This window comes from Pleuronectes platessa, chromosome 14 (genome assembly GCF_947347685.1).
Source record: "Pleuronectes platessa chromosome 14, fPlePla1.1, whole genome shotgun sequence".
NCBI classification, from domain to species: domain Eukaryota; kingdom Metazoa; phylum Chordata; class Actinopteri; order Pleuronectiformes; family Pleuronectidae; genus Pleuronectes; species Pleuronectes platessa.
The window spans coordinates 4,666,115-4,727,500 of record NC_070639.1 but is presented as its reverse complement, the minus strand read 5'-3'; the positions used below and the strand labels follow the sequence as shown (position 1 = coordinate 4,727,500).

Below are 61,386 nucleotides of genomic sequence, written 5' to 3'. Positions count from 1 at the left end.
ACATTACCTTTTCGCAAATCGCGATTTTCTACTAATAAAACCTATCCCAAGGCAGCATATAAAAACAAGGATGAGGTAAGAGATCAGGGAAAGGGTTTATTTTCTGTGTTCTGCAAAATGGTGGATTGCTGTCTCCTGTTTGGGGTTGAGTTGCTGCCGCAGTGAAGGAGTTGTATTTTGGAGTCATGAGTTACAGGGTTGGTGGGCCATCAGCAGTAATGTGAGCTGAGCCGCAAGACAAAGGTTGTAGTTTACCAGTCGATCTACATTCTAACACTCAGGTGTTACTCAAGTTAGTAACCGAAAGAACGAGATCCCATCTAAAAACAGACCAAACCGGCTAGCTGGGCTCGTTGAAAGACGACAATGAGGTGTTGGTCAGAATGCGTCCTGGGCACATTCGGCAGGAGGTTTACTGGGCACGCCCGACTTAAGAAGACCCCGGGGTAGAGCCATAACTCGCTGGATGGACTACGTATCCTGTCTGGCCTGGGAGTGCCTCTGTATCCCCTGGAAGAGCTGGAACTCTTGGCTAGGGAAAGAGAAATCTTTAAAAACCCTGCACCAAGAAAAAATATTTTTAGGCCGTGTAATGTTTACGTGGCCTGTTTTTTTAAATTCTAGAATAAAAACATCAGTTATTTCATGTTTTATAGAAGTCTTAGGTTAAAACAATCGTATTGGCAAAAGTAGCTCATGTTAAAAATGCAACAAATTCATAGTGCTGTAAAGTAGATCAAATAATATGTAAATATTACTTAGAAATGTAATATAAGTAATAGCTTAAAGAGCATTGACTAAAGAATCTGCATACATTTCTGCAGCAGTGCTGCAATGATCAAATAAAGTAAATAAAACCTAGTTAATTTCCATATTTTCAAAGTTGACTTACTTTAAGTACAATTTACTAGCAAAATGCCAGTAAAATCTACTTAAGTATTCTTTATTTACCAATTCTTACTAGTAAGATAATTTCTGCGTGGAAAAGTAAAAGCCACTGCAAATTTTTCAGTGTACTATTTCTGGAACCTCCAGAACCCTTACCCAGATAAGTGGAAAACAATGGAAAGATGAGTTGATGCATGAAAAAAGTCTAACACCCTGTCTTGCAATGTTAAAGAAAGACAGACAAAGTATGGAACCAATCATCATGGTCTGTACCCCACCCTTCCACAAGTTTCAATATCGGCTCAATAGTTTTTGCAAAAAATACAGCAATGAAAACCAAACCTCCTTGGCTGAGGTAATATGCTGAAAGGACTCCAAAAAGACTGCAGTATTAGCTTTACCTCAGTTTTTTATTGGATTTTCTTACCTGAATGTGGATTTTCACCTCTGGTCAACTGGACTCACTCTCCGTACATTATATCTGGCAGAGCAGTGAAGTTACACAAACTGTCACCCAATGAGCTAGCCTGACGTTGACATACTCATAATTCTAGTCAGAATATGAGGCTGATACTGCTCCATTGGGCTGTGATTATGGGGCGTGTTTCGACCGAACCAGGAAAAAAAACACCTCTGACGTATGTTAAGCGACGCATAGTTGCTATTAGGGATGAGCGAGTACAGCATTATCTGTATCTGTATCTGTATCTGTTAACCATATGAATTATCTGTATCCGTATCCATACTCGGAGTGGGCGGGGCCTAACCCGGAAGTGGGTGTGATTTAACCCGGACGTGGGCTGGATTTAACCCGGAAGTAGGTACGGGCGGGGCTTTAACCAGTATGTTATTTTAAGCATGCAATTGATATGGGTTGATCAGAAATTGTTATATTTATTGCTGATTAGAAAACTATTACAGGACAGTATCAGCATTGAGCTTCAGATCAATGATTTTGATCACAATAGCAAACGAACTATTTACAAAACAAGTTTTGCAACAATGAATACAACACATGCTGTTGCAATTATGAAGTGAAATGTAATAACAAGGGTTTTCATACTCAACATAACTTTATTTTTTAACTTTGAAATTTTTTTATGATTTTTTTATTTTAATTTTATTTACATTTATTTCCACACGAGGTGTGTGTGTGTGTGTGTGTAGCTTAATTTGTAATATTTTTTATACCACTACTACCTAGAAAGTGTCAGACACTCAGTGCGTGAAGTAAAATAAAACTGGTTAGAGCCAACTGACGGTTTAAAAAAAAAAAAAAAAACTCCAACGACCGGCAGAGAGAGGGAGAGAGAGTAGCCAGACGCTAGAGAGTAGTCCGACACTCAATGCGTGAAGTAAAAAAAAAAAAAAAATCTCCGACAGGCAGAGACGCAACGCGAGTCGCTTTCTACCAGCACCACGTCTGAACGAACCCACGTTTAACAGAACTCTACTGGTTAATAAGTAAGTACAAACTGAAATAAAAACAAACTTCAAGCTGAAGAAACCCTAAACGTTAACGGAAAAGACCCGCGAACCTGAGTGACTGAGAGACAGAGAGCTGTTCTTTGAGTGAGTGAGCAGAGCGGTGTGTGAAGGGGAGGAGCGCTGTGACGCTGTGTGAGGATTTTCATTCAGTCCGAGCACAGATATTGACTCGTATTACTCGTATAATACTCGTGCTCGGCAAAAGTGCTTTATCCGTACTGGATACTCGTTTCAGCCGAGTATCCGGCTCATCTCTAGTTGCTATATCACAATATTGTGAGTTATTTACTAAGTCAGACAGTCAATACTTTCTCTTACCATTTGTAAATTAGATCAACTTCATCCACGACGATACCTATTACGTTGGCTTGAAAAACATCGCAGCCTAGCATGTCCCTCCACTTCCTGTTCAGCAGCCAGGATTACGGGCTTCCGAAAAGGAGCTGGCAACGACCGCTGGTAATGTCCACCTCGTCGTGCACGCCGGGTTGCATCGCCGTGTTTCCCAATTCGGTCGCCTCTTTCACTTGGTCCTCCATGAGTGCAACCAAAGGAGAAACCACGATGACCACTGGGATTTCATTGTGTCCCATCTTCATCGCGACCATCGGGGCCAGCTGATAAATTAAAAAAATGTCGAATCCCGTAGGAAGGACGGCAAAAACATCTTTTCGATCTACAAATGCCTACATGTTCCTCTTTCAAAATGAATGCGCTGTCGATGTCTTCTAAAACAGACTCAATGGCAGCATCTACACATCTCAGCTCTCCAGCGGCAGGCATGTTTGTGGAAAACGAATTCAACCCAAGCGATCTTTGGTGACGTGGTTGATTACGTTATTGTTGATCATCTGTCCATCATCGTATAAAGCCCGCCCTGACAATTTGAATTGTCCGAACAGCTTCTGTTCGGGCATAGTTTCTCCCCAACGGAGCAATGCCAGACCGAACTTCCCGACCTCAAAAGTTGTGGGCGGGGCTAAGTTCGTATGGCATCCAGGCTACCAATCAGCATTAGTTAACCCTGATAATCAGAAGTCACATTCCAAAAAAGTCCCATACAGAGGGTTTTTGTTGACGTCATCTTTCTACATTCCACATAGAGAGACAATTAAGTTCACACAAAATTATGTATTTAAAAGAGGGAACACTGAGTCCACACCACAAACATGGAAGTTCACATGCTCAGAAACATAGATCTTCATTTTCCTAAACACGCTGACATGCTCACACACACACTCTTCTTCTTCACTGACTTTTGAGCAGGTCTCTGTGCATTTCATCTCCTCCAGTTCTTGGTATCCTCACATAAATCCTCTCTAGTGTTTTGAAACCGACCTTTTACTGGAGGTCTTAAATTCTTCTGTGCTGAAATTTGTGGTATTGAGATGTAAAAATGTCAAACAAAAAGCTGACATGTTTTTCTTCAAACGAATGTGTTCATGTAAACAGCACCATAAACTACAGCGCAATTATATTTTGTGGGTTTCAGCTTAGAAGAAACAACACTACAATATCCTTGGACTTTAAAAGCAGGTAGTTATTCCTCTGATGATGCAATATTTTGCATGAAAAGACTCAATTGACATCAGATGGCGGGTCCTATGGGGTTTGGTGGGAGAGTTTGCTTTTCACTCGACGCAGCAGGACAGTGTGTCAGAACAACACTATTTGGAGTTGGTCGACAGGAATAACTGCTGTTTTGACAAAATTTCATTAGTTGCAAAGATCCTATCAGACGTGACCTCATTGCACTGAGAGCTGCGTATATGTTTTGGAATCTCACGTAGAGGCTATTAAATTTCCCTTATCATTCTTGCGAAAATTGTCTGTTCCCAGGAGTACGACTAAGGGTGTGAGACACCAGGAACAAGCCCTCAGACAAACACACACTCAAAAGAAAACAACTGTTGGCCTCAAAGTTTGTAGCATCTTCCATTTTGTAGGACAACAGCTTGTGAGCTACATTCATCCATCATTTAACCTCCACAGAAACCCCAACATAAACACAGGGAAACATGCTTCAAGCAGAGATTTACACCAACAGCCAACCATACTACCAACAAACAGCCCAGAGAGACCCTAACAGTGGATTATGCTGCAGCTGCAGTTAGCTCTGCCAAGGAGGTTGCGTTTCCACCTATGTCTGTTTGCTTGTTGTCAGGATTCTGCAAAAACTACTACACAAATTCTAAACAAACATGTTGGGGGCATTTGGCCTGCTCCCTGGTAGAATTTAATTTTGGTGCAGATGTGGATTAAGGTGTGAATGCAGGAACCATTTAGCACACTATTTAACATGGCGAAATATGGTGTTAGCCTTTAGGTGGAGGAATGTTGGTTGGTTGAAGATGCGGATCCTAGAATCTATTTTCACTTTCTTCAACATTGCAACATAAAAAAGGAGGACTGAAAACAATACTGCTGGTGGTGCATAGTGGATCATGGTGAGGTTGAAGGTTCAGCTTGTGTCCTACTCTACAAACTCAGAAAATAAAAGGAGACATGGGAATTTTTGTATTTCACAGTTTATCAAAAGCACATGGTATTCACGAACAGTGCAGTTGTCTGTTGGCTCCGAGGGGAATCGAACCTCTCACTTCAGTGTGATTTGCTCTACTTTCTGCTGGACCAGGATAGATAGATAAATACTTTATGGATCCTAGGGGAAATCTAGGCATAGGACACAATGAGAACCAGAGCAGGAACCAGGAAGATAGAGTTGTTTATCATCCCACAGCTGCTGCAGATGCAACTGTCTCTGTTGGTCACTGTGACGTCAAGAGAATCCGAAGCTCACAATTGACCTTTTTTAAAAAATTTTATAAACCTATAATATAAATAATGGGTGGTGCTGGGCATAAGATGTATCTCAACAACATATATGTGTTTGAGATCTTATGAGGACTGTACATACTTTTCTAAACTACCTGATTTGCATGTTTTTATTTATATGCATTTTGGTGGTTGTGTAAAATGTAAAGGATGTTCCTGGAGCCTGACTTTACTCAGTTTTACTGAATAGATGGATGATCTTTATGAAACACAAAGGTCACCATGTATTGTGACATGTCTGTTGTGTTCTAGTGATAAAGAGATGGTGTCTTTTTTCAGCAGGTTTGATCAGAATCAGGTTTTTGCTGTGAGGAAACTTTTCCTGCCTTGAAACACTGAGCTGTAAATCCACGAGTAAGCGTGTAACCAAGAAGGAAAACACACTAGACTTCTACCCATGTTCTTGTACATTGCAGGTATACACCTGCCAAGTATGTTGAACTATAAATACCAGCAGGCGCTGTTCCCCTATCTGCTTACATCATGCTCCAGGTCGTAGAGGACACAGCCAGACTCACCTCTAACAACTCTGAGAGTTGGCAGAAAATATTCCAGACGCGTTCTGACATTAACATCAGTTTTGTTTGACAGCTGGTCTTTACAAAGTCTGCTAGCCGTAAACATAGTCACCACGAAAGTTACCTGAGGCTTCATGTCAAAGAGGGTGTTAGTGTTTACAACGTTGATGAGAAGATAAAGCAAAACTATTCTTCTGACAACCAAAAGAAAAGAAAAAGTAAAAATAGAAGGCCGCTACAAACCCCTGCCAAACAGTCCCCTTAAATCAATCAAGCTGCACAAAGGCACTAAAGGAAATTAAGGCAGACAAGACATCATGAGATATAACATTTAAAAACATGATTTGTGAGGCCACCATTACCTTAAACTATGAACTCTGACCCCTGTAAATCTAACTAGTTACTAAGTGAGTCTAAATGAACATTTGTACCAAATTTAAAAGGATTCTCCGAAGTGGTTCTTAAAATAAGGCGTCCAAAGATGGACTTAATCAGGTCATCCTTGAGTCCATGTCAACGTTTGTGCCAAACATAATGAAATTCCCTGTCGGTGTTGGCGATGTATCACGTTCACAAGAAAACACACGACCAAAAACATGTTTTTCGTAAGGTCACAGTGATCTTGATATTTTACCTTTGACCACCGAATTCATGGAATTCATTCACGAGTCCAAGTAACGTTTGTACCAAACTTGATAGTTTTCCCTTGAAGTGTTGCTGAGATTTTTCGTCCAAAAGTCCAAATATATTTCCGCTTAAGGAACAAAATCAACAGCTGATTGACAAAAGTAGTTTTCACAAGAGCAACATTTATTAAAAAGGTTTTTGTTCTCGTGAACACTGGACATCCGATGTACACAATATACAAATGGTGCATTTTGTAGCAAATATACTTTCTATAGAGACAGCAGCAGCAGAATTGGCATGTACAAAAATACACATAGGAATTTCTCACACAACACAACATACCAAAGGAACAAGATAATATATTTATATATATTTATATATATATTTATATATCATAAATATGCAGAGCTATACATGTTGGACACAATTCACTGTAATGGAGAGAGGAATTAAAATATTAATAATACAGGATTAAAATACATTTTGACACCATTTAAAATGGCAACACTTCACATGACAATGACCTTATTCCAGAGTGTTGTTCTGTGGAAAAGTTCAGTTCATAGTAATACTTGGAGAATACTGCATAATCTACAGTTTTGTATCTACACACTTTGCAGTAATACACAGGGAAATAAGGTCATTCATTGTAAAGTGTCACACCAGAAATCAACACTGCAACATCATCATATTATTATGAACAAACGTACAGGGACTGTTTGTGCATTCAACACACACACAAACACACAAGCAGGCCGAATCCTTCACGTTCCTGTGAGACTAACAGGGTTTCTCTCTGAAACTATTGAAGTGCAATGAAAGCAAGATTTAAAGACATTTTCCCTCAGTGGCACAAGTTTTCTCAGGACGACAATGATCACGTCATACTTAGCAGACTTTCACACAAGCGCTCACACACACACACCAACAGTTTTTATTCTTTTTCCCCCAACTTCCCCACCTCTCGCAGGTGACAGAAACATGAAGCAGAGCTGCAGAGGACAAGACTGCGTGGTGTGCGCCTGGAAAATCAGCTCATACGAATAAATACCAGCCCCACTGATTTTACTGACTCAGATGTATACACACTGCACAAGAATGAAACAGAAACTCAACAGATGCAATCGGTCATTAAAAGGTGGAATTGCTATTTAAAATATTCTGCAATATATTGTGTTTTTAAGGTACAAGTATGCACAGTGGGAGCCATCTGGGTTTTTCCTCCTCTAGCAGTGCAGGAAACATCACGGGTGTTTTGGAAAGAACTAAAAACCAGGTCAACAGTGTTTGCATCAGATCATCTTGACCTTTTTGTCATTATTGTACAGAGCAGCAGTAACAAACAGTTGTACTTTTGCAGCCTCTAAAACATCTGTCACCTCTGGTTGTGTCCTTGACGTGATTCTTTTTACATGAGAACTTTATTCACCACACGTATGCCAATGTAGTTCATTGATTTCTCATTTTTGTTTTTTTGCAAGATTGAAATAGGACTTCCTAAATCTTTCATTTTCGCCTCTTCCCTCATTATTTCACATTCTGAAGGTAAAGCAAGGAGTGACAGTCAGAGAACACATGTTTTTCAGAGGGCTGTAACTGACGGTACAGTTACTGATGTTTACGAATCTATATGTTAAGTAAATTATTTCTTACAAATTTGGCATCAATACTCAATAAATAAAAATTTTAGGATCTTCAAAATAACATCACTGTAACAAACATGAAAGAACTATTGTCTTCAGTAAAATGTTAGGAACTATAACTAACAAACTTTCATTGTGCTTGCCAGATGTTCGTTATAATATACAAATTATTCCCATGAGGAGACGCACTGATGCAGGAGGAGTATCTCTGCCTTTTATGATTTTGAACCTTGGATGTACCATTTCAATAAACTGCCTTTTTGTTAAACCGGGTTAACCAGGTGGAGTATATGGAAGAATATAATCACATTAATAATGACAACAGTGTTATAAATTCATCTCTCATACACAGTTTGTCTGTACAATGTTCTTATTTACACGTATGACTCTTCTGCGAAAAGAAGCTGCTCGAAGTCGTCCACTCGCGGGTCGCTGCATCGCCTGCTCTGCCACTCCCTCTTCCCCTGTACTATAGCCAGTGCCACCTCCTGACTCCTCCGCAAGCAGCCATCTGCATCCTCCTGATCCTGCGAGGAAAAGTAGTCCCGTACAGTCTGGGTGGCAGAGGGAGACAGGCAGAAGCGAGGCTCAGCATGGTTGGGCTCTACGTCTGATACTCTAAGGCCGGCATCCTGGGCCTGACCCTTAGAGATTCGAGGTCTGTTCAGGCTGAGGCTGGAGGATGGGTGAGAGGAGTTTCCAGATACCTCAGTGCGCTCAGTAGCTCGGCGGGGGAGGGGAAGGGTCTTCCCTCTATGCCCCTCCATGGCCGGAGTTAGAGAGTGAGACTTTTGCCTCTGGAGGACCAGAGTGGTGCCGCTTTGTCCATAGAAAACACCCTGCGGGGGCTGAACACACTCGTTTCCAGCCAGTTTCTGTGTGGCCTCACTTCCTATGGGGGGTTTGGGGTTGTTAGTAGAGGCTGGGATCGGGGGTCTGTGGGTACAGGTCTGGTCATTGAGCTGCCTCAGCTCTTTGACAGTCAGGGGCTTCTCAGTCCCCTTGTAGAAAGGCGAGCGACTCTGCTGCAGCTGCTGCAGAGCCTGCTGGTAGGACGGAGGGCTGCTTGATCTCCGCTGGCAGCTTCGGTTTATTCCCGCCGCCTCCTGGGCACCGACGGAGTAGCCGTGACTGGTTGGGTTGGTTTTCCCATTTACCACGGGCAAGTCCTCATCTGTGTGCCTGTTATCAGACTGCTTAAGTGACAGGCGGCGGTCCCTCTTGAGCCATGTGTTAGGGTGGAGGCCGTGGGGGTGGGAGGTAGTATGGGTGGTGTGGGTGGTCCGGATGGGATGGGTGGGATGTGGATATAGAGGCGTGGCTTCCCTCTGAGGGGGGGAGTCCCTGGGTGACAGCAGGGGCCGCCCAGGATAGAGAGGGGAGAGAGGAGGCTCAACCAATGGAATCACCCCATTGGTGGCGTAGTCAGTAGAATACTGCGAGAAGGCGGAGTCTAAAGAGCTGAGGGAGGAGCCGGTGGGTGAGGTTGCAGGTGACGACAGACTGGAACAGCTGGCGTCCAGTCGCAATGGAGGTGGAGCAGTGTGCTTCACCTTCCTCCAGCCTCCGTTCTGGACTTTGGCTCCTCCCTTCTCACGTCCACCCTCCCTCTCCTCCTTCAGCTGCAGCCCGTTCAGCCCCTGCTCCAGAAACACCTCATCCACCCCCTGCTCCTGCTCCCCTTCCATGGCAGCATCGTAGCTCGCCTTCCTTACAGGCAGACAGTCAGCGAGAGCCGTCAAAGTGCCTGATGGCGGCGTGCTCGCCAGGGCCAAGGCGGGCTCCGAACTTCTCCTCAGCCTCCTAGGACCCTGCAACACGCCATTAACCTGTCGGGTGCGAGGCTGTCGAACAGCAGGGCTGAACCTCCTGGGTCTGGCCAGCGGCGGGAGCTGCAGCAGGAGGTCGCTCTCGGGGTCAGGGTCAGGGTCGCAGTCACTGAGGGTAATAACTGAGTCGCGGCTGCGGCTGTCGGGCTTGTCCTTGTCACGGAGCGGCAGCTGCTCCTGGAAGGGAGACTCTGGGTCATCGTTCAGCTCGTTCTCCAGACTGTCGTAGGATGAGTCGTTCATCTGGAAGGAAGACGCATCTGGAGAGAGAATAAAGGAAGATGGAGGGAGGGAGATGAAGAGGGAAGAGGAGGAAAAGAATATAATTTTACGTTCAAACAATAAACCAACAAAATCTAGATATTTTAATTCACAACTTTACACAATAATTTAGCAAATAGTCTTTAAAATGATGTTCCTGTAATAGTATTGTAGCCTTTTGATCATAAAGCTTTTACAAACATTCCCATTCAAGTAGGGCTGCTCGATTATGGAAAAAATCATAATCACGATTATTTTGGACAATTTAGTCAAAAAATTATTCAAACGATTATGTGCCCTTATTCTGAAGTTCATGCTTTATTCTTTAAATGACTGGAACGTGCGCAATAAAGTTAATCACTTCCGGGTCAGGTAAACACCGATGAGGGCTGCGTGTCTTATTCCTCCGTGAAACCAGGATATCGGGGCTGCTTGAGAGTGAGAGCCAGTCAGCTGAGCCGCTGAATGCTTTAGGGGAAGGACTGAATGGCGCTTCTTTCGAAAAAAAATGCCAAATAATCGTTTCAACTCGATTATAGTAGTTTGGATATCGTTTGACCCCATAATCGAAATCACGATTAAATTTCGATAAATCGAGCAGCCCTACTTTCAAGTGAAACTCTTTACACACAAAGGAACTGCTGCAACTTAAACGACCAAATTTAGTTTCTTCTTAAAAAAACCTTATCCACGAAGCTGAATCAGTGAGAGCAGTATCTTGACCCGCAAGCTGAACGAACAAAGTCACGGTTCACCGCTGGAGATGGAGAGAACAGAGGACAAAGCGCCGTCCTGCTGTGAGCTCCTTGACCTCGCGTGGTTATTTATAGAGCCGGGAAGAAAAGTTGGCGCTATTTATGAATGCGGATATTCAATGGCGTGTTAATCGACACCTGTGACCCTGGCAATCACTGAAATTACAGCAGGTCAATCTGCTGACCCCAATCAACAGCCCGTGAAAGAGCCTCGGCCATTCAGTCGCACACATACACACACATACACACAAGGTTAGACAGTCAATGTCAAACCAGCTTGTGATAACTTCTTAGTGTGTGTGTGTAGCACACTGAAGCATTGTTGGTGAACTTTGAGAAAACAATTCAAGGTTCTGTTGCCACATACACACATTTTATATAGTATTTATTTCAGAGTATAGTATGTATTTTATGCTTTGCATATTTATATTTTCTTACTTTAATCATTAAAGTCCCATTAAAGTTTAATGGGATGTATGTTTGATTGTACATATTTAAAAATACAAATATTTGTCTTACTTTAAAATGTTCTATTTATCATTATTCTATAATCACGGTTTTCATAGTAGAAGGCAAAGAAAGAACTTCTGTGTACAGGATTGTATATATGACAATAAACGCTTTTTAATGTTGAACCTTGCATGTCATGTCATGTCACTGACTCAGACCTTCTCAGCTACTTATCTCACCAAATGTATAAAACCGTTGAATTTAAAATGTCAATGTTGGATTTATTTGTCTGATATAAACAACACGGTGGAGTTTTTTATTACGTTTCAGTGGTTTCGTGAAAGAAAGTCTAAATTAATCAAAACCCACAGACTTGGCCTCCATCTTCAAAACAACTCGGTCAAATCTTTTGCTTCACACTCAGATTGATCACCTCTGTGCTCTCCTCCTGCCCTGCTCTCTTTATTCTCTCACCTGATCCGTGGTCACTGCTGCTGCTCTTCTGGCTGAAGCTTCTGAACAGCGAGGTGACGTCTTCTCCCAGGAGGCTGCTGCAGTTGTCTATGAGGAACCGGACCAGCTCGCACACCTGCAGGAGGAAACACCACACGGTTACAGCGTGAACCCTTTTACCTCTCTTTCTTTTTGTTTCGCTGCAGTTGCTGACTGGTCATTTTCACTGTTGCACATTTGGACGAAGGCGCGATTCTGTTTATGCAGAAGTTTATTCGTTTAAGCAGCTCCTTTAGGGAGGATGCAAAATAAAAAAAAAAAAAAAAAATTAAGCATAAATGCAGTTACCAAGTGTTTATGTCAGCATGAATTCAAACCCACACATTTGCTGAGTGGAACGCATGAAACGCACACTCGCACACACTCACACAGACACACACATGCGCCTAATTGAACAAATACATTCAAACCACCTCCTCACCATTTGAACATTGATTAAACATGATATATTGTTGTGCTGAAACACAAAACCTTGTGGCTGCTGTTACTGTAGCTGCAGCCCAATTTACTTAAATAATTTTGTGGTTTGAAGAGTTTATGTGTGTGTTCCATATTTTCACACTCGAGAAAAGTCTGTGTTAATTTGTTTGCTGCTGAAATCTACCCTCTAACGCCTACACAAGAATTTGCACTCCGAAAAAAACATCCTGATAATGATACATGACGTCATGTGTTGGCTATTATTGGCTGGGAATGGCAATGTTGGAGATTAGTGCAGTAACTTTTCTTTTAATGTCTTCTAAGATAATAATCATCTTCATATTTAGAGGCAGCTGACCCAAATCTCAGCTCCAATGGGAACAACACATTTTGCAGAAGCTTCCAACACGTTTGAGTTATTGCTTCAACCAGCTCAGTTTCGCAACACGCTGACAGTGACCGTGCTTTACGGGAAATATCAGCTCAGTCTAAACAAACAAAAAATGTACCAAACACATGACGTCCTGTGAATCAAACAGCCGGAGAACTCCAGAGGGACTAAGAGACACTGGAAAGTTTCCATAAGAATCCGCCTGCTGTGTTTATAAATTAGTTGTTTTTCTCTGTCACCATTCGGCCTCTGCGACACCATTACACTATGGAAAACACGGTGGAGACAAACAGACTTTAGGGCCTCTCTCGGTTTGTTTGTGGGCCAGATGTTGTCTGTTTGTGTGTGTGTTTCTGTGTTTGTATGTGTGTGTGTGTGTGTGTGTTAGTGTGTGTGTTTGTGGTATTCACATGCAGTTAATGAGTCACTGCTCCGAGGAACACAGTTTTTATGTTTGGTTAAAAACTGCACACTCCGGCTGCAGTCATTTTGCACAAAATATAAAGTTATCAGAGGTGTTTCAAGGGACTTTGAACCATTCTAGTCTTTAACCAAACTTAACAAATTACGAAGCTTTTGGGAAAAAGCTGAGCCGTTTTCTCACATTAACTCGGGTCAGACGCATTCACAACAACAGGAAAATGTCAGAAACAGTAAAGTGATGCGTGGTGTCTGGGTAGAGTAGCAGGAGGCAGGACATAACGTATTAATTACGCAATAGAAATCATTGTTTTGCAGCACATCCACACCTGCGTCGGCCCTCATCGCCAAAAGCTCTTGGGTCTTTGTCGGGGACTTCGACATGAAGATTTCAAGAACTTTCTGGACTTCAGTGCATGTCTGAAAGCTGCACTGGAGGCATGGGGCCTCATCAGGGCAATTTCCAACCATGGTGTTGATGCAGTCTCCTGTATGCCGATCATTTAGTTTAAGGGGGTTCTGTTTGCTGTGCACTCACATTATAAACCGTTCTCAAGAGCCCCCTTTCAGCTCAGGGCCCCCAGGCGACACCCCTGAAAGTTAGAAAAGTTGTCTTAAAAGATGTTGCAATGTCTACTGCATTTCGAATAATAATCAACCTGTCTCTTGATAAGATTGAGATTTTTCAGCAGTGCAATAAAACTGCCACTGATTTATTCTTATGAGAGCTGCATTTTCAGAGTTATATAACGTAATGAGGTCCACGGTCAATTCATGCTGGCAATCGAGAAATGTTAATCTCTTCGAGTTGTAAACAGAGAGCAGATGCAGCATTGTCGTCCTCGTTTTATCTCTTCTGAAAGTGCGCCACATGCCCTAATGACTGTCTGAAAGCCCGGAGCGAACACTTTTCTTTGGATTATAGGTAATTCTCAGCTATCTCTGCTATCCATAACCTGCAGTTACACAACAACAGTGTGTCTACTGCATTGTGACACATGCAGTAGAAACGTGACGTCAAAATACTTTTAGCAAAGAAAGTACTGTAAGAGACATTTTAAAATCCGTATCTGTCTGCATTCACTCACATGAAGCAAAAAACAGCAGCTAAAGCAAATACAAAAAAAACTGCAAAATAAGATGAAAACCTGCAAAAATGTTGTCGTCCTTTGGAGCCAGAGAGAAAAATGTCAGATGACTATACATTACCAACTTTGGGAAAAATAGTTTGACGCGTATTTAAATCTTTGTGAGTCCATGTCCCCTCTGAAATCATGGAGGAGGCATGGCTCCTGACCTATACTGCAGCCAGCCACCAGGGGGGCGATCAAGACTATTCTGCTTCACTTTAGGGGAGCTGTCATTTCGTCCATCTTTGCATCCAGTCTGATCAAAATCATTAAAAGAAAGTCTTCACACATCTCACTAAAAACATCTTCCTAATTGTACTGTTTTCACTACTTTCATCTTCACCGTCTTCCTCTCTCAGGATTTCCTTTCTACTTCCCTCACTTGATTTGTTCTTTTCTCACCTGTCAATCTCCCTTTCATTCTGTCCTTCCTGCCCTCTTTCAAACAATCGGTCAGCATTCCTCCCTATCAGTCAGAGAGCGCTGCTACGTGATACCATGCTCAGTTAAAGAAAAGCCTGTAGGCATCCAGTGTCCATCCATCAGCAGCCTGTTCAGAGCTGCTTCTTTTTCTTCAACTCTCTTTCACCTCTTCACAGAAAAAGGTCAAATTAAATGGAATGCTGAAAAATATTAGTTTGTAATTTGGACACAGGTGTAGAACGGACTTTCTGCAATGACTGCAACACTACATTAACCCTCCAGCAGGACAGCGCGAGGTAGTACACAATCTGCACATGTGCGTGGGTGTGTGTGCATTAGCAGATGTTACAGCTGTGTGTTAATAGGTCATTCCTGAGTATTTCTAAGGTCATCAGGCAGCACACACACACACACACACACACACACACACACACACGGAAACGCACACACGAAAACACACACACACACACACATACGCGGAAAATGTCCACCTATCTGCCCTCCTCCCTCACAAGATACTGCACTGCAGAAAAGTCGCTATAATTTAAAACAAAGCAGAAGAAACCAAAACAATTTCCTCCACATTTCAAGAGCAAGCTCTAAAGAAAAACAACTTTCCTCAGAATGATTTGTCTCCCTGACTCCATCTTAAGTGGTACACACACCAAAGCTGCTTTTACCCCAGGAGCTCCTACAGCCCGAAACATTTAAATTATACGCTGCATGGACGTAGGAGGGACACAGAGGCTCAACTGAATTGGCTGAAACTGAGCGTTCACATGTCTTCAGACGAGGTTGGGAACTGGCCATTACACGGCCAGGGGCCCGCACGCACGTTTAAATTAGCCCCTGGTCCCGACCACAGTGGGGGGGGGGGGGGTGAATGTTGAAATCCCACTTTGTTATTTTTTTAAGCTTTTTTTTACCAAGAAAAAGAGTGTCTGTGCTCAGAAGGCCTCACAAACGAGCAGTTTGTGAGAGGGAAAGTGTTATCAGGGGAGTATTTACGAAGGACATATTTAGGTATTTGTGGTTGTTGAGGCAACTTGTACTGACAAGTGTGTGTGTGTGTGTGCGTGTGTGCGTGCGTGCGTGCGTGCGTGCGTGCGTGTGTGTGTGTGTGTGTGTTTGTGTGTGTGTGTGTGTCTTGTGTGTAGAAAGAAACATATAGCAACATAATTTACTGCTAAAACACATCCTTGTTCTCAGGATTCTGTAGGAAATTCTTTGCATATTTTTTTCTCAATGTGCACAAACACACACGCATGCATAAACACACGTACAGGCGCACACTTTTGGAAAGGTAAGCAAACCAGCCACCCACTGAGAATGTGTGTAACTCAATAACTGTTACTTTCCAAAGAGACCCAGAATCCAAAAGCATTGTGCTCGGAGTCTCAGTGACTACATGATGGGCTGTGGTTGGTGAGGGGGCTCTGGGGGCTGCGGCAGCTTCAGCTTCTGCGGCGGACTTAAGTCATTTCAGGATAGTTAGGCTGCCCATGAGGGCGAAGGTTATGGAGAAAGAGTGAGCATCAATAACTTCACCAAAATCCAATTAAGCAAATTTTAGCCCCAAAAACTAATTTACTACAAGAAGATCTCTAAAAACTATGAAATACTACAACTGTGTGGTTGAGGGTCACAAACACAGACTGAATCTAAAGATGGACGACGTGTCCCCACTTCCAGAGATGAATTTTGGGATGGAGCCACAGAATCGAGGTCCTGCCAATACCTGCACCACGTACCAATCATGAGTCAGTCTCAGTGGTAAGTAGTGCTGTTTCATTTCATTCTGTCACGATGAAATGACAAGATTTCATTTCAACCCTAACCCCTAACCCTTATTTAATCAAATAACTAATTAAAACCAAACTTGTCCAACTCATGAACACGTGTGATAGAAATTATCTAAACTGACAGAAACTTGGAGGAAGCGGGGTCGTTATTTCGAGATTTTGAATACAGGAAAAGTCAGTTAGGTAACTACCTCGACATCCAGAGGGAGTTTGTAGTAAATCTGCTGCTCCATCATATCAAAAAGAACCGGTTTTGCTATAGAAATCAAATACATCTACATATCTCATCTGGCCTGGTAATGCCTGGGAACCCCCAGGAGGAAGTGGAAAGCATTTCTGGAGGGAGGGACGTCTTGTCTACCTCTTTTACCTGTTGCCTCCACAAACCGACTCCAGGAGAGCAATGAAGAATGAAGAGAATGTTTGGAATAACTGCAGCAGATATATTTCTGATATGCTCTCTGTAACAACATGTTACAAACATCTCAAATGTATTTTTCTAAAACAGTTTGACAGATATTTTAAGGAAAAAAATTCACTTACATCAGAACTACAAACAATGTCAAGAAGAAAAGTGAATAGACCTGTAGTTACCTGTATGGAAAGATATCAATAGAGGTAAATGAGAACGTGTTTGTTTTTTGATTTTTTTTGGGTGAAACTACTTTTTAAAGGCGAAGTTGTAATGTTGTTTTTTCCTGTGTGTTAAAAAATCAGCATTAAACTGTTAAGCTTCCCTCTTTTCTGTCAAGTCTTGCTCTGAGCTCTGGGGCTTCAGACTCAGCAGAGTAAGAATGTGATTTTAGCCTGTCACTGATGACATGCAAACCTCTGTGTGTGTGTGTGTGTGTGTGTGTGTGTGTGTGTGTGTGTGTGTGTGTGTGTGTGTGTGTGTGTGTGTGTGCTCGCGTGCGTCACAGCTGTGTGTTGGTAGCATGTGTCAGCTCCTGCTCGTAGGTCGACCCTCACATCCGTAGGGAAACCTTCCGTCTGCTGACAATTGGCTCTTGAGCTGACAGATCTGTGTGCATGTATGTGCAACTGCAGTGTGTACACACGTGTGTACAAGCGTAATCATGTCAGAAAGACCACAGTATCTTACCAGTCTGACAAACTCGTGTCTGCCTGCTTTATCACATATGTTTCATATGTACACACTCATGCTGAAGCAGTTTGCTTCTATTATCACCCTGAAATGTGTAATTCCTGGTGTGTTGGTTGATTTGTGTGTGTCAAAAACCAACCCACAACATGATGTCGTGGTTCAATCTCAAATCACCTTGCACACCTTGCACATTTCAGATTAAATCATCTGCTCCCTTACACAAAACACTCCATATGTGTGTATATGAGTGTGTGTGTGCGCGCGCCCCCCCTCACCTTTTTGGTGCCCTCGCCCTCCATCTCAGGGGTGCTTGGCGCCGGAGCCCAAAGCATGCTGGGAGCGATGCAGACAGACAGGTTGAAGGCGTTCATCTGGTTGTCGAGGGCGTTGCCTTGGATACAGTGCAGTATGGCGATCACGTGTCGCAGCAGAAGCAGGTTCTCACCAGGTAGGAGGTGGAGCAATCTGACACGGAAAAGAGAGGCGGAAAGGATGGTGAACGACTGGTTCCTGTGTGTGTGTGTGTGTGTGTGTGTGTGTGTGTGTGTGTGTGTGTGTGTGTGTGTGTGTGTGTGTGTGTGTGTGTGTGTGCAGCCATGTCGCCTCCTGCTCTCTGGCTCCACAGGAATTTCTCAGCTCACATTCTCATTGTTTCTTTCGCATTACTTGTTTTTTATTTTGCTAAGCAAAAGGAATTCTGTTTGTTGATGTTGGATGTGAAGCTATGTGCCCCCTCTCGTTCTCCGTCTTTCTCTGTGCAGGCGTAAACAGTGTGTAATGAAAGGAAACACCAACAGAGTGCCACAGTGAGGCATTGAGCCGCCACAAGCCTCCACAGCACCCATGTCTTCAGGTCTTTTCCTTTAATTTGTCACCAATCGGCACAATGAACGTCTGTGTGACTTGTTGTGTCTGAGTGTATGCTGCAGCAGATGATGGCACCAAATTAGATTTAATTTAGGATTGAAAGGGAGCGGTTATACCTCTGGACAGCTTGCGTCCTCTCCTCCCCTCGGTCCCCCTCCATCACGTCCATCCACCGCTCGTACAGATCCACACACAACAAGCTGCCCGGGATATTTCGCAGGAAGTCCTGTACGGAGAAATAAAATAATAAGATAAGATAATCCTATATTATGCCGCGTTGTAGTAGCAACAGGAATAATAAAAATAGTCACTTAGTAAAAGTAATAAATATGAAGGAACACTTGGAAGTACATAAATAAAAAATAATATGGTGAAAGAAGATTTCACATGCATATAGTCAAATGAGATTAGATAATTAACGGAGATACATTATTGGAATCAGCTCAATGTTTATCATCATGATTGTTTTCTATATCAAAAACCTATTTTATATTGGTTGTTTTACTTGTTATTTAGCTGATGGACTGAACTGTGCTTGATATTTTGTTATCTGACTTTAAATATGTTTAACTGGCATCTCTGGATACAGACCTGATAGTTAATGTTGTAAACAGATATTGAACAGAGATAACAATATCTGGGATAGTTTTCTTTTTTGTTTGTTTTATAACTATAAAATGCAAAAATAATGATACATTCCAAAGTAATGCCATGAAATAGTTAACAAAACCGCTTTCATTTGAGAAGATTTTTATCCAGCAACAGTTTTGTATTTTCGACTTAATCACCACCAAATCCTGGATGCAATTTTTAATCATACACATTGTATCAAAGATACTATCATTGTCATATTATTATCATATCATCTGTGAGGCTCCCCACTTTTTAAAGGAATTAGAAAACACAGAGTGTAAAGCCCAATATTCATGGTAAAAACATAATGTTAGTCTGGAGCAGCCATCCGTGTCCATTCTGCAAAAAACAGGTTAAAGCCCAAAAAAGAGTGAAGATGAATCATCCGTGTAAAATAAATGTAAAATAACCTCCCAGCTGTTCTCATGATGCTCTGCGCTGCAGCGACTGTTTGGCCTGGATGTTGAACAATGCTGCACCTTGTGTGTGTGACTGGCAGCCTGCCGGGCTGTGCACAGACAGATTATCCTGTCTGGACTAATGTGACTTTGGATGCACATCAGTCGCTCCTGCTTTCTGTTGTCTGGCTTCAAACGAGTGAGACAGAACAGACCTGTGTGTGTGCATGTTTGTGTCCTTGTGTGTGTGTTACCTTGAAGACGGCGGCGATGATGAACACAGACTGGTGTGAGATCTCAGGGTCCTCAGTCCCACTGTCCAGTCGGTCTCGAAGCTCCCGACAAGCTTTGGCCCCGGCCGACCGCCTGAAGACGCCCCGGGTGTAAGGCCCCTCCAGATACAGGAACACCAGCATGTCCTGGAGGAGACAGTGGAATTAAAGTCTTCATTAATAGTCTCTTCATATTATTCTCTTTACCAATAATCTGAATTGAACCGCATTCCATAGATGTACTATATAAGAAGATTGCTTGGTTTAATTTAGCTTCATCGTTTCTTAAAATGTCTTCAGCCTGACCTTTCAATAAGTATGATTTATGGACATTACTTTATTTTGTTCATTTACTTTATCAATGTTGTAAATTTTATTCCACTGTATCCGTCTAGAAGCATTAGTATTATAGTTCTTTACCTTCCTGTCTTCTAATCTATCTGGTGGATTATTTTTTATGAGCTTTTGTGGCTTTTTAAATGAGAAGGATGAGAGAGGAAGTTAAAATCAAAAGGATTAATGTTGATCCAGTTTAGCTTTCTAAAATACTATTATATAATATGATATGATCACAGAGGAAACTTTGTTTCTGAGTTTACATCACATCTCTTGTAATTTCCAGCCTGTCAGCTGCAGTATCAGACAAAAGCTCCAAAGCTTCCCACTGAATCTCCCTTTCTGCGGCTGCTATACACTGTAGACCCCAAATCATCCTCCAGAACGGTTCCAGAACTGGACTCACCATGACGGGCTTGGGCAGGCCGTGGTCTGAAGAGCAGATCGAGCTCAGGGGTAGTCCGAACAGCCGCCCCTGACTGGGAGAGATGGAGGTTGGGGAAAGGGGCAGGCTGTCCAGCTGTGTGTTGGAGCCTCTCCAGAAAGGCCAGTTGATCAGAGACCTCTTCCTCTTAAAAGACTTCTGCTGACCGGGCTCTGCAGGAGGAAGAGGAGGAGTTATGAAAGGTGAGAGCTGAAGGCGCTAATGCAGGAACATTCAGCGATTCACCAGCCTGCAAGAAAATAAAGATTTATAGACCCAGTGTGTGTGTTTGTGTGTGTTGTGTTTATCTATATATGCATGTATGGGACCCTCTGTGTGTTAATGCTTATGACTGTGTGCCCCTCGTCGAGCGCTGCCACGTCCCACATGGTTTTGTGTTAACGTGTCTACAGGTGTGTCTTCACTGCTTCTACATTTTGACATAACAGCTCAGCGTGTTCCTGCAGTTATGAAACTACAAACTGTGCGTGCACTGAAGTGTATCTAACTTTTAAGAGGCAAGTAAGTCACTACTGATACCTAGTATGGCCTATATGGTTTCCTGAAAGTGTACTCATTGCAATATTAATATATATTTGTATTGTTAAGAACATAATTTAGTGACATTTAAACGAGGAATGCTGTATTAAGCTGCTGTCTATCAGTAGGCTATGTGGAACCCATATCTCAAAATCAATAAACTGATCAACCAGCATCCATTAAACTGGATGTTTGCTGTTACCAGCAGTATCCACAGGTGCCACCAAATCTACAGGGAGTGAAATCTGCAAGATCTCAGCTTAAAGGTGAGAGAGAGAGAAAGAGACACAGACGCACTGTGTAACACAGAGACACCAAAGAATCTGTGATTGAGAGAAACATATGCAGACATGCCCTCACGCTCCAGAAAACCATTTAATTCGAAGAGTGTGTCTCTGTTTATCCGTGCATGTGTGTGAATTATGTATGGGACCCTCTGTGTGCTGACGCTTATGACTGTGTGCCTCTTGTCGAGCGCTCAGCGGTGCCATGTCACAATGTCTGCCTGTGTTGTTTGTCGTCTGTCTACAGGTATGTCTTCAATGTGTCTGCATGTTCCCTGTGACATAACAGCTCAGCCTGTTCCTGCAGTTATGAAACCAAATACTGCGTGTGCACTGACAAGTATGAAGATGGAAAAGAACAGCAAACATTTCCATTTAATCTCATCCTTCCACACAATGACAAACTGACAGCAACACGATTCAAAGCCTGCGGGACCAAGTTTAAGGACACTGCAGCATGGTGGCTTTCTACTTCTAGTTCAAATTGACAGCTTATTGACAATTGATTAATTAGATAAAGGACAGTAATTGATGAGTCAATAAAGATAACTATTGAGCCAAATGCCAAATATTTGCTGGTTGCATCATCTTAAAATTTAATTATATATTTTTTGATAAATTGGCTAAAACAAGCTATTTGAAAATGTCACCTTGGGCTCATGAAACTTGTCATGAACAATTGATCAAACTATAATGTCACTTGTTAGAGCTCACACCTCCACCCATCCTTCCAAGTTTCGTGGAAATCTGTTGAGAAGTTATTGTTTAATCTTACTAACAAATAAACAAACCAGGGTTGAAAACATGACTCTGGCAGAGCTAATAAAGTGATGCATACACTCTGACATATCTGTCAAAACTTCTGTCATCAGTAAATTTGTAACCTGCAGTAACCCACTGTAGCAAAGATTTAATTGTGGCGACACTAACTTTCGCTAAGAATCCTAAGATGCGTCATTGATAACACAAGTGGTTGTGATTTATATCTGAGGGCGGTCCTCTCCTAACGAAGGAAAGATTCTTTCTGTGGGTGGAGGACGCAATCGTCCAAAAAGGGCCCCAAAAGAATACGTGGCATACCTCCCACAGAATCCATTATTTAACGATCTGCCGTGGCGTCAAGCCCAAATACACTCTGGGGCAAAGTTCAACAGTAACAGAACTATTGCCGTGCTCTGGCACTTCTCAGCAGGCCTCGCCATCCTTGAAACAACATGACCTCGCTGTTAACCAGGCGTTACATCATTACAGCACACTGGAGAGGAAGAGTTTTAGAGATGGGGAATGAAACATAGACAAAAACAAATAGTCTCGTGCAGGCAGATTAAAAAACAGGTGCTGGATGCTGTATCTCTTTACATGCATTAAAAATAGAGTATCTGGTTCGTCTATTTCAGCTGTACCATTATTTAACAATTTTAACTGAAACCAGGTTCTAAGTCAAACCTTAACCCACTTTATCTGAATCGTTTTTGTTGCAGATAAAGGATTTTAGAAGGAACTGACAAACATGGTAATGATGATGAAGAAGCCACAACAGAAAAAGAAAAAAAAAATTCAATTTGTTTAAATACGTGTCTCATAAACTTTAGAGCAAATCAAACAAAGGATTGTGAAGGGGTTCTGCGTTGGCTGCCTTTCAATACACCCACGCAATCGTTAGGGGTTCGGGTGTGAACCATTAGGCCTCTACGGTGGCGGCGCTGCAATAGACTGATTACGTAAGACGCTGCTGCACTTGAGGCAAAGGAATCTGAGGCGAAGCTTGTGGTTGGCAAACTGGAGCCTCCTCGGCTGGAAAACACACACTTTTCCTCCTCGACTTGTTTTCCTCTAAACCTCATCTCCTCCTTTTTCCATCTGTTTCTCTGTATCCGCAGCTCGTCATCGCGCCTGTCCTCCGTCCTCCTGTTTTCAACCCCCCCCTCCTGTCTTTTCTGAGGTCCCCCTTTCTGCCTGCTCCTCCGTAAATTCCTCATTCTCCATCTGTTAATATCCGCGTTTCTGTTTCCTTCGCCTCCTCCGACCCTTCAGACTTACTCAATAGCTGTGCCATCTCTCTTCACTTTCCATCTTCCTATTCTCACACTCATTCTTCCCTTCTGGGGTTGCTTCCTCTTCATCTGTCTATTGTTTTTCTTATTTTGATAGAGTCTGTCCCAACCCCTGCTGTCACCCCTTGTCCGCTAGGAACTCCTTTCCCACCATTCTCGATGTCTCTTTTCCTTCTCACTGTTGTGTCATCATGAGGACTAACAGCAACTGACTGTATGTTTTAGAGTATCAACATTGACACAAAGAGAAACAGTCTTTGGAAGTGAAACTCACTTTGAGGAAATATGTCTTGCATTGATATGTCTGTATCCTCCTTCGTCTTCCTGTGGCTTCACAGGCTTAAATTTACAGATACGTCCTTGACACTGGCCAAAGACGTTCTTGGAAACCTCCACTGTAAAGCCTACTGATTGTTTGAGGTTAAAACCCAGCAAGACTAATTGTTATCTTCTAATAAGAACAAATAACTTTTAGTTTGGAAGCAGCTCTACTAATAACTAACTAAGAAAACAATTTCATGTTGTTTTCACTGGGCCAGTTTTATGTTAAAAGAATAACAGAGAGACCGCCCTGCAGTGTGAGCGTACATATATTTTATTTCCAGGCTAATGTGAGGTCACAGTGATTTTTGACCTCTCGAAATCTCACCCATTAATCTTTGAGATGACAACTTGGCAAATTTGAACCAATTTTCCAACAGGCAGGAATAAGTTATCATGTTCAAAGGGTCAAAAACAGTAAGGCCACCGTGACCATGACCTTTAAACTTTGGAAACCCAAATCTGACAGGTTCATACTTTAATCCAAATGAACATTTGTACCACATATGAAGAAATTCCCTCACGGTGTTCCTGAGAAATTGTGTTCACAAGGCAAAACTTCTGGGGTCACATCAACCTTGACCTTGACCTTGGCCCCTGAATCTAATCAATTCATCTTTAAGTTCAACTGAATATGTGTCCTACATTTCAAGAAGTTTTCTCAAGGCGTTCTCAAGATATTATTATCACAAGAATAACACGAGATGCCATGTTTCCTCTGCAAAATTCCGGCGTCACTCATATGACCAGCATATATTTTTATTTGTATTCATTCAGACTACTTTAACAGCACCAGAATGAATCCACTGACAGTCCACTGACACAAACACGCTGCAGACGTTCCTGCCTTTAAGTCACCCACATATAAACTGCACTTGATTGTGAAATATTCACTTTTTTTTCTGAGGAGTATTTCATGATCCCTATGGTGTCGTAAAGTATCTCCATGAAAAGGTAGTGGGACCTTCAATCCAGTCTCACCTAGAAGTTGAGCCTGTCCTGGGGCAACTTTGCTTGGTTTGAGGATGAACTGGCACTGGGTGTCAGGAGGGAGACACTGGTCCAGCAGCATAACCCCTGGACAGTCGGTGGGACTTGTTGGATCCCCCCATCTTCCGCGTCCTCCGCCATTGCTCCCACCGTCCCGGATGTGGCTCATCTTGATGCTGAAGGGAAACTCATGGCCTGCGTGAGAGGTCAGGGTGCAGAGATCAGAGGGTTTGGTATGTGCAGTCTGCGCATATTGCACGGAGCCGAGGGAATAATAAGCGTTAATGAATCAGCGATCCAAAATTAGGATGTTAGAATTTCGGTCTGAACTACAAAGCAAAGAATTATGGATAGAAAATGTCACAGAAAAATCACAGTGACAAATAATTCACAAGTTTTTTGTGCTTGTTTAGCTGTTTATTTATATTCTCTGCTATAGTAACGACTAGTTCTCCACAATTCCACGAGTCAGATGAGAACGGATGTTTTTGATTTAACTTTAAGGAGCTTAGAGAGAATTCATTAATTACAAGCATGTTGTATGGAGGAAAGGGAAAAGACTGAAGGGAAAAGACTGTGGTTCTATAATAAGAGAGTTTTAAATAGTAATGTGTGTCAAAGACAGGTGGGCTTACCGATTAGAGGGTACGGAGGTTCGTCTTTACTGGAGCTCACCCACAACCGGTGGTCTTTAACGCAGCCCTAGAAAAAGAAAAAGGGTTAAAATAAATAAAAATAATCTATTTTACATGTAAATTAAAAAGTTATGCTTCATCATGTCACTGCAGCTTCATCAGTGAACAATTTATGTTAATTTAAGTTTTTTTAATCCTCTTGATTTAGATATGGTGACATAAAAAGTGCAGATATAAAATCTAAAATCCTATACATTTTGTGAAAACATCTAAAAATCACACTGCCCTTTATAGATTCCTAACACGCACAATGCTTTTGTATCCGAGAGTTTAGCCTTCCACAGTCACTGGATGATAACAAGTATATACGGTCTTTACTCACCGATATGCCAAACTGCTGCAGCGCCATCCGGATGACATCAGTGGTGCTGTCGTTGTTGCTGACAGCGAGTGTCTTGGCCTGATGGGAACATTTTGGAAACATTAAATATACATCAAGTGCTTTGTGTGTTAATAAGTTACAAAACAAAATATATTAATGTCTCTTACGCATTAAAGAGCAAAGAAGAGAAACTTACATAAGCACAATTTCCAATATCCTTTGCGAATATCTTGAGTGGTATGGTCTTAGGGTCGTCCTTCTCTTTTCCCTCAATTATCCGACTAAAAAAAGCAAAAACAAAATAAGAGGGTTGGTTTTTAAATAAAAAGAGCATTTGAATATGCCATCATGTAAGATATCAACTTCTTCATCTTAGCTGTAGATCTGTATTAATTGTTTCATATCTCATACATTTATCTCATAACATTCTGTTTTTCTATCTGTTCACACTGTGATTAAACTAAATTTCTTTGCTGTTATTAAATCACTTCTCCTCCAGCTGATCTTGTGTGGCCTGAAAATTAAGGAAATCTCCTTTGCAAAATCAGGATTAAATCACCAAAACAATCGAGCTTCAAACAGAAAGTAGCGGGTGGTTTAACCAAGCATTTACCTTTTGATGAGAGCCAACCACTTGTCCTTTTGCTCCTCAGAGCTGAAGAGGACGACAGAAAGAGATGAAGCATAATCAGAGTAAATCGTGTATAAAGCAGCTGTCTCTTTTTTCTCTGTTATGTAACTCTGGAGGGGTAAAATTCACAGACCTGGCCCTAAGCTATGCATTGCTATTCGTGGATTCCAGGTGTAATACATTGTAATAAGATTGAATAAAGAAGAATGAATGTGTGTAATCCATCGTGGCAGGAACATATATACTAATTGAAGTATTTGCATGTTAGCTGCATGTGTGTGCCTGTTTGTGTGTGTATAAGTGTGTGAGTGTGTCTATACCTGAAGGTGGCCGCACAGTTGTAGGTGGGCCAACCCATGACAAAGCTCCTCTCTGTGTTAGTGCTTCCTTCACACACCACCTCAATGCAGTTGGCTATCCACATCTCACACACCCGGACTTGAGCTTTCACTTTAAAATGAGTCGGAGACCTGCAAAAAATGAAAGGAGTTCCACAAGGAACGTACTTAGATCCTCTTAACTTCCAATATGACTTTGTTTTCTTCAAATAACAGCTTCCATAAACATCTAAAATATGGCCAACCTTTAAAAACACTCAATATAGAAGAAAAATATTAATAGTCAGAGGTTAAACACAGCCACGCTCACGACTTCTGTGATTATAGAGGGAAAAACTCCAAACTCACATGTGGAATCCACACACAGATGTATAGGCACAAAAACACACACACAAAAATGAATTTCTTCTCCATCTCTCTCTGTCAAACACACTCATGCCTTCACACATTCCTCCAACTCACCCTGTGTTCAGCCACAATGTAATAAAACCAATTATAGCTTATGCTCTGCGCTGGAAGGGTCAACTCCGCCCACTGGCACATGACTACCAGGACAGACCACAGAGGTCCCGCTGTGTCTGCACTCGGGGTGTGTGTGTACAGTAAGCACATAAGTGCACAGAGCAGAAGTCTGTTTCCGTCGCTACATGCCCATGTGTTTACATGTGTGCATTCGTGCATGTATGTGTGTGTTTGCTGACTTCAAAAACCCTGCTTTTCAAGTGACTATTTTTGAAAGTCTGTGTGTGCAGTCTGTGGGTGGGGAGCCCCATACTGTAGACCCAAGTCAGGCCAGTGTAGCTTTGATCCAAGCCAGGCTTCATATGGATTTAATTGGCTGGGAAATAATTATATAGTGGAGAAAAATGGGGCAGGCAGTAATGAAAGGAAGAGGGGAGAGAGGGAGGAAGAATGGAGGGAAAGATGTAGTCGCTCAAGACGCGTCTCCATCTTCCACATATTATTGTTTGCAAAACTAAGCACAGCAGATGAAATGTTGCGTCTTGGTTTCTAACATTTGTCCCTCGTTTTATTCCTGTTGACGTGTCTCCGTCTCCATTTTCCATCTCACTCACGCAGCCGCAAAAACATACACTCGTTTCTTCTCTCTGTCATTTCACAAGACACGCAAAGGAGCACTTACTTGGCCTTGGCGACGAGCAGCGTGTCCGTGAAGATAAAGAGATGCCTCTCCTGAGTCTGCAGGCCCGTCTTTAGCTGCGTTTGGGCGTGTCCCAGGAATAGGCGGCCTGGACACTCAGCCAGGAACGCCTGGACGAGGGGACACGACTCCGGGCTTACTGGCGTCAGGCAGCTTTCCCTGGGGCGAAAACAATCCAGAGTCAAACACACAACACAAAGAATCAAATTCTCTATTGATCCCCAAAGGAGGCAGTTGTGGTTTGGAAGTGTTTGGAGGCATGCCTCTGATCAACAGGTTTCAAACCGCAGCATTGGGCTCAAATTCTCTTCACTCCCCTCAACAGCCATTTAGCAAAGCACTGGGCCCCTGAATGCATTAAAGCAGCTGACAGAAGAATGAAAGTGCAGGAGTTGATTGTGAGAATATGAAGTGTTTTTACAGTTGGGCATTTTAACTAAGGGGACTTTCCAAACTCCTCCAGCATATGGAAATAATGGCACATCAGCACGGAGGTAGGTAACAAAACATAACATGAATGTTGTGGTGAACCTAACATGGAGAAAAAACTGCTTGTGCAGTTGGGAAACAAAGTGCTGTGAGACTGTAACACGCACCTCATTATTTACTGCATTTCTTTCACTGTTTCGCCACAGTCGCAAGAAATACACATACATTTAAAGGCTTTCAATAAAATAAATGTTGGACCCAGGCTGCAATTGTTTGGCTACATATAATGTTGCATAAGCTGGTTGGACAAATATGTTAGACATTATTTGCATGTGCACAAAGATAGCTCTATTAGTTCAAATAGATGGAAAAGGCAGAGATGGAACAGAGGCTCCTTCCAGCATCAACAGGTCTTCTACTATTATGTGTGAGATAATAAGTGATGGTCTGCCATTCTATTTAGCAACTTTTCATCAAGATCCACAAATTATTCTCTGAGAAAACAGTGAAAAGCGCTCAAACTAATTCCTGGAGTCCCCCTCCCCCCCCCGATCTAGGGCTGCACCCTAATTCAATGGGGTCTTTCCTGACCGAGCGTCCGTCCACCAGATTTCGTGAGAATCTGTTCGATTGTTTTTGTGTAATCTTGCTTACAAACAAACAAACCAACGAACAAAGGGACAGGGGTGAAAACATAACCTCCTTGGCAGAGGTCATGAATCGTTCATCCCAAATAATGTGTCTGTTACATCATCTATTCTGGCTCTTTGGTTCTAATTTGAAGCTTCTATCTTGCGTCTGTGCTGTCAATATGTGCCTCTGATGGACATATGTAAACTGTGGGGGATTTTGGAGGAAGAGGAAATAGTTTGAGAACTCCATCCTTTCCTGTTTACGCTTCTCTAGCAGATAAAAGAGGTAGATCTCTACTTACACACACTTTCTATCTCCGTCTCTGCCTCTCTGCGTATACAAACGTTCACACACTCTCACGCATGTACTCACCCACTTTTTTAAAATACTTCTCTTACAAATGCATATCCTAGGACGCACCCCCCCACACATAACTCTGTTTGTAACCCCTTCTACATAGAAGAAGTAGTCCAACTCTTGCTAGGAGTAAATAGAAGTTCAAATTCGCTCATACACCAAAATCCTTCCAGCAGCATTGCGTAAGTGATTGGTCATATAATTATTAACAAAGAACAGACGACCACGCTGGAGTGCATCCCTTCTTCGTCCGTCTTTGTATGCCATCCAAAAATAAATCCTAGGGCTGCCGAGTGAATTCAATTAAAAGCGATGAATGTAGCCAGTTAAGCGTTGAGGCCCCGTGGGATAGAAAGAGTGGGAAAATGAAGATGAAGGATGGGTTGAGAGGAATACATCCGTTTTGTCTTTCTTTTATTTCTCGGGTCAAAGATACTTTACTTTATCAAGACATGACATGACAACATGTTGCTTTAACAATGACAAAATTGCCTGTCGCAATCAGCTATTGTTCCTGGAAAGAGAAAAAACTCTCCACATGGTTTTACTGTGAAATGAGTTTTTACCCCCCTTTGAAAACATGCACACAACCACCAGCCCACTACTCTGAATCAAGCATTTCTTTATTACTGTATCAAAGCCATGGAGGCTGCATCATGTAAATCTTAATTTTCAGTGTTGACTCTTGCAGCTTGAAGTAATTTAGGGACATGACTCTTTTCTCCTCCCTCCTCTGCTCTTTCTCCAAATGTTGTCTCCAAAGACCTAATAAAGTTCAAAATGAGTTTTCTCCAGAGTCTTTGATATGTGACTAATTCCGCATCAAAGCTCAGCTCCTATTGAATTTTTCAACATGGCAGTGGCTGCTCTCTTGATGTCAGGCCACAGGACACCGCAGGACAGCAGGGGTGAGAGACCACATGCAAATGGGATGACGGGAGGATTTTTGGGGGAGTTCATTGGTGTAGTTGCAGCATGATTACAATCATTACAGAGCAAAAGTCTGAAAAAAACACATCCTTGTCTGTTCTTATTGTCGAAGCAGGTCCGGGAAACGATCCTGTCGGAAGAGGCCACACACACACTCACACACACACACACACACACACACACAACCTTCTACACGCGGACAAACCTTGCTGTAAAGACCCTTTCACATCTCGCTGCCCAAAAATCTTCTGTATTCGCCGCACACCCCTCACTCCTGAATGTGAGATTGACAGCTGAGCCGGCCACCCTTTGAGTCTGATGGATGAGCGGCTAATGGCTCCATTGTGCAACATGTGATGTTGATAAATCGAGTGGTCGTCCCGCCCGCGCATACATGGCCACCTTTTGTCGAGGCACGGCTCTGTGCCGAGAACTGTTGACTTTTTGGAAACACAATGAGGGCCCGGTGTAGAAAAGACGCACACAGCACTGCATACTAATGTCCCCGCAAGAATATTTAAGTGGCACCAGGAAAGATTTGGATATAAAGGATGATGTTATCAGAGTAAATCAGAAAGTAGGATGAGTCAAAATCATGAAAGAATTAGAAATTAACCATTGGATTCACTCAGTTGTTAAATCATGGAGGCTGGGGGTGGGACAGATGAGTAAAGTTTCAGTCATGGACACAAGCATGATCCAACAGGTGTAAGTACGATACACCCTGAGGACAACAACTGGATAAACAGCTGTAACTTTCTCTTTCTTCTCTCTCACTTATTCCCTGTTTATGTTTTCTTCTTCTCCAACATGTCTCTTATCCCACTTTTCGCTCAGTTCATGTCACGTCGTGTCGTTCTCACTTTCTTCTCCTGCATCAAGCACATTTTTCCTCATCCTAAATTTAAGTTTCATCAATATTTTTAAGGATCAATACCTTAATAAACTTACTCATTGACATATTACAATATATTATAATTTAACATATTACACCATTCAGTCGCTGAGCAACGTCAACTCCGCTTACAACCCTCACCAACCCCCACCGAGTAGACAGTCTCCCTCAGGGCAGCCATGACACACACTTAGATAACTCTGCACATCTGGTCATCTTTATTATTAACCCCACAAATGTTCCTGTGAGTGTTGTGTGTGTGTTAAGGTGAGTTTCTATATCTTCTGTATCATCAGCCTTTTTGCTAAATCTGAGGCTACAAACAGGTTTGAAGGAAGGAAGGAATTTGTGGAAGAGAACGTCAAATGGTATGTGTGTGCGTGTGTGACAGTCTGTTTGAGTGGCATTCATTAAACATATTTGTGTGTGTGTTTCGACATGAGGATTGCATCACCAGTAGTTTGACCTCTTTATCCCAGACACAGGCTGTACAGACAAGCAGCAACAGCTCAGTTTGTATGTTAGTGAGAGAGAGAGAGAGAGAGAGAGAGAGAGAGAGAGAGAGAGAGAGAGACTCTCTGTTAAAATGCAGATTAAAGTGGACGTCACTTTGCACAAACACACAAACAACACCAGCCTGTGAAAACAAAGATATGATAAAAGGATGCTAAGATCCCTTTCGCTTAAAATATTACTAAGTTTTCTTCAAATAACTGGGTCCATAAATTTCTGACATATAAACAAGAGTCTGGTGATGACTTCCTACAGGTTCCACATATATCAAATGATCCAGTGTTAATATTTAAAATGCTGATTTGTTAGATAGAACGCACGGGCAGTTAAAGAAGCAAAAAAATTCCCACCTTATTTTTTTATTCAATGAGAAGCTCATCTTCTTGTTGTTTCATTAACCTCCTGACGTGACCTCGACACTAAATCAAATAAAAACAGGCCTCAAAATCGATTTACTTTCTGTCTGTTTCACCCTTCGTGTCTTTCGGGTTTCCCCTTGACTCAAATTGGCCTGAACCAACATAGGCTGGACCAAATCGTTTCCGTATGCAAAGTGTAATGTCATCCCTGGCTGACACACAATGCCCTCTATATGGCCAGAAGAAATACACACAAGTACAGCGACACACACACAGAAACACAAACACACATACACACACAACACACACACACATACAGACAGCGGATGAGGTCAGAATAATGAAACTCTTCCCTTTTTTCAGTTGGTAAAGGACAAGTGGCCAGGGGCTATTGCCCATGTTATCCTGAGCAGATCTCACTATTAAAAGCAGGAAATAGCTTTTGTGTTGAAATGTGAGTGAGTGTGTGTTCATGTCTCTATTCTATTATTCAAAGATCACCGTAATTTGCTTATACATCAGTTATACCCTGCACTGTGAGATGAGGTTATACTTCTGGATGAGATGCGACAGTATGTGTGTTTGTGTGTGTGTGTGTGTGTGTGTGTGTGTGTGTGCAGTTGATGTAAGTGTCTGAGCTGAAGGCCAAGGAGCCTTTCAGCTGATGTTTCTAATTAGTCTCACATTAAAACTAATTTAATTACCACTCCGTTATTATAAGAACAAGAGAAAGAACCTGATTTTATGAAAAGCTCTTTTGTTGATAAGTAATTCTGTGCTTCCAGACTAGGTCCTTAAACGGTGTGAATGTAGCACAAAGAGCTGATGCTGTTTATTGAGGGTTGGAAGAGAAGAAATTATAAAAGTGTGCAAAGAAGAGATATAGTGAAAACCTTGTATTTCCCTGAGAAGGTAAACAAACCATGTTCATATTCACAACTCAAAGTGCCTTTGAATACAGTTGATGTTCAAGCGTGCACACAGACATCCAGATACCACCTGGACAAACGGGGAATCAAACCGCTGACCCTTCTGAGCCACAGCCACACTAAATTAGCTAACATGACAACACAGGGCTACATGGTTAGTGGTATTAATAACAATTAATAAAAACAAAATCCTGTAAAAGTCAATATCTGTTATATGTTGTTATTTATTTATAATGAAATCAATCGATCTAATCACATCAGAACCTTGATTTCATGTTAAATTACATTTTTATTAATCAGACCGAAATTTTTTAAATGTAAAGTTAAAACACTGTTAAAAGTGGTGGGAATCACAGGGTATCCATGATACAACACATGATTAAAGCGATTCTATGATAATCGATTTTGAATTGCAATCGAATCATATAATACATTTCACGACACATATGTGGAACTGACACAAAATGAGTTGTGAGTGAGATATTACTGAACTAAAGTTACTTATGAGGAACAGTGCTCATGTGGTAGATGTTTGAAAGAACCCATGTGGATTTGTGGCTGGATGAGGTCGCCTCAAAGACACAAAACAAATTCAGATATAAGAGGAAAATCCTCCTTTAATTTGTGATCGTACAAAGCTCTCAGAAAAACAAATACCCGCTTACTTACACTTAGGATGACAAACACAGGGTATAGGTTATTTCCTTCTTTTGTAATAACCGCCTGAGCCAAGGAGTTGTATTTGGATAAAGAGAACAGTGGTGTTGCTGTGCTGTGAAACCCACTGCCAAGTATTTCTGGCACAACTGGTGTACCAATAAAAACTGTATTAATAGCACTTGTTATACCACAGCTACCAAAGCATGAAAAGCTGTCAAAACAAATTCATCACAAATAAAGGAAACCAAGACAATCCAGTAACTTAATCAATCATCATGAAAACATGGAAATAACTGATATCACCTGCACAATAATCACAGTGGTGATCTTTCACCCATACCTAATGTGAGTCACCTGACGACCACCACACACACACATACACACACACACACACACACACACACACACACACACAAACACATCCGGACATTAATGAACACCTCACACAACATGAGAGGTGTTGACCCCAGATGACCCCAAGCGGTCCGTACACCTCCTGATGAGATGTCAAAGGTCAAAGGTTACAGCTGAGAGTGTCAAGCCCTGGCTCCATACCTCCTGACTTGTAAAACCTGCACACACACACACACACACACACACACACTTGGCGGACTTGGACAGACTAAGAGTCAGTCAGTCTCTTTTTGTCTTTCACTCAATAGCTTGTCTGTCTCTCCCTCCCTCTGTGCTTGCAAGCAGAATATGAGTTTTCCTAACTTTTTTCGCCCCCCCCCCCCACAAATACTCACACACATACTCACAGAAACACACATACACACACACGCACACACTGCCCCAAGAGCGCTGACCCATTTAAAAGTGTGAAGAGTTTCCCTCAGCACTGGTCTAATGGTCCCGTTTCACAGTTCAGTGGCCAACCTGACCTCCCTGTGCCGTCACTAAAAACTGCCACTAGCATGCACACACATCATAAACACACCAGACAGACACTTGCTCACGTGAGAAACTATGGTGGCAGGTAAACTTTGCTTTCAAAGTCTAAATGGGTCTAGAGTAGAAATTTGAAGTTTGAAACACACGTCAAACCATTTATTTCTCTGTAACCAGAAGGTTTTCAATGAAATTGGAAAAGTCCAAGAAATTCCCCCAAAAAAGTCCACAGACAAAGAGTTAAGTTAAACAGAGTGAAGTTCCTGGTAAATGCATGCTTCCCCTGAGAGGTTTTTAATGGCTTATTTCCGACCCTGTTAAAAGGAAGAGGAAAAGATTTGTTTGATAGTGGGCAAGGGCGATGAAAATCCTGATAGTTCTGGGAGAGGTAAGCATTTAAACCCCGCTCTAAGCCATGAAGGAGTCAGGAAGGCCAGCGTTCAAAGCAGAGTGGTAAATAATCTCAATCTTCATATCATCTAATCATGAAAGTTCAAAAACTTCTTCCCAATTTCTTCATTCAGGTTTTCTACTCAATATGTCTCTCCTTTAAACCCTTAAACCCAAAATCCTGAATGTTTCAGGGAAATGTCCTGTTCTGTGCTTGTCTGAAAACAGCTAATAAAACTGTTAACCTTAATCAGAGGAATCATAATTTATACAGAACGAGTACGAATAAACAGTTTTTCAAATGCAGTTTTCTCTTGAGAGAAATCATCGCTCCATTGACAAACTATAGGCCAACAATGATGTCAGAGATCCAGTGAGTGTGTGTGTGTGTGTGTATGTGCGTGCGTGCGTGCGTGCGTGCGTGCGTGCGTGTGTGTGTGTGTGTGCGTGTGTGTGTGTGTGTGTGTGCGTGTGTGTGTGTGTGTGTGTGTGTGTGTGTGAGCTCATACCTGGACGTGCTTCTCGATCTGGTAAGTGCTTTGCTGATGACCAGCGAAGGAGCCGACTGTCGTCTTTGGGCCAAGGTCTTCATCTTCTATGCAGTCAGAGAGAGAGGGGGGAGGTTCAATGCAAGCACCGACTGAACGTGATGGTTAGCTCCATTTGTGCATCCCATGATCAATTATATTCTGTATGGTGGTTATTGAGAAGGAGGCCAAAAGGAAATGTAGCGCACACAGCCAGCACGGCTTAAAGCTTGCAGGAAATACAGGCAGACAGGGAAATTGAAAAAAAAAACATAACGTGTGTGTGTGTCTGTTTGTCTAAGGAGTTTGCTAAAGAAAAAGAGAAGTGACAGCAGCAAAGAGGAAAAAGAAGAAGTGAGTAAAAGATGGTTCAGAAAAGTTGGTGAAGGACAGGGGGGGGGGGGGGGGGAGTGAAGCAAAGGAACACGTCGTCTCACGGTGTTGCACAATGTTTACGATCCCTCGTATATTCTCCCTGTAACATGATGAATTACGTGCAGCCTCAAGTATGACAGTCATCTTCGTGGCAACCACAGCCATTCCACTTAAGGCTGATCTATTTACAACATTCCAAAAGCATCTGAGACATAAACACCCCAAAAAGTATATGGTATGGAAACAGTTAGAAATTCTACTAGTACGGATATGAAAAAAGTCTCATTGTGTGGAGTAACATTCCCCTTCAATAGAAATGTTATAATGGCCAAAGTCACCACACCAAAGGAGGAGGAAGAGGTCATGTTTGAGGTTGGTTTTAGGACTTCATTACTTTCATGTAAGAAACTGTCTCAGCTGATTCTGCAGAGTCAGATTTACCACATGCTTTTTTGCCATTCTCCCATATTTATGCATTGCATCTATGTGAAGGGGCAATTTGGGCTTCAGTATACTGGCCAAACACTTCGACATGCACAAAGGGAAAGAATCGATCCCCGACCTTCTTCAGAGGATGACCGCTCTAACTTTTGAGCCACAGTCGCCCAATTCTTCCCATTCTACCAATTCTACGACTTGTGGGGTATTCTGACCTTAGTTGCATAATGTGGACATGTTTACATTTTAATCGGATTATAACGTCACGCTCTGCAACGGTCTGACGTCATCATCAGACTATGCCCTGTAACATGTAAACAGGAATATGAATGGAATATTCTACAAGCAACTACTCTTATCGGATATAACATATTATGATTAAGGTCAATAGTCAGTATGTCAGATCATTGCTGTACATGTAAGTCCTGAATTCTCAGAGTATGATTGCACACAAATCAAGGAGTAATCCTTAACTGTGAGCACTAACTTAAAGAAAACAACAATGTTTTCATATCAGTTAACAACACAGAGATACCATCTATACATGTAGCTTTCATACATGTCAAGAAGCCTCAACATCTGGACAGAAAGATGTGAAGAAAACAACATCCTAGCCCAGGGACGCATGTGGAAACTTCACACTTTACGTGACGATGAAGCGCGGCTCCAGTTACTCTGGAAGTGGCCCGCTGACAGCCCTTTATTCACAACTTCCCAAAGCTGAGCCGAGCGCAGAAACTTTCCAAACCACGGCCGAGTGCAGCGGGCCGGGAAAGTGGTGAAATACTTCGGAAAACATTAAGTCTCCTCATATAAAAACGCGGCCATGCACATCCTGTGTTGGAGGTGAAGAAATCAGACAATAACACAGGAACGGTCCTTGGAGCTACTGACTGTAGCTGTTGTAAAGGAACTATAAACCGTCACTCTTTGGTTTGGTTAACCTGAAGCAAAACTGGTAAAGTTATTACATCATTAAAACCCAATTAACAGGGACATAAAGTCTACATATCTATATATAATTTGACAAATAAACTAATGGCGAGACAATGAGCATTATTTCAAGGAACAAAGGTCAGCTTTGATATTAAGAATATTAATATACATATTTAAATAAGACTCCTAATTTGGACAATGGCTGACTTGGTATTTTATTTATATTTTTCTTACAGCAGTTTGGCAGATATGAGTTCTACATATCCTTCTGAGATGCTGCAGAAAAAATACTCTTAAACCTTTATTTTAACATGCACTGGAGGGGGGCGCTGTTTACTACAAATTCACACATCAGCTCTTCAATCAGAGTCAGTGACCAAAAACTGGTGGGGGAACTAGAGTAACTGCAGCTTAGTTAAACCACGGTCAGAGGTGATAATTCATGTGTTAAAACGAGGAGTTTAATTCTGTTGTTTAAAGAGGAGCATAACTTTGGAGAGGCCAGAAATGCTGATCATTCCATTGAGTATCTGATTGACAAATCCTCACCATCAGCTCGCTATCCTGATCTGCTGTTTGGTTTCTCTTCAGCTCAGCGAGATACACGTTTATTTGAGATAAAAACAACGACTAACAATAGACAATCCAGTGGATATGAGTGTTTCTGTTGGTTAAAAAGGTGTTTCAATGACAGAACATTTTGATATCACTATAAATATCACAATGTAGGAGGATTTTACGCATTTAAATCAAAACCGAATTTTCCCAAATTGAGAAATCAAAATCACTAAATAAATGAAAGGTGCTTAATCGTGGTTTAAATGTTCATTTGAAACTAATCTGATGAATCCTTTAATTAAAACAGCTATGATCACCAACGACTTAATCATTATCCAGTCAAAAAAACTGACCTGGTGTGAAGCAGAACCAACAACTGCAGACCAGTGAGAAAAAGGGAACTTCAGTAGTCCAGCATTAAAATATGGAAATAAGTAATGAACAAGTCAGACATTTTACGCAGAAATCCTCCATAGTTAGTCTTGAACTCACTTAAAACATACACTCTATTGTGAGGGTACTGTAGTGTCAGATTTGAATCTAACAATGTATCTCTATTGAAAGCTCCTTGAGTCTCTGCGCGTAAATACGCACAGGACGCCCTGTGTCCACTGCTCCATCAGCAGAGAAGCGCTGCTGTTACCTTTTTGTTTTCAGTGGGCGCCTTGCACTCTCCGGTCAGAGAGTCGGACCTGTTCTGTCCCATGGTCCCCTGCTGCGGTGACATGGTTTCCATCAAGGCTGTACACATCCACGGAGCCGAGCGCACCGACGGTATATTCCCATGATACGAGCGTAAATAAGTCCAACGTTTATCCGGTGAAGAGCAGAGAGCGAGTCCGAGGAGAGCTCATGATGCCGGGGAGCAAGATGATGAACCTCCGAGAGATTAACCTCCGCAGTGTGTGCGCGTGTGTGTCTGTGTGTGAGCCTGGTGTGAGCGCAGTTTGTTCTCAGTCTGAGGTTGTAAAGTCAGAGGAAGTGAATCAGCCGACCACTGCTCTACCTTGTCAAAATAAAACAGGCTTGAATGAAAAACCCACCCAGTATAAAACATTGTAATTTGTTGTTCTTGATCACCAAACTGTGCCTTGTTTTTATAATTTGATATACATATGCCAATAAAGATAAATACAGGCTGAAAGGGCAGATGCTAGTTAGCTCCACCGAGGGAGCTATGTTTTCACCACTTTCCATTTGTTTGATGGTTGGTTGGTTTTTTTTGTAAGTATGATTATGGAAAAAACAATGGAACAGCTTTCTACAAAACTTGAAGAAGAAATTATGCATTATGGGTCAGGGAAGCACACCATTTTGGAGCACTGGCTATATCTTATAAATAGTTAATTTGAGTGTAAATGAGCATCTGGTTGCAATAGAATAAGTTCTATTATACATTGCAGGAATAAGGTATTCATCCTGCAAATGTGCTTTAATGGGTTCACAACAGGACATTAAAGATAGACAGGTAATAAATATATCTGTGATTGAATAAAGAACTAAGATACAAGGAGCCTGACAGATCATGAAAAGATAAAACATCCAGACTGATTCAGTATGTGAATTATTTCTTAATGGGGGAGTTCCAAAGATTAAAAGAAAAAGAAAAAAAACAAGGAAATTATATATATAATTATATCAAAATCTATCTGTGTAATGTGCTAATGTAATGCACCATGTTTATAAATCTTTACTTCTTTTTTATTATGCTCTTTCGTGCACTTCCACTTTATAAATCACAAATCTTAAGTTGCAATGTGAAGAAAAAAATGTTTTGATTGCAGCAAAAAAAAAAAGGCTTAATGAAGGATTCTTCTGTTTAATTTCATGTTATTGTGTGAATGGATATTCTTCATTAGTTTATTTGTTCTTTTATTTTGAAAGCAGAACTTCCTTTTCCTTATTGCCTCACAAATATGAACGCTTGCTCTGGTTTAACTCTTGATCCTCACTGTGTTTACCTACAAGTGTGTGTGTGTGTGTGTGTGTGTGTTTTCATTTGAAGCACCCATCATGTTTTCTGCTTGTCTGGCAGTCAGCACCACAGAGAGGCCAACTGTTCTCGTACGACAGGAAAGCAGTTTCCACAGGGTCCAGGTTTAAGAATGTTCTGCCAGCGCCAAGAATAACATGAGTGATGAGGTGGAATGTCAGAGCAGACAGCCACAGCGGGACACGTTTGACACATTTGCCTTTTCACTGTAGCTACAGTACACCTCACTGTAGGTTAACTTCCCCCGAGCGGCTGGAGGTGTTTACTTTCAAAGGACTGAAGGTGATCAGAACGCACACACCCCTGTTAAAGCTGAATGGATTTGATTGGTTTTAAGTAATATAGAGAAACCTGTACTTATCAGTAACCGTGAAAGGAGGCATTTTTTTGGCCTTCTTTTATTCGGTTTGATCCTTTTAATTTGTGTTATTACTTCGAAAATGTTTACTTGCTTTAATGTTTAGAAAACCTGTCACTCTGCTCATATTGTTCATTGCTGCAGCTCCTATTTTCAGTCGCTGTCTGAAACCCTCGGCTTTTAGCTCCTGTCTCTTTAAGGCCCATCTTTATAAAGCTCCTCCTCTCAAATCCATTGTGATTGGTCAACCGCTTCAAATGCATGTAGGACGTTTGCATCTGGCTTTGTTAGGGGGCGTGTCTAACTAGCCAATAGTATTGAGTTATGCTAAATATGAACCTGTAGGGACACGGACAAACATTTGGAAAAAAATATTTGCATTGTTTTTTGATCTTCTGTCACGCTGGCTGGGCTTTCTACTTGATTTGTTACACTGCCCGGGTCTGTTATCCGGGAAAACATAGGCCTTGAGTAGGGTTTGGACACAAAAAACAGAATACCTGTTGTGTTCAGAGTGGATTTGATTAGTTTTCTCTTTAGCTCGGACGGAAAACTGGAGCTTGAGCCACACTCCGATGTGTCTGACAGCTAAAAGCCAAAACATGAGGCATCAAGCTGACAGAATTGTTTTGCACGGCAGATCTTTGTAGACCATTGTGTTGTCTCCACAAATACAAAGGTATGCACCAATTGTTCTGTCTTATCTGTCCAATGAAAAGTGGCCTGCATGCGATGATTAGAACATTGATAGTGTTCCCCTTTGATCATGTCGCAAGACGCATGAAAAAACCGCCGGGGGAACACCGCCGGCTTCTGTCTTTAGGTCTCTCGATGAGCAGGAATCCACATTCCTTCCCTCTGCAGCTAAATCATCCTTTCATCAAGGGCCCAGTTTGGTCAAGTCACATTTGTTTTTTAACTTAAAACAAATAGTGTTTTAAACCTTCCCTAGTTTTAGGGGTGAAATGACGGCTTTAGTTTCCTGCTGTTTTCAGGAGTCTTCTGGATTTAAAGGAAAAAATATAAATCAAGGGTGTGTCAGAAATGTGGTTGGAAACGCCGCTGGTTGACCACGACTGTCACTGTACTGCACTGTTTTGTTTCTGCTGCCTCAGTGTTCCACTCTGTCACCGGGCTGCGACAATAGAAAATAAAAAGCGTGTTTGGGTTTATTATTGCTTGTAACTTCCAGTATCCATGGCAGAAAACAACACTTTTCTCTGTGATAACTTTAAAGCGCTCTTAAACCCACCTCGCCATCTGAAACTCCAGGATTGAGCCGACTGACTGCAGGTCGGGGGAGAAATAGGAATCCTAATCTGCACTATACTGATATTCTCCTCTCCGAAGGAAAGACAGAGAATCCATATGTGTCCTTGCAAATATCATCTGACATTTTCTTTGAAGTGTGGCTGAGAGGGAATGTCTCCGTCACGCCCAGGGAGTCAGGCTATTGAAAACCTGAAGCCGAGGAGAGTATTGACTTGGACGGCAAACAGTCGATCCCAGAGAAAGAGAAAATGAGCTGGACAGAGTCCAGAGCTCGGACGGGAGGCTTTATTCTCGTCTGTGCAGGGTTCAGGTGTTGGGTTTGCACTTGCACTGTAAACACATGCACAAATGCAGCTTCACATACAAAACGTAGCTGAATATGCATTTAAGGACAGCACCTCTACCTATTCTGAAAATAAACACGCGTGATGAGGAGGTTTAGCGGGGGGGTGGATGGATGGAAGGATCCAGGGGATTGATGTGTGACAGATGACAGAAATGTTTCAGGCAGACAGGGAGTTGCTGTGACCCAAAAACAGCATCCGTTTCCCTGGAAGAGACACCTCCATCACCGCAGCCAACGCCACCGCCGCTGCTTTAAGAAGCCAGACTTCCACGTCAACTGCCAAAAATAAAGACCCACTGTTTCCCTTTTTTCTTGAACAGCATAATTCAGAGGTTTCTGGGCGACAAACGTTTGAGGTATGGCTGAGCAAATTGTGGAAAACAAAATAATGTGTGGGTGGGAAATATGTTTTGGGCATTTCTGTAGTTTCTGGTCATTCCGAGTGTTTTTTTTAGAAAGCAATATGCAGATTTAAAACAGTTGAAAAACTCTGATAATGCAGGTCTATCCGTTTATACATCCATCCTTTATCTCTACTACTTTAGTTAATCCATCTTTATCACAAAAAAATAACATTGCACAAAAACAAATTCGGTTTTTTGAGAATAACGTTGTATTCAAAAGGAGCGCCGCCAGAACAAAGTGTTCTCATGGTGTGTTTACTCCTCAGGGATTTACGATGCAGCCTTTAAAGCCTCTGAGGCAAAACACCAGGGTTAGTTACAGAGAACGAGAAGGCGGAAATTTCGGCATCACTCTCCCTTCACAGTCAGCGCGTCTATGTCTCTTTGGGTTTGTCTAAACATTGCGGCTTGAGGAGGCCATGCACGATCGGGGCCGCCGAGACGTGTGGGGGGAGACAGACGATGGAGGCCTGGGAGAACCAGACTGAAACAAAGCCTGTGGTGAGAGGGAGTGACTCAGGTGGAGGAGAGGGAGGAAAGACATTTAAAGAAACATTGTGGAGAAACGGAAAATGGAAATTGTGGGCTCGCTTGCCGCCGGCTCGAACTGACCTGACTGAAAAGCAGCTGGTGTACTGGTCAGTTTGTGTCAGCTGTCATCGAGTCAGCTTCTCAAAATGTAATCACTTATTTTCAGTTTCTATAAATAACTTTCTCATCTGTATTTTCTTGGTGTTGCTTGAAAGAGGAGCTGAACGTGTGTCCGACCAAATACTGATATATGAGATTTCTTTACGTGATGTCCTAAACCCAGCCCATCTCAGAGGGACAGCCGATCACTCAGTCGGTCAGACGAAGAGACACTGAGACAGAAATCAGAAACAGACGGTCTAAGTCTGGCTGTTACATCTGCTATCTCGTCACACACACACACACACACACACACACACACACACACATACACACAGACCCCCCCCCCCTTCCTTCCAGACCCTCTAACCCTGTTAATCTGATTACCTCAGTCTCCCCACAGAGTTAAAGATGCTATTGACACACTGCAGCATGCACGTTTGCTGTTTTTGTTGTTGTGACTGTATCATCCTGATGTCACAGCGTCACATTTTGTTTCTGTAAGATGCACCGTCCCCTTCCCTCCAACCTCTGGTGAAGCAGTGGTTTGTGAAATAGGAAAAATACACAAAAGGTCTGAAATATAAATCTTCCAAAGGTTCACATCACAGTAACAGTATTTAAGTTCATAAATTACGGCTGTTAATATACACTGCATATAGCTATTGGTACATGCTCTCATGTTTTTTTTAACCTTTGTGCCGTTTGGCCACTCTAGCGCCTCATATATTCACACGGAAAAATAGTTTTTAGAACATTTGTCATAGGAAGATGTTGGATTGGGTGGTGCAGTGGGTGACACCCTCACCTCACTTCAAGGGGGCTCTTGTTTGGAGTCCCAATTTGACCCTGTTTCGAAATGGGCTTTGTTCTCTGGCTTCCTCCCTCAGTGGAGACGCTAAATTGACCATGAGTGACAGTGAATTGTTTTCTCCATTTATATGTTGGCCCTCAGATACTTAATGTCGTTTGTTACAAGTGGTAAATATAATGGTCCATTTTTGAAAGACTTGAGGAAAGTGTTTGTAGGTTTTCTTAATTTGAAAGAATGGTCAACTGTTGGTCGCCATAGTCCCCACTGTTGATAAGGTAGGAATGTGTGTGTGAGTGTGTAAGAGACAGAAGTCATGTGGAGGATGCAGGAGGACAGGTTAAGTCGTGACCTCGGGGCTGATACACAACTGTTTTGGTTTCAGTCGAGAGGTCGTGCTGGTGTCAGCAGCAGGTTCGACCGAACAGGGTTTCTGTGTGAGAGCGGCAGGGGTCCATCCGCGGTGAGAGTCCAGGTTGTGAGCACGGGAGTTTGATTCCCAGAGCGAAAAGAGTGAATGAGCTTTGAAGGTGGATACGGGGAAATAGTTTAATCTGTCCTTGGTCTCTGAGAGAAAGTGTTGGACTCTCTCGATGTATTTGTTGTATTTTTATCACTTTCTTTAACATCTTTCACTCACTCACACATTTTATTTAATTTGTTGTGTTTATATATGTAACCTGTTTTTGATTCATATATGTTCATCTCATATATCTGGTGACGATACATATTTGTCATGCAAGTTTGATTTTAAATTTTGAAGCACATAAGTCAAATGTAAACAAACATGACTTGACTGTTTTCTTCTGCCACTACATTCCCCCAAAAGCCAAATGTGAGGAAAAGGTTTAATTGGCTTCTTTTCTCTCTTCTAAAAGCAAGTAATTCAAGGAATGTATATGAATGAGATCTCTAACATCTTAACTGATGCTATCTGTCATGTTGGAGGAAATCCATTATCTCAAATTGATGTTTTTCCTCTGTACCAATGCATAAAGTAGTATTGTTCTTATAAAGTGAGATAACTAATGCATTGAACATGTCTTACAACCACTTTATAAACTATATCGTCGTTGCTGGATATTTTAATATTAGATATTTAAAAAATGACACAAAAACATTTAAAAACTTCCCTGAATCTCATCTGAGCTTTTGCAAAAATATATTAGTCAATTTGATATCAATTAGGTCTTAGCTTCATTAATCCTCCTCACACTTATCCAGCTGCCTTTCTGCAAGTATCTACTGGAGTTACAGGTCTTCAGTCCTCACACATCCAAACAACTACTCCTTCTAATTTATCATTTCCACAAACAGGAATGAGTCAGTTCTGACCTCCATAAACCTCAATCCAACAATTTAGCAGATCTCTGCAGCAGTGCAGTTGTCAATAAGCAACGCCAGAATTAAGAGAGAGCAACGAGCTTCAGATTTGGTTCAAAAAGATCTAATGCTGGTGGATTTTCTCTCTTAAATGATAGACGTAGAAACTTTTGCTGCCTCAGAATTATTGATGTAATCACAGTGGATCATGAGGATCTGCCAGGAAATGTTGTTTGGCTCAGATTCTGACTGATGTTTGGATACTTCTTCATCCAAACCGCAAAAAGTCACGCCAGCAACAAAAAGTTTATTCTAGGTATCTTCAGGTAACACTGGAGCTAAAAAAAAAAGAAGAATATTCAGAGGTTAACTTTAAAACTTCTGAGCGTAAAAAGCACAGACGCAAACAAAGACTGTTTATTTTAGCACAAATGAGTCACTGAAAAGAACTTGATCAAAGGAGAGTCAGTGAATTTAAATAATTCTATTTGCATTGACAAAGCTGTCCGGTTTCTTAGCACGAGACTGAGCTGTCACTGAGTGCTCAAGGTTTCTGAAACAGTCTGACCTTTGTGCAGTAGATCATTTATCTGGATTTAGTTAGAGACGAAGTGCAGCAGCTCGTTCGTGCATCTTATTGTGTCCTGACGTCTCCCTAAAAGCTTTGAAGGATGATGAATGGGCTGCAGATGAAATGATCAATTCTTCCAGACAAAGGTGTGTGAGGAGTTTTGTGGTTTCAGCCTTTAACGTATATATGAGAATTCACTTTTCTTGGATTTAACTCTGACTTAAACAAAATAAGCTATTTGGAGATTTCGATGCATAAATTAGGGTTATGCTATGTAAATTTCCACATTAAAATCAAACAGATATTTTTTATTTTAATCACTATTATATATTTTGTTCAGTTATGCACAAACATGATCTAAGGTGTCCTAAGCAATTTGCAAAACTAAGAGAAATCTGTGATATTTTAATCAATGTTACAAAGTTTAAATCAACATCATATATCCCCTCTGAACATTAGAATATATTTACAGGGTGAAGGATTTCAGTCATAAATTATCAGAGAAACGTTCAGCCGCAGCTCGGCTGACAGCCCCTGCAGGACGTCTGCCAAACTGCACCAGTAAAACTCAGACGTAGGAGGAGACCCCTGCAGATAATTGGGCTCCTCTTAATCACCTCCTAAAGGATTAACACTGAGGGAATCCTACCCGGGACAAGATGTAAAACAACAACTCCCATGATGCCAGGCTACTTCAAAACGTCACCAAACTCCGTCTTCTGTTATTGTTTTGATTGAAAGACTCTCAGCACTAGGAAATTGCATATTGCATGTTCAAATAATTTACCAAACAAACTCAGCCCCTTGCTAACAGCCAGCCAAGGTAATCATGTCGCCAACCAGATGAGGCCATTTGATACATGTTCACATTCATTCCATCAGCTAAATCCTCTGAGGGGCTTTAAACCCCTGACCTCATCAGACCTGGCAGCGACAATCTGACAGCTTGACAAGGTGAAGCAAAGAATTGCAATGGTTAGAAAACAGTGTTCAGGATCATAGCTTTTTTACTGATGCCTTTAATGTGATGTCACTGATTTCTGTGGCGTTGCTGATACTTGCAATGCTACAATTTGAAACATTTCCCCATTTAGCCATGCTGGCTGTTGCTGTTCACATAAATCAGCACCCACAATGCTTTTACAAAATAAATCATATTCAGCGTGTTTATCTCGAGAACCTTTTCACTTATTGGCTTGACACATTTGGTGCGATTTGAAGGCATGATAGGTTCAATATTAATAAACTTTGGATAAACAGGCAACCAGCTGAGGCTGGGACTCATCAACTAAAATGATGTTCTCGATCACAACAGCAGCTCCTTCACAACGACATCGACTGATTTTCCGGTTCGGGGTTTAGGCTACGGAGTCAATCGTCACCAAACTTTGAATAAACAGTTGAAAAATTGTTTTTGCAGCAGCGGTGATGTAAAGTCAGGGTTCTGTGGACCAAGTCCTTCAGCATTACTACAAATCACTTCTACAGTTTCAGAAATATATTTTTGAATGATTGATTGATACTTTTACCATGCATATTGTGCCTAAACAGACAAAACATTGAGAAAAAAAATCACCAAAAAATAAAGAAAGCTGCAGCAAGTGTTACCAGAGGCCAAGCAAACAGCCCATTGCAGTAATCTGAAATTCACTCAAACATCAGCTCTGTTCAAACAGTTTTTTCTAACTCTTTCCCTATGATTAATCACTTTTCTCTTCTGCACTGTTGTCTCCTTTTATTAAATTTGAGGGCCGTTTGTTACTGCACTGACACTTTTGACTTGAGGCATCGCGTTCAGACATTTTTGTAGGTTGCCTCACGGACTTGAGGGGGAGAGAGAGGAGGAAGAAAGGAATAGAGAGGGAGGGTCACAAGTGATTCTTGACAGCAGTTGTTATGTCTCTCACTTTCTGCAGGAGGAGTCGGACAGGCAGCAGAAAGAGAAGAGCTAATGAGGAATGTTTAGAGGGGAAGATAAGCAGCCTTAACCATTTACCACTTGTTGTGTGAGCGAGTGTGTGTGTGTGTTTGTGTGTGTGTGTGTGTGTGTGTGAGGGACGTCCATCTGCCTTTATCTGTGTGCATGTGGGTGCATGTGTGTGTGAGCATGTCAGTCAGCGCTTAGACTCATAGGGTCCGCCGGGAGCTGTGTGTGAGCCACTATCACTTCCAGCGGCCTGTTATCGGCCCACCAGTGGTTGATGGTCAAGAGTTCAAAGCATGCATTCCACCACGGAAGGTCGGGAACGTTAGAGGATGTTGACCTTGGGATACAAATTTAATCTGATTATATTTTTCAAATTTTATGATTCTAGCATTAATCTAAGTGTTACACTAGAATGAGCCTCTTGTGCCAGGATGATGAACACAGCACGCTTTCAGTGATGAAGAGGTCAAAGGTCAGCGCTGGTGAGAGGAGTCTGGCCTGAACATGAAGCAGAGCTCATGTGACATGATGTGTAACATAAAGCAGACCACACAGAATATGTCATTTTTTTCTATTACAATGAATGAATATTTACAATAAAAATATAACTTATTCCAGGCACACTGAATTGTGTTCAAGGGAGCAGCTCAGTAAAGTAGAAGTTTGACAGCACTTCGTCCTGCAGCGGCTCCACTAGCCCCCCCCCCCCCCCCAAGGCATGGTCTGGATTTTATTAAAATGCAAGGATGCATATGTGTGCTCATGTGTTTGTGTGTGGGTATGTGTTCATCTCAGTGACACAAGACATGGCAGGTCCCAGCTCTGCAGTGCCAGAAATAAACCAGGGACTGGAACAGATTTGCAATGTTTAACTTTTTTCCATTTTCTGGCTGCAAATAATCCACTTTCATTTAAGAAAACTCACACATACACAAACTGTTCACACAAATACACATCGTTGTTGACGCAAAACCCAATAATTACATACTGACACACTCACGATCACAAAAATGTGTCAGTCGTGCACGGAAACACACTCGCCCTATGTTTCCAGGGAACGCCTGTTGCTATTTTTAATACATGCCGTAGAAGCACTGCAGAGCCATGGGTGTTGTAATTCATTCTCGCTGCACATTCTGTCATGTGCCCTTTAAAAATAAAACAGAAGAGAAACGTGCAGCAGCAGCAGCAGCAGCCGAGACCCGACTGCAGATAACAGGACTTTTGGCCTGATGCCTTGAAACACAACCGTCCTGCTGTGTCAACATCTGTGTGCACGTTTGCATGTGTGATGGGCTGCTGTCTCATACATCATCCTCCTCATTCTCTGTACTCACACTGGAAATGCTCCCATCTGAGAGAGTGGAGGTCTTGTGTAAAGTGAAAGGTCCAGGAAATGAGATCCTGGAGTTTTTTTCTTTTTCCAGGAATGATAACCGGGGTTTAGCATGTGTGCGTCTATCTCCTGATGCAAATATGACTGACATAACCATATTCTCCAAATTATATATACACCACGATGATGAAAAAAGATATACACTTGTTTCTTTTAAGTATTTTCAATGGTCAAAGAACAGTTTCTTAATGTGACACAATGCTTTTAGACAGACCAGGGTGCAGAATGTGTGTGATTTGCATGTGGTTTAATCACACATGGAAGGAGGAGGGGAGGAGAGCCCCTCATTCTTTGACGAGGCTCCCCCGCCTCAAACCAACCATAATAACCAGACAAGTCTTCACAGCGGTGGCCGTTTCTCTTACATGTAGTAATTACCTCAGATCAGAGCTAAAAATGAGCTACACGCTCCCCCCATGAAACCACGACCTTGTAAACTATGCTGAAAAACCAGACAATCAAACTGTTCTATATGGTTTGCAATGTGTTATTTTCCACCTCAAAGAAAGTGGGTGGTTCTTGGTTTCAATGCCGGTGAAGTGGCTCTGTAATCTTATTTTTTCATTCAAATCTTTTATGATCGATAAACGCTACAATAAAATGAAGCTGCACCAAATTGCACAGACACATAGACGTAGACAGACATGGCTGTTTTTTTTTTTAAATCAAGATCTGTGAAAATCAGCAAAAATGTACAAAAATAAATATTTCGCAGACCCAACTCCTGATTCAGGTCCAACCAGGAAGCGAATCAATTTTGAATCAAGTCCTATTCTGCCAAGAACTTTAATTGAAATCTGTTGAAACAAACCAAAGGCGAGGGGCGAAGACAAAACATTTAATGGGGAGTTAATATCTTTGTGAAAAGCAATGTTTAAGAAGTTCAAAAGACAAAATATAAGTAGGTCCGAGTCCCATCCTTTCATAAAAAATCTGTTTGGTAGTGGTTCCCTACTCTGCAGAGGTAATAACAACAAAATTAGATTATCGGACATTTGCTTATGTCACTGTTCTGTTTTTAGATATTCAAGTCCTGAGCATCATGGAACCATAAGAAACAGTTGACATCAGAATGGAGGGTTTAGCTGAAGCTGCTCCTCAGTTGGATGTTGTTGCTCACTGAAGGAAAACGTTCTCCTGAGGCCGAAGCTGCATTATTTATACCAGCACTGTCAGTGTTCTCCTGGGTGGAGAAGTTTTGCTGAGCTGCCTTAAAAAAAAATGTTTGGCTCACGTCATTTCTCATCTGGTGAACTTTGAGCTGCAGAATTGGAAAAGCCTCATAGTGACAGACACAGCAGTTAGAAGAAGTCACATGATTTACTGCACATCTCTGCTCACCAGGGGCCAAAGAGACTCTGACACTGCCAGTAAACGTCCGGCTACAGGCAGAGACTGAGGGTTTGCACATGTGCAGTCAGGGTAAATGGTCCATAGGTGCAATTTTCTCTTTTAGTCTGTGAGGGTGAAACTGTTGCTGTCCACGTAGACTCAAGGTAACATCTTCATTTGCAGCTTTTTCAAAGGAGACGTTAGTTTTTCCAGTCTTGCTTTCCTCTAGTATGTTATACAGGATTATTTGTGAATGTAAAAGTTCAATATAATCATTTTACTCACTGAGATTTTGGAGCGTGACAAATGAAATAAGTCTGATTGAGCAAGAAACAGGCAGCTTGTTTTCCCCACTGTCTCGTCCACCATGAACACACCGCATTTACAGAATGTGTAGCACTTTGTTTTTAATGGGTGGCGTCATTTTCTTTCTCCATTCAACCCTGGCACCTATCACTGTTCATTCTAACCATCCACAGTTCCTCTGCTTTTGTTTGCTTGAGTAAAAGCCTGAGATGTAAAATGCATCACTTCCTTTGCACCAGAGGAATTTTTCCCAGGAAGGAGTGTCCAGGCAGTCAGTGTTTGGGAGAGAAAATTAAAAGGCTTCAGTCAGCATTGTGGTATTTCACTCAGTCATGAAGAGAAGGAATTTGTCAGTATATGAAAAGTAGATTTAAAGTTTTACATCTGTGTTGTTTTGAATCATATCCTCCCATTTTGTTGGGAGGTTTATAATGCGGGAAATTAGTTTCCTTGTGACTCGACACCACTCCCGAAAATCGGGTGACAATGGCCTCCAGCAGTCGTAGTAATTATGACGAGAGTAAACGTAGGAAGTCAGGGAACAGTGGAGAGAAGAAAGGAGGAGGCTCATATCCCATCTCAAACCGATAGTTGGAATTCTCTCTTGTAACAGTAGCTGTTCCCTGTGTTTATTATTGTAAGTTTGACATTGAAGGTCTGACCTAAAAAAACTTAACTCCAACTATGAGTTTGTGTGTGTGTGTGTGTGTGTGTGTGTGTGTGTGTGTGTGTGTGTGTGTGTTCGTGTGTGCGTGTGTATGTTTGTGTGTGTGTGTTAACATCATGTTGCCATAGCTCAGAATCAGCTACTGTCGAGAAGAAAAAGTGGCATCACATAAAGAGGCCTGGGTTAAAAAATAACCCAGCTGCTATAGATAAATTTGGTTTGTCATTCTCCCCATTTCATGATCTCTCTCTGTCTTTCTGACTTTTTCTCTCCATCCTTCTTTCTCCTCAAACAGCCCTTCAGCTCCCTCAGTTATCATGTGGTTATCACAATCTTCCACATCTGAAAAACCTTATCAGCTGCAAAGCACTCTGCAAGATAAACTTCACTCTGGTCCTGTTAATTCGGTGAACAGAGCAACATGTGATTTGTAATTGTTAATGCATTAGGGATTTTGACAAAGTTTGTATTTTAATTATGAGGTGTGGAAAATGCAATGATATCATTTCTTTGTATATGCAGCTGTTGACAATATAGATGATGGAGCATTGAGTAATATTACAATGTTTATGTTATCAAACTATAGCAAAAAAAAGATAAGAAAAGAAAAGATAAGACACTAACATTGTTACCATGAGGGCAGCTCTGACAGAAATGAAAACGAAAGCTGGAGATAATCTCCTAAATGGTTCATTGCAACGTAGGCAGACAAAATTTCTGAAAAGAGGGATAATATCCTCTTTTAGTTAATTCATTGGATTGGTAATTGTTGATTTCAATTCAGAATTTGTTATAAAATGTCAACATGATTCCAATTTCCCTGCAGCTGATGCACTTTACAGCCTTTCACATGATACTGAGTGCACAATGAGGATTTATGTCATTGTGGTTGATCTGGACAAATGTGAGAGTGAAAAAACAACAGGCACAGTTCACACAATTTCCCCTGAGCATAAAAAAAGCATAAAACATTAATCTATTTATACCCGCTTGTCTTCTCCACAGCTACATTGCAGCACATCTCTTGTACCATCAGTGTTCGAAGCCTCTCAGTCAGCAGAACAATTAACCACACCATTTATCTTCAGCAACAGGATGGAAGAATCAAACACATCTCATATTAGCAGCCAATGTGTCTCCACAGCCTTGAGGTTCGGTGACATTTAATGAGAACAGAAGATAAAGAGATGTTATCTGTCCCAGCGAGACAAAGATTGGAGGCAGGCCTTTGGTGTTATAAAACCAATATGAGAAACAGGAAGATGAATATAATATCAGACAATGTGTAATGTTCACATACACACTAATTTGCAGTGAGCAATTTTAGATTGATATTCCAGATGTGAGTGACAGGGACAAAAGGAGAGAGCGATTATTACCTCTGCCCAAGAGCTTTTGTTTTTATTTACAGTTTTTTTGTTGGGAGTATTACTCAAAAGCTACTGGATTTGCATTACCTGTTGAGGCGTCCTGCATGAAACAAGGAAAAACTCATGAAATCCTGTAATGGATGTGGATAAATGAGTCATTAATAGTTTTTCGGGTTAATTGATTAATTGAGTTAGTGGGAAATGAGAAGAGAGAGTGAGTAAGACATTCAGCAAAGGGCCAGGTCGCTGGTGAGAGTTGACACAAGCCTCCGTTCATGGGGCACCCCCTCCACCAGGTGAGCTGGCAGGTGGCCAACATGTACCCCTTGTACTTTTTTTTATTATAGAACACATATTTTGAGAAATAGCAGTCAATTTTATTTGCTATGAGTATTTCCACTTTAACAATGTGGTAAACAAATGGCTGTCTGAAAAAAAATCTGACTAAGACAGCCTAAGTTTGTGATGTCACAAACAAATACACCAATCCTGTTAACCTAAAGCAATATAATGTATTCATCACCTTTAATAAACACTGGAGCAATAACACAGTCAATGGTTTCCCATGTAGCAAATTAGTTTTGGCCCACAATCCACACATCCTATGTATGTCCCACATCTGACCTACATGTAAACCATAACAATACCACAAGTGAGCAAAAGGTACCAAAAGTTGTCTGTATTTCTCTTGTGCCATTTGGGTCAAAAATCACCATTTACCACATGACCCACTTTAGACTCACATCCATTTTGGTCCGGCCACAAGACGATGAGAAGGACTGCATCATGGCCTGAAAAGACCCACATCCGTATGCTAACTATGTGGATGGTGAAATCTGCAAAGCACTCAGCACATTGGCCAGGTGATCATTACAAAACTATCGATGATTTAAAAGGGAAATACAGCTCTAGGCCAACGATCGATAACAGTTTTCCAACACCGAACACTGCACATCAGCCACAGTCAGAACCAAGCAGACACTAGATTTGTGCAGCTGATTCTTTTGTAAATGTAACAAATCTGTCCAGTTTGTAATCCTAACATGTTAACGTTTCTTACTCCAGAGAAAAACTTGAAATATCAAAATCCACAATAAAAATTGTATCCCCATCCAATTTCCACTTTCTCTTGGCTTCTGATGCAGTCCTACCCCTAGATTTCCTTTACCAGGTAATGTCCATCTCTTACTGATGAATCACACCCTCAATTTTGTTTTATTTCTCCTTTTTCTATGTGCTTCTCTGTTTACACAGCACACTAGTAACTGCTTCCTTGTAATGAGATCAGGCTACACTCTTTTCAGACTGTATACGTGTTTGTCTGCAAACTGCATGGATGAAAATAGACACAACATGTTTTTACACTAGGTCAACCAAATAATCGCCAAACTTAATGACCAGATTACTTCACAGATGGTTTAGAAGTACACGCACTCACAGTCGCCTATCTCCTCCAAAGATCTGAAAACACTGTGCTCAGAGCTACCAGTCTCTCTCTCTCTCTGAAGATCAACTGCTGATAGTTTTGCGCAGCTGCAATGGAAACACATGAGGTGAAGTTGTTTGGCTACAGGTTCACGCTCCTACGTCACAAATCCATGGCTTGTTTACAAGTTACAGTCATGTAACACATGGCAGTTACTGCGATGGAGCAGGTGATCCCATCAAATTCAAGCAGTGTGGGTTAAGGGGGTATCAGTCTATGTTGGTCAGGCAGTGTTCAAACATGCAGCAGCAGAGGGAGCTACTTATCTCACTGAAGTTCAAAAAATGTATCGGAGAGGTGCCAACTTCTGCCAGATGCCATCTCATCAAAACCTTTATCCTTTTTTCTCCTTGTTTCCTATCCTACATTCCTTCCATTTCCAATCCTTACATCCCTCTTAACGACTCAACTTTTCTCTACCTCTCTCTGTCAGTTTACCCTGATCCCCATTTTCCCTCACCTCTCATCCTGCTCTCTAACCTGGGAATGCCGGGTCACTGGGACCTAATCCCTCCCTTTTACAGCTGGCCTAATACCTCCTGCCGCCACCCTGATGCCTCGGACTTCACAACCTGCCGTATTATGACAACCATCTGTAGCTGAAGAGACATAATGAAGCCTGACGTTGAATCCCTTGCTCCTGTTTTCTTTGGAGAAGCAAAGCTCTGATGGTTATATGTAAGAAGGCCTAATTTTAAGGTAAAATGACCACCCATGAAGTGGAAACTGAAAGACAGTCCAGGGGAAAACTCTTGATGGTTTACTGGTAAATGCCAGTTATGCAGCTTTTTTTAAGGGCAAGTCAAGCAAATTGTTCAAGTCAAGTCACATGTCTTGTCGAAACGGGTACTTATATCCCAGTCTTCTAGGCAGGCAAATCCAGGTCAATAGTTTTGATCATTTGAACAATATATTCAAAAGTTGTTAGGGGTTAAATATGATGTGATTCAGTTCTGGAGTAATTTGGAATAAAATATGTATTTTCATTTTCCACTTTCATATATATTTTTGATATTTTTTCAAAGTTCAAGATCCAAACTTGAACTTGAACTTTCAATTTTTCTTTCAACTGATCAAACTAATGGCCCGACTCTGGCTCCATAGTCCTCCCAAATTAAATGGGATCAAGTACAGTTCTAAGTCTTGGAAAAGCAAGTCATAAAACATGACGTGCACATTGCACGGTCTTTATGAAAAAACAAAGCCATAGCCCTCTGCCCATGAAGGCTGAAATGCCTGTATCTTCGTTTTTTTAAGCTAGCCGGGTTACAATCATCAATACAACTGAACTGTGGCACTGAGATTCGTGAGATAAGTCTTTGGTGGGATTCCCCTTCAAACAAGGACACACTGAGGAGATATCCCCGAAGGATTCTTTCTCATACACACACACACACACTGTACATTCATTAAATCAGTGACGTTAAAACAATCATATACCTTCATATAGCATGATTGTTAACCCTGTGAACCCGCATACAGATGCACACATAGCTACATACACAGGCACCATACATGTCTAAATACATATACAGTGTAAGAGCCTTGCTTGATTTGTTATGACTCAGGGGCAGTAATGACATCCCTGGAAGAGTCAGGAGATAACTTTAATGATTTGCTGAACTTCTGAACTCTCACTGTGAGTGTATGAATCTGTGTGTGTGAACATGTGCATGGCTATATACTAGCTGATATAGCATCAGACACTGGGCAGTGTTGAATACACACAGGCCGTCATTCTTTCCACACACACTGACCTCTGAGTCACTTCTTCATGGTTTGTCTGCCCAAATATGTTGATGGTTTGAAGTTAGTGAGAAAATCTATTCATAGATCATGATCGTAATAGCAGATCCTGTAGCTTGCTGGCTGATTGTGATAGTTCAGTCAGGCAAATTACATACAAACATTTATTGCAGCAGTTAAACAGGATTATTGTTTGGGGTCTAGGCTCCAACTTAATCACTCCCCCATATGATTACAGAGGAATGATGGGAGTGATCAGCAAATACTTTTAACCCCTCGTTGGAGACTACAGGTGGATGCTGGGGTGGTGGACGGGCTGAAGCAACTGGTGGCAATACTGCAGCAGCAGTGCAAGGAAAGGGGATGATGGAAACATTTTCTCTGCTTAAATAGACCACCTGATAAGGTGGGTTTGTATTATAGATGGTTGTGACGAGTGAGGTATGTCACATGATGTATGATTGGAGCAGCGCAGCTCGAGTTGGCTGCCTGAACTAGATCACAGGCCTTGCTCCATTTATGGAGGATCCTGTAACTAGTTGATAGTGGTGGTGGACCATGATCAAGGGGGCAGCTGATTGTTGATCCTTATTGTAGTGGCTGATGAACTTGGACTATGATTACAACAAGACTGCTTGTCATACAATATGTCTCCTCAGATACTCGATCATTACTGACAATAATCCATCAATTCATTTACTTTTCATTATGCTACAAACTGTACACATATCAGATCAGACTGTTACACTAGTGTCCAAAGACTTTATAACTTCAGCTGCTTTTCCCCGAAGGAACTTTCCCCAGGAACCAGAAAAGTTTGCTGTTTGTTTCCATATCTGGGGAAATATTCCCACTCAACAAAAAGTCCCTGGCCAGGTAGTAGTAAATAGGAACATTTTAGGTAGGGACTGTAGTACAGTACATTCCTGATTGCATGTTTGCTCCAGTGGCTTATTTCGAAAGCTCAATCTAAATCGTAAAATCGGTTATTAACTTCAGGCGCAGCATTTGGAATTTTTCAAATACACGTTCATACAAGTGCAATGATCCCATTTGTAAAGCAATAAACTTAAAGTAGTGTTGCTCAATCGATCGTTTCGTCATGATTTAGTTTTCTGCATTACTGCTCCCTGGTGGACTGGAGTGGAACAGCTTGTACGTCAGCAGGCTACTTTCCTAAATCTGAAGTGGAAACACAGGCAAACAAGGCCTTGCAGGAACCTTTCAGTTATTTGATATTTAATACATTGTACTACATGTATTTTTACAATGTTGTTGTTTCAGGGGGGTGAACAGTACCAAAGCAGCCTGTTTTTTTTTTTAAAGAGCCAGCAGCAGTTTCACTCCAGACAAAGGCAGCATTCCTCTGAGTCTGTCGAGTCTGTGGGCCACCTCACGTGAAGCCACCTGACTTCCTGCTGTACACACACACTCACATTTACACCTCTCTAACTCCATAAATCCCAGTTTGACCATGTGTGTCTAAGTAGTATTCAAAGATATTGAATAATGAGCACAAAAGAAGACTGTAGTTTTAAAAAATAAGGTCTAATGAAAAGACCATCACATGACCTTGTTCAGACTCTCAGTGGTTTCATTTAGAAAAATGCAAACCATTCATCATTTGTCATGTTCAGCATTGACTCAGGTTGAGACGCAGTCATGAAAAACATCTAAATGTGATTATGAAAACAGAGACACTCAGTGTTTCTTCCTGCAGGAATTCAGGTTGACAAATTTGGACGGCTGCCTCGCCGCTCTCTGAGCCGTCACAGTGTCATTTAGCTGCTGTCAGAGTTGATCGCGAACAGACCTTTTTCACAAGCAGCTGAGCTCGAGACAGTATCTGTTTCCCCCGCCTGCCGAAACATGCCCCAACACCACATCAGGTAACACTGTGTTGTGATCATCAACGGTCAACAATAAACAGCTTCAGCTGCGTATCACATAATGAAAACTTTCAAAAATGTTTTCAGTCAACTATCCGATTCTCTGCATATAGAATACTTGTAATTTACAACAACAACACCTGTTCCGTTTCTACAGGAGACACACTCATCTGATGGCTAGTAAACTCTGTCTTTACAGTAAGCTCTGTCTTCTCTGTCTTGTATGGCAAGCCACTGTGGACCAAATTACCAAAGGCAAAATATTTTGTGTAAGATGTCCATCCTGAGCGTTTTCATTCACAAGAAATCACTGTCCATGCAACCATTCATGTACACTGGGCAGGTGTGTGCTGGTAAATCATAGTCTGTGTATAAAGATGGACTACATGACAGCTCCCATAAGCAAAGCGTCTTGATTGCCTCCCTAAGCCTCGATGTGGTATAGTTCACCAACCTCGCCTCCTCCATGTTAGCAGATTACATTACATTACATTACATTTCATTTAGCTGACGCTTTTATCCAAAGCGACTTACAATAAGTGCATTAAACCCCGAGGGTACAGACCCAGAACAACAAGAATCAAGAAAGTACAATTTCTTCAAAATAAAGCAAAACTACAAAGTGCTATAAGTAAGTGCCATTTAAGTGCTACTAAAAGTGTTAGTTTCAAAGAGTTGTTAGTGTTTTTTTGTGTTTTTTTTGTTTTTTTTTATTCAAGGTAAAGTTGGAAGAGGTGTGTTTTTAGTTTTCGGCGGAAGATGTGTAGACTTTCAGATGTCCGGATGTCGATGGGGAGCTCATTCCACCATCTAGGAGCCAGGACAGCAAACAGTCGTGATTTTGATAAGTGTTTAGCTTGCAGTGAGGGAGCAACGAGCCGATTAGCCGAAGCAGAGCGGAGTGAACGAGCTGGGGTGTAACGTTTGACCATGTCCTGGATGTAGACTGGACCTGATCCGTTCACAGCATGGTACGCAATTACTAGTGTTTTGAACCGGATGCGAGCGGCCACTGGTAACCAGGGAGCGGAGGAGCGGAGTAGTGTGATGGTTCATAGACCGAACTAAGAAGTAAAAGTACGGGTCAAAAGTATTTTTTAAGTCGTTTTCATCACACTGATGTATGATTAGGTGTTCATGTTTCCCGTAAGTTTGGTTTTAATTAGGTATTTGATAACATAAAGGTAATAATAAAATAAATATCCTCAGGACACATCACCACCGCCCCGACCCCTGGTCACTACTGCACCTACTCTGGCTCCAAATCACGCTATCGGCACAAGATGGCAGTGTTCTTTGGAAGCATGTTTTGACTATTCCTAGATAGGGGGGGGGGGAAGAGGGGACGCGTCGTCCATCTTTATTTACAGTCCAAACAGGGAGCAGGTTGTCTAACCCTTGGTGATAGTTACAGAAAACACACAACTCCCTCATCTTTCCAAACATCTACAATTCAGCCCGTTTTACCACAACGCAGCCCTGGAGATTTCAATCTGAAATGGGGCCAGTGGCCTTTCAAAACTTTTTGATCTAAGCGGCCCAAAATCAGGAATAATGTGGACAGCATGAAAAGCTAACATGCCAATATTGATGTGTTATAAATCTAAAACGCAGTAGTGCGGATGTAGAAGGTCTTTGCACATGGAAAGTCCTTTCTCAGCAGGAACATAGAAGAGTAAATAAAATGGTTTGATGTTGAACAAAGGCCTTAGCTTTACACCTCAGATCCCTCCAACATCCTAAATAATGCCGCATGGACACTAAACATTTGTTCTTCAAAAAGTTTGGTACTGTTGCAAGGCTTTGAGGTCATTAACCCAGAGTGTAGCTGAGAAATAAACTCCCACAAGGTTCAGCTTTTCTGAAGCAGTTTTAGAATCTGGCTGCATGACCCAGACCCTCCTCGAACAGCTCAGCTCTTTCCAATCACATACAAATCTCTTCAGGTCTGCCGGCTTTAACCGAGCCACAGAGAAGTGGTTGCAACAACAGTTCAACTTATCCCTCTAAATGTCATAGACATTATGTGCAGTTTATTGAATTGTGGAGATTTGTATCAGCATCAAAACACACAAAGACTCAGGTTATGAAAGAAAGCTTAAGCACACATTTTTTACTTTTTTTCAACCTGGGCTCCAATTATACTGTGAACCTTTTTTTTCTCTCTTTTATTACGTCTATTTTGAAAAAGCATTGTGTAAATAAGTGTTACTTGGTTATTCACTTTCCTGCTGTGAACAATTAGGGCTGGGGAACAATTAAACATTATCTTACATCAGTGAGAACAAGTAGACTTTATATTGCTTTATGAAAATTGTGTTGGTCAGAAAATGTGGTCAGTGTTTCATTTCTTATTAGTTTTGATTAACTTGATATACAAGTTCAGTGCATCAAAAATATTCACTGTGAGCAGCATTAACTATTCCCACTGGACTTCTGTTATTTTTCAACAGCTTCTTCATTCATTTCTAGGATTCAGAACTAGACGGTGGGATGCTTCAGGCTATTTCTCCGCTCTGAGATGCAACAAGTGTGAAAACACATTCTTGGTGTGCTCCTGTGAAGAGATCTGTGAAATTCCAGAATATTCTCCCACTTCCCGCACAAAAATAAAACATTTTACAGTCAGGTGTGTGTCTTACATCTCTCATATTCCACAGATCATAAGTAGAAAACCTCCTTCTCAATTTCAAAAATAGCAACAATAAAAAATTTAAGACAACTTACTCTGAATGTGTAAAACTCCTCGCAGCTCCCAGCCCTGCTCATGGCAATGTCCCTTTGCTCGTCCTCCATCCCCACTAACATCTCCAGGTCTGAAAACCTCCTTCCTCCTGCCGGCATCGTGCAGGACTCCGAGTGTATGAGTCAGACGTCTGTGCTGACAACTGTTGACATCAGATAATCTTGATTTGACACTTTGGCCCGTTGGATTTCAGTGCATGCTTTAGATCCAGTGTTTCTCCTCTTCTTCCTGTGGAGGTCTCAGGTTCAGGAACCTCTTCCTTCACACCTGATGCTCTGTGGATGCATCAGGCCAAGAAGTTTAATTCAGACAGAGAAAATTTTATCCATGAACAAGTCAGAAACCACAGATTGCCTCGCGGTCTCTGTACTCTCTGTCCCCCTGCTCCTGCCTGTCTGACTGGCAGGGTGTTTGGTCCTGGCCAAGCGGTCATCCCCCCCCCCCCCCTCCCTCTCCCCCCCAGTCAGTCTACGCCCGGACAAACCCGTCTGGTCCCATTGGCCAGTCAGGTGGAAGGGGGGAAAACAGGGGGAGGGGCTGAGGAGAAAAGAGGAGGAGGGGGTTAGGTGGAAGGGGGGAATAAACGAATTGGGTGTTTATGAGGAAGGCTGGCAGCATCCTCCAAACTGTCACAGAAGGGGTGGGAGGCAGTGGTGCTCAGTGAGATCAACAGTGAGGGAAAGAGAGGGGGAGAACTTTACCGTTTGCAGGGACAAAAATAAGTTTTTCTTTAGAAATTGATTCTTTGGATTTTCACCACCTCCTCCTCTCACACTGTTGAGACGTCAACAAGAGAAGAAGGAGAGACAGGGGCAGGCGGAGGATCAGCAGCCTGGACTCTGAGACAGACAGACAGAACGAGGGGGGATCCTCACAGATTAAAACCAGAATGAAAGACAAAAACAAAGAGGGAGACGGAGGATCCGCAAAACCAGATAAGCGTTTCGGCCAGAAAAACTGAGATCAGTTTTTGTGTGTGTGTGTGTGTGGCAGATACTGTTCTACACTGTGGTTTTTAACCTCCACCCACTGCTGCTGTCACAGTAGCCTTTGCTATTCAAATGCACTGTGCTGATGTGAGGAAAGGCCATTATGTAGCCTTACGTTTAGGGGCAAACACACACATGCAGTCACATGTATCGACTGAGTCCTCTCATTTCTGGTTGGTCTGTCCGCTTACTAATATGACCGAATATGCTCAGATGCATGAATTAAGTTCCATCGGGTT

The 61,386-nt window shown here is 41.8% G+C and overlaps 1 protein-coding gene across 2 annotated transcripts; it reads right to left on the bottom strand.

Moving 5' to 3' along the window:
- Positions 1–6,518: 6,518 nt before the first annotated feature.
- On the bottom strand, positions 6,519–60,550 carry arhgap20 (Rho GTPase activating protein 20). Of its 2 annotated transcripts, none has more exons than XM_053440414.1 (15): positions 60,140–60,550; positions 35,261–35,346; positions 27,748–27,924; positions 26,586–26,735; positions 26,248–26,289; positions 25,831–25,915; positions 25,635–25,712; positions 25,253–25,319; positions 24,609–24,812; positions 20,411–20,601; positions 19,651–19,815; positions 18,482–18,591; positions 17,774–17,963; positions 11,769–11,883; positions 6,519–10,088 (listed from the first exon to the last, which is right to left on the bottom strand). In XM_053440414.1, the coding sequence occupies exons 1-15, from the start codon at positions 60,254–60,256 to the stop codon at positions 8,374–8,376; spliced, it is 3,492 nt and encodes a 1,163-aa protein (XP_053296389.1). In that variant the 5' UTR covers positions 60,257–60,550; the 3' UTR covers positions 6,519–8,373. The 2 variants fall into 2 exon arrangements, with proteins under 2 accessions (XP_053296389.1, XP_053296390.1); XM_053440415.1 differs by lacking the exon at positions 60,140–60,550 and adding an exon at positions 38,229–38,542.
- Between the last annotated feature and the right edge of the window lie 836 nt (positions 60,551–61,386).

Bases quoted from the DNA above. Each gene is read 5' to 3' on its own strand.
- arhgap20 (XM_053440414.1), bottom strand. From the start codon at position 60,256: ATGCCGGCAGGAGGAAGGAGGTTTTCAGACCTGGAGATGTTAGTGGGG. The intron at 25,713-25,830 runs GTAAGTTTCTCT...TGTTCCCATCAG, and splicing joins ATATTGGAAATTGTGCTTAT to GCCAAGACACTCGCTGTCAG. The intron at 19,816-20,410 runs GTGAGTCCAGTT...TGTCTCCTCCAG, and splicing joins GCCTGCCCAAGCCCGTCATG to GACATGCTGGTGTTCCTGTA.